The sequence below is a fragment of the Pristiophorus japonicus genome, chromosome 1 (genome assembly GCF_044704955.1).
Source record: "Pristiophorus japonicus isolate sPriJap1 chromosome 1, sPriJap1.hap1, whole genome shotgun sequence".
Lineage (NCBI taxonomy): Eukaryota > Metazoa > Chordata > Chondrichthyes > Pristiophoridae > Pristiophorus > Pristiophorus japonicus.
Window position 1 is genome coordinate 78,698,529 of NC_091977.1, and position 72,089 is coordinate 78,770,617.

Genomic DNA, 72,089 nt, shown 5'->3' on the forward strand with positions numbered 1-72,089 from the left:
TGGTCCAGGTCCTGATCTGGCGAGCTGTGACCCCTCGCTCTCAAAAGCATCCATGACCAGTAGCAAGTCTGTGCGCTGCGCCGTTTCAACCCCGGTGGTGAGTAGCCGACTGAGAGCATCGACACAGTTTTCAGAGCCTGGTCTGTGGCGGATAACATAATCATAAGCAGATAATGTTAGTGCCCATCTTTGAATGCAGGACGAAACATTGGTGTTCATACCTTTGTTCTCTGAAAACAGCAAAATGAGCGGCTTGTGGTCGGTTTCAAGCTCAAACCGAAGTCCAAATAGGTATTGGTGCATTTTCTTAACCCCATATATGCATGCTAACGCCTCTTTCTCGACCGTACTATAGGCTCTCTGAGCCTTAGATAGACTTCTAGATGCATATGTAACCGGTTGGAGGTTGCCCGATACATTGGCTTGCTGTAACACACAGCCGACCCCGTGCGATGAGGCGTCACAAGCTAGCACTAAACGTTTACATGGGTCATAGTGTACAAGTAACTTATTTGAACATAGCAGGTTCTGGGCCTTCTCAAAGGCTATGTCTTGAGATTTGCCCCAAACCCAGTCGTCACCCTTATGTAGCAACATGTGCAAAGGCTCTAACAACGTGCTCAACCCAGGTAGAAAGTTACCAAAATAGTTGAGGAGTCCCAGGAATGAACGCAGCTCTGTCACATTCTGTGGTCTGGGTGCATTCTTGATGGCCTCTGTCTTTGAGTCTGTGGGCCTGATGCCATCTGCGGCAATCTTTCTCCCCAGAAATTTGACTTCTGGCGCCAGGAAAACACACTTGGAGCGTTTCAGCCTGTGTCCCACTCTGTCTAGGCGACTTAGAACCTCTTCCAGGTTGTGTTGGTGTTCGATGGTGCCACGACCGGTGATCAGGATGTCGTCTTGAAATACAATGGTGGGCGGAACAGATTTCAGCAAACTCTCCATGTTTCTTTGGAAAATGGCTGCAGCCGAGCGAATCCCGAAAGGGCACCTGTGGTATATAAACAGTCCTTTGTGTGTGTTGATTGACGTCAGTCTTTTCAAAGATTCAGCCAGCTCGTGTGTCATGTAGGCAGCGGTTAGGTCCAACTTGGTGAACGACTTTCCCCCTGCCAACGTTGCAAACAGGTTATCTGCCATGGGGAGCGGGCACTGGTTAATCGTTACCTTGTAGTCTCTGCAGATTCTGACCATGCCATCGCTTTTCAACACCAGAACAATTGGACTCGACTGGCCTACTCATTGAACTCGACTGGCGATATGATTCCTTCGCATTGGAGTCTGTCCAGTTCGATCTCGACTTTCGCCCTCATCATGTACGAAGCCGCCCAGATGCATGGCCTGCAAGGGAAAAGGGCTGCAAACCAGTGGACCACTAACCTCTGAAAAGCCAGTCTTTGGGTATTGGAGCTGTCTGGGATATTGGAGCTAAACAAATTGTCTGGGGAATTGTGTAAACTCCAAAACTAGGAGGCATTAACATAACAATAATTGACCCAGAGATAGCCAGCCATAGCTCAAAGCATGAAACCCATTCAGCACATGCATAATGCTAATCATCTATCCGGCCTGCATGGAAAACCCAGGCCTAGGCAGACAATGTAAACACCAAAAATAATTTTTACAATCGCAACTCGAATTCAACAGATCGACATATCCTAAACAAGTTATCGTTAACGAGCCCGTCAAAATTCAACAAAGAATTACCAAGCCCGCCAAAACTAAGACAAAGAATCGGGTTTGATTTGGCGCGCAGATTCGAAAGGCTCTCAAGGTATAATTGAGGCCCTGCTTTACAGCCAATAACACACTTTGCTTCTCCACCAGCTTTGCATGCTTCAAACCTGGCAGACTTTAAGATCAGCACACCTGCTTTCATTAACCTGGTTCTTCAGAACATCGATCAAGACAGCATCGCAAACGACCAGGACACCAAGCACGTTGCGGCAGCAAGAGGCTCATGAAACAACGACTAAGATGTTACCACCAACCAAATTGGTAATACTGAGCCACCGCGACCAATGATTTCCAAACCGCAGTCAACGCGACGAAAACCCGAAGATTCGCAAGCTGTTTCCACTCTACAAGCTATCCCTGAGCTACCAATGTGTAAAACATTACCTAAAAGAATGTTAAAACCTACTGCTGAAGGAAGAAAGTGGGTACTTACCCCATAAATCCAATACGTGCCCGACCGCATCAGCGGACACCACCCAACTGAAGACTACGCAGTGAGAAGTCTTCCACGACGTTCGGGGTACAGCAAGCAGAACCTACCGAGTCCAGCGAACCCTGAAACCGCGAACCACCGTGAACTGTCAATAAGAGGATTGGTGAGCATTATCCCTGTTGCCCTAGAGTTTAACCTAGTCAGATTTAGGCATTGGGAGGTGGAAGGTGTATTATTTTCTGTAACCCCTTTTGTATGTGTAATAAAGTGTCCTTATTTTAGAGATTGTAAGTTTTGACATTGTACTTTCTTTCCTGAATAAAATCAAAGTTTCTTGCACCAAAACCAGTTGTCTGCTGCACTTTGTCACATCCCCAAATAAATCCAAAGTCTAGAACCCAGGGAGTGGGAGCGATTCGAACCGCTCAGAAGGCCAGAAGTGAACCTGAACTCCACACCACCCCCTACAATACTCTCCTTCGGCTTGAGGTGGTCCCGAACCAGCGTGCACAACTCTGTATATTCCTTCTCCGTTGGTTTTGTCGATGTGAGCAAATTCTTGATGAGGCCATATGTTTTAGGCCCACAGACGGTGAGGAGAACCGCCCTGCGCTTAACCGCGTTAGTGTTTCCTTCCAGCTCGTTGACCACGAAGTACTGGTCAAGACGCTCGACGAAGGCTTTCCAAACATCACCCTCTACGAATCTCTCTAATATTCCAACGGCAGCCATGGTTGCGTGAAGGTTCGTATTCTGTTACTTTTCGCCAATTGTTATGTATAGAAGAACTCCACGAGGCTGAGTACCGTGAGCTAAACTTAGTGTGACCTTAGTCTTCTTTATTACAACGTCAGAGTGCCTAAACAACATGGCAGCCAACCTTTTATACTGGCCCTGCACATGTGTGCAGGTGACGATTAGGACTCCAACAGTTACGCCCTCTGGTGGCAAGTATTACGTAGTTACATACATAACAGCTGCAAACACAGGACAGGATCTTGTGGCCACAGAGCAGAGAGGCATCATAATGAGGTCGATTGCAACTCCCAGCAAGTTTAGGATGAGTGGGAGCAGATTGAATGCAAAGCACACTCACATGCCCAGGTATTACTCAAGTCATAACAGGAACACAAAAATCATATAAGGGAATTAAGGGTTACGGGGAGCGAGCGGGTAAGTGGAGCTGAGTCCACGGCCAGATCAGCCATGATCTTGTTGAATGGCGGAGCAGACCCGAGGGGCTAGATAGCCTACTCCTGTTCCTAATTCTTATGTTATTATGTTCTTATGTACAATGGCTGAATCCATTCATAAATGGGAGATGCTCCAAATTAATAAAAATATTACTGCTTTTATATTTGAAATGTTGATATTTACAGATGTGCGCAAAAACAACTGCTTTTAAATTTCAGGTGTATTCACCATTAGAGTAAAAATAACTGCATAAGGCTCTCATAGAAACATAGAAACATAGAAAATAGGTGCAGGAGTAGGCCTTTCGGCCCTTCGAGCCTGCACTCCCATTCAATAAGATCATGGCTGATCATTCCCTCAGTACCCCTTTCCTGCTTTCTCTCCATACCCCTTGACCGTTTTAGCCCTAAGGGCCATATCTAACTCCCTCTTGAATATATCCAATGAACTGGCATCAACAACTCTCTGCGGCAGGGAATACCACAGGTTAACAACTCTCTGAGTGAAGAAGTTTCTCCGCATCTCAGTCCTAAATGGCCTAGTCCTTATCCTAAGACTATGTCCACTGGTTCTGGACTTCCCCAACATCGGGAACATTCTTCCCGCATCTAACCTGTCCAGTCCCGTCAGAATCTTATATGTTTTTATGAGATCCCCTCTCATCCTTGTAAACTCCAGTGAATAAAGGCCCAGTTGATGTAGTCTCTCCTCATATGTCAGTCCAGCCATCCCTGGAATCAGTCTGGTGAACCTTTGCTGCACTCCCTCAATAGCAAGAGCGTCCATCCTCAGATTAGGAGACCAAAACTGAACACAATATTCCAGGTGAGGCCTCACCAAGGCCCTGTATGACAGCAGTTAGACCTCTCTGCTCCTATACTCAAATTCCCTAGCTATGAATGCCAACATACCATTTGCCTTCTTCACAGCCTGCTGCACCTGCATGCCAACTTTCAATGACTGATGAACCACGACACACAGATCTCGTTGCACCTCCCCTTTTCCTAATCTGCCGCCATTCAGATACTATTCTGCCTTTGTGTTTTTGCCCGCAAAATGGATAACGTCACATTTATCCACATTATACTGCATCTGCCATGTATTTGCCCACTCACCAACCCTGTCCAAGTCACCCTGCAGCCTCTTAGCATCCTCCTCACAGCTCACACCGCCACCCAGTTTAGTGTCATCTGCAAACTTGGAGATATTACACTCAATTCCTTCATCTAAATCGTTAATGTATATTGTAAAGAACTGGAGTCCCAGCACTGAGCCCTGTGGCACTCCACTAGTCACTGCCTGCCATTTTGAAAAGGACCTGTTTATCCCAACTCTCTGCTTCCTGTCTGCCAACCAGTTCTCTATCCACGTCAGTACATTACCCCCAATACCATGTGCTTTGATTTTGCATACCAATCTCTTGTGCGGGACCTTGTCAAAAGCCTTTTGAAAGTCCAAATACACCACATCCACTCTGCTAGTTACATCCTCAAAAAATTCTAGAAGATTCGTTAAACATGATTTCCCTTTCATAAATCCATGCTGACTTGGACCGATCCTGTCACTGCTTTCCAAATGCGCTGCTATTTCATCCTTAATGATTGATTCCAACATTTTCCCCACTACTGATATTAGGCTAACCGGCCTATAATTACCCGTTTTCTCTCTCCTTTTTTAAAAAGTGGTGTTACATTAGCTACCCTCCACTCCATAGGAACTGATCCAGTGTCGCTAGACTGTTGGAAAATGATCACCAATGCTTCCACTATTTCTAGGGCCACTTCCTTAAGTACTCTGGGGTGCAGACTATCAGGCCCCGGGGATTTATCGACCTTCAATCCCATCAATTTCCCAGCACAATTTCCCGCCTAATAAGGATATCCTTCAGTTCCCCCTTCTCACTAGACCCATTGTCTCCTAGTACATCCGGAAAGTTATTTGTGTCTTCCTTCGTGAAGACAGAACCAAAGTATTTGTTCAATTGGTCTGCCATTTCTTTGTTCCCCATTATAAATTCACCTGAATCCGACTGTAAGAGACCTACATTTGTTTTCACTAATCTTTTTCTCTTCACATAATTATAGAAGCTTTTGCAGTCAGTTTTTATGTTCCCTGCAAGCTTCCTCTCGTACTCTATTTTCCCCCTCTTAACTAAACCCTTAGTTCTCCTCTATTGAATTTTAAATTCCTCCCAGTCCTCAGGATTGCTGCTTTTTCAAGCCAATTTATATGCCTCTTCCTTGGTTTTCACACTATCCTTAATTTCCCTTGTTAGCCACAGTTGAGCCACCTTCCCTGTTTTATTTTTAGTCCAGACAGGGATGTACATTTGCTGAAGTTCATCCATGTGATCTTTAAATGTTTGCCATTGCTTATCCACCATCAACCCTTTAAGTATCCTTTGCCAGTCTACTCTAGCCAATTCATGCCTCATACCGTTGAAGTTACCTATCCTTAAGTTCAGGATCCTGGTTTCCGAATTAACTTTGTCATTCTCCATCTTAATAAAGAATTCTTCCATATTATGGTCACTCTTCCCAAAGGGGCCTCGCAACACAAGATTGCTAATTAGTCTGTTCTCATTGTACATCACCCAGTCTAGGATGGCCAGCTCTCTAGTTGGTTCCTCAAAATATTGGTCTAGAAAACCATCCCTAATATACTTCAGGAAATCCTCCTCCACCGCATTTCTACCAGTTTGGTTAGCCCAATCAATATGTCGATTAAAGTCGCCCATGATAACTGCTGTACCTTTATTGCACACATCCCTTATTTCTTGTTTGATGCTGTCCCCAACCTCACTACTACTGTTTGGTGGTCTGTGCACAACTCCCACTCGCGTTTTCTGCCCTTTGGTATTCTGCAGCTCCACCCATACTGATTCCATATCATTCAGGCTAATGTCCGACCTTACTATTGCATTAATTTCCTCTTTAACCAGCAACACCACACCGCCTCCTTTTCCTCTCTGTCTATCCTTCTTAAATGTTGAATACCCCTGGATATTGAGTTCCCAGCCTTGGCCACCCTGGAGCCATGTCTCCGTGATGCCAATTATATCATATCCGTTAACTGCTATCTGCGCAGTTAATTCGTTCATCTTATTCCAAACACTCCTCGCATTGAGGCACAGAGCCTTCAGGCTTGTCTTTTTAACACACTTTGCCCCTTTCGAATTTTGCTGTAATGTGGCCCTTTTTGCTTTTTGCCTTGGGTTCTCTGCCCTCCACTTTTACTATTCTCCTTTCTATTTTTTGAGTTATGGGTCTTTCACACTCATGGAAGAAGTGAGTCAGATCCACAGCACCAATGATGGATCCTTTGTTCATCCAATGTCAGAGGTTAGTGTGGTAATGTGGTTTCTCGTATCAGTTGAGTTTTTTCCGATAAACTATAAATATTACAATGAATTGATATAGCATTTCCCAGAATCTTGTGTGGCTTTTCGCACCACAGTTTTTGATCTAGATCAGCTAAGCCTTTAGACCAAATGAGCTTTATCTTCTGTTTTCCCAGTTAGGGATAATTCAACCTGGCAAAGCTATTTGTGTCCACTGTTTATCCTGCTGCCAACTGTATACAAAAGCACACTTTACTGATTCACTGCAAAGTCAGGTATGGAAAGGAAACTAGTATAATCTGTCCTATTTATTGTGTGGCTCCCCTCTTTGGTAATAAACAATGTCAGTGCACTGACTGCTTTTCTGTGAGTATCTTTCTTAGTCAGCCGAGTAGGCGGGAGCTCGGAGCAGCGCGAGTCAGGGGAGTCGGAGAGGCTTATAAAGGCCAGCGGGAGTCGAGCAGTTCAAGCAGTCAGTCGAGGAGGTGGGAGCTCGGAGCAGCGCGAGTCCGGGGAGCCGGAGGGGCCTATAAAGGCCAGTGGGATTCGAGCAGTTCAAGCAGTCAGTCGAGGAGGTGGGAGCTCGGAGCAGCGCGAGTCCGGGGAGCCGGAGAGGACTATAAAGGCCAGTGGGATTCGAGCAGTTCAAGCAGTCAGTCGAGGAGGTGGGAACTCGGAGCAGCGCGAGTCCGGGGAGCCGGAGAGGCGTGGCTGGTGCAGCCGCAGCTGGGAGAGAAGGCAAAAAAGAAGTAGAAAAAAATCGAAAGGTGACATCACAGCCAAGTGGGTAAGTGATTGGCTGGTGATTGGTGAGTAGTTTTTCTTTTTTCTTTCCTATATCAGTAAGTAACATTTAACATTGTTGTTGCCAATTTAAGTGCATTTAAGGGTTAAGTCATGACAGGAGAGTTTGGACATGTGTTATGCTCCTCCTGTACTATGTGGGAAGTCAGGAACGCTTCCAGTGTCCCTGACGACTGCGTGTGCTGGAAGTGTATCCATCTGCAGCTACCGACGGACCGCGTTGTGGAACTGGGGTGGCGGGTAGATTCACTCTGGAGCATGCACGATGTTGAGAATGACGTGAGTAGCACGTTTAGTGAGTTGGTCGTACCGCAGGTAAAGGGTACACAGCCAGATAGGGAATGGAAGACCAACAGGAAGAGCAGTGCAAGGAAGGTAGTGCAGAGGTCCCCTGCGGGCATCCCCCTGCAAAACAGATATACTGCTTTGGGTACTGTTGAGGTGGATGACTCATCAGGGGAGAGCAGCAGCAGCCAAGTTCATGGCACTGTTGGTGGCTCTGCTGCACAGGAGGGCAGGAAAAAGAGTGGGAGAGCGATAGTGATAGGGGATTCGATAGTAAGGGGAATAGATAAGCGTCTCTGTGGCTGCAACCGAGACTCCAGGATCATATGTTGCCTCCCTGGTGCAAGGATCAAGGATGTCTCGGAGCGGGTGCAGGACATTCTGAAAAGGGAGGGTGAACAGCCAGTTGTTGTGGTGCATATAGGTACCAACGACATAGGTAAAAAATGGGATGAGGTCCTACGAGACGAATTTAGGGAGCTAGGAGCTAAATTAAAAAGTAGGACCTCAAAAGTAGTAATCTCAGAATTGCTACCAGTGCCAAGTGCTAGTCAGAGTAGGAATCGCAGGATAGCTCAGATGAATACGTGGCTTGAGCAGTGGTGCAGAAGGGAGGGATTCAAATTCCTGTCGCATTGGAACCGGTTCTGGAGGAGGTGGGAGCAGTACAAACTGGACAGTCTGCACTTGGGCAGGACCGGAACCAATGTCCTAGGGGCAGTGTTTGCTCGTGCTGTTGGGGAGGAGTTAAACTAATATGGCAGGGGGATGGGAACCTATGCAGGAAGACAGAGGGAAATAAAGTGGAGTCAGAAGCAAAAGATAGAAAGGAGAATAGTAAAAGTGGAGAGCAGAGAAACCCAAGGCAAAAATCAAAAAAGGCCACATTACAGCATAATTCTAAAGGGGCAAAGTGTGTGAAGACAAGACTGAAGGTTCTGTGCCTCAATGCGAGGAGTATTCGGAACAAAGTGGACGAATTAACTGCGCAGATAGCAGTTAACGGATACATTGTGATTGGCATCACGGAGACATGGCTCCAGGGGGACCAAGGCTGGGAACTCAACATACAGGGGTATTCAACATTTAGGAAGGATAGGCAGAGAGGAAAAGGAGGTGGGATGGCGTTGCTGATTAAAGAGGAAATTAATGCAATTGTAAGGAAGGACATTAGCTTGGATGATGTGGAATCGGTATGGGTGGAGCTAATTCAGAAACTAGGGTCCTGAATTTAAGGAAAGGTAACTTTGACGGTATGAGTTGTGAATTGGCTCAATTAGACTGGCAAATGATGCTTAAAGGGTTGACGGTGGATAGACAATGGCAAACCTTTAAAGGTCATATGGATGAACGTCAACAATCGTACACAGTGTGAGCTGTGAGGAGGACGCTAAGAGGCTGCAGGGTGACTTGGACAGGTTAGGCGAGTGGAAAATACATGGTAGATGCAGTATAATGTGGATAAATGTGAGGTTATCCACTTTGGGGGCAAAAACACGAAGGCAGAATATTATCTGAATGGCGACAGATTAGGAAAAGGGGAGGTGCAGCGAGACCTGTGTGTCATGGTTCATCAGTCATTGAAAGTTGGCATGCAGGTACAGCAGGCGGTGAAGAAGGCAAATGGTATGTTGGCCTTCATAGCAGGGTGATTTGAGTATAGGAGCAGGGAAGTCTTACTGCAGTTGTACAGGGCCTTGGTGAGGCCTCACCTGGAATATTGTGTTCAGTTTTGGTCTCCTAATCTGAGGAAGGATGTTCCTGCTATTGAGGGAGTGCAGCGAAGGTTCACCAGACTGATTCCAGGGAAGGCAGGACTGACATATGAGGAGAGACTGGATCAACTGGGCCTTTATACACTGGAGTTTAGAAGGATGAGAGGGGATTTCATAGAAATATATAAGATTCTGACAGGACTGGACAGGTTAGATGCGGGAAGAATGTTCCCGATGTTGGGGAAGTCCAGAACCAGGGGACACAGTCTTCGGATAAGGGGCAGGCCATTTAGGACTGAGATGAGGAGAAACTTCTTCACTCAGAGAATGGAATTCCCTGCCGCAGAGAGTTGTTGATGCCAGTTGATTGGATATATTCAAGAGGGAGTTAGATATGGCCCTTATGGCTAAGGGGATCAAGGGGTATGGAGAGAAAGCAGGAAAGGGGTACTGAGGGAAGGATCAGCCATGATCTTATTGAATGGTGGTGCAGGCTTGAAGGGCTGAATGGCCTACTCCTGCACCTATTTTCTATGTTTCTATGTTCGGAACCTTTGCACCATTGTGTAATTTACAAGGCATGCCATCATACCATGGTATTATCATTAGCGAAAAGTACAGCAACTTCTACAAGAGTCAAGGCTACAACGAGAAGGCGGCTTGGTTTTGGAAACAACAGGGGCAAAGTTCACCTCACCCGCTGTTCCTTTCCATTTACTTCAATCAGCGGGGTATAAAACTGCCACTGATCTGCTGTTGCCTGCTTTGCGCCCCCAACAAAGTTAAATTTTATCCCCAATGTGTGATACTTTAAAATCTACTGGAATTCTTTGAAAAGAGAACTAAATTAATGAAAATACTTTACTTTGATTTTCAGAGCCATTTGATAAAGTTTGGAAATTGAGGCTTTTAAAGAAGATGAAAGCATGGAATTAATGTCAGATTAGCTAGTTGGATTGAAAACTGGTGTGTTGTCGGCAGGAGGTGAATGGGTGGCATTTGAATGAGGACTCGGCTGTTAAATCGCTGTGAACTCAGCTGGGCGGGAAATCAAACGGAAACTTATTCCGAGTTAAAATCCACCCCAATGTGTAAGATCAAAGATATTACTGGGCCTGAAATTTCCACCTCGTCGGGTCCGTACAAAGTGCGCACGGACCCTGCGAGGCCTCGCAAGAGTCAGGTTTCGGGGTACAATGCGCATGTGCCGAAAACCAGCTTTTCCAATCTGTCAGATTTCTCTTGACAGATCCTCCACATCTTCGGGAGAAGGACATCCGTGCAGGAGAGATTGGGCTAATTGCCCAACTCATGCCCAGCGAATGTCCTTCAAACTTTTATGCCTGGTAAAAGCAGGTGCATAGCTTACTTTTACCAGCGTAAGAGTTTTAAAACATATAAACATTAAATTTAAACACTCATTTTTATATTAAAAACCCTGTACATTAAGGTAAGTTTCTTTTTAACATTATTGAAACACATTAAAAAAATTCCCCAAAATACACTTAATTTCAATGAATGTTAACTATGTGAGGTGTTTTATTTATTTATTGTGCTGCGTTTTGGTGTTTTAGAGGTTTTTCTCATTGATAATAATGAGAATCCAAACAAACAGAGCTCCCATTTTTATCAATGAGAATACTGCATCGTGATTGGTGGTCCGGGCCCACGTGATTTCAGCTTGTACTTACGTACCTCGAAGACAGGTCCCCGTGCACTGCACAGCGAATCTTGGCCTCCGACTGGGATCTTACATTTCTCCAGAACCAACAGGTGGATTTGCAGAATTTGTTCAGGTCAGAGGAATTTGTATGAAGGAAGCTTCCGACTGCAATATTCCCCCAATATTTCAGTATTGTGACCAAGAGGATGCCGTGATGGTCAGTAACGGGGGAAGGTAAGGTGCGGGACAAATGTTGAAAGAAGAGTTGGGGTCAGAGATAAAAGGGTGCGAAATCGGGAGGAGCCTCTGATCGCAATTTTCCCCCCAAGTTACAGAGTACTGCCAAGATATACTAATGAGCAAACTGACACACCTTCATCAGGGTCTCCATCGGCCAACCCCTAAAACATAACGGAGTATAGCTTTCACTAGGTTGCATGGTTTTTCCAGAGCAATTCGCCCAAACCAGTGCAAAGGATTGAAGAATTCAAGCGTAAACTATGTCCAGCCCACATCGAGTTTCCACAATCTTTTGCGCTAGTTTAAAAAACATCGCGCTAGAAGACCACCCCACCCACTGGCCACGTCCCCAGATTCAATTCATCACCATGGCATGTTTCCGCTAATACAAGAAGGCACAAGGGCACTAATGGGCACCTTTTATAAGCTTTTAAATATTTAAGAAGCTGATTAGTGTACACCAATCAAACTAGTAATTGGTTCTGTATCATGTTCTTTTAAGTCATTTTCATCATTTAAAATCAGGTTACTCACATGTGGTGGACTAGAAACTTATTACAAATGATTTTTTTGACAAACCCATTTTTAGCTGTATTAATAACACCGCACCAGGTTACTACTCTTAAATATATCAAGCATATTTTTCTAAAATGCTGCTCAATTGCACTGCTTCATGGAAGAATTTACGTTCGGCAATATGCAGATGAATTTGAGTGGAAGCTTGAAGCATAAAATCAATTCAGAAAACTAGCGCAATGTTAAGCGCAATTTGTGCCCAACTTGCCGATTGTCCTCAAAACAGAAACTCCACCTCCAACATATTAGAATTTTGATTAGGGTGAAACTACTTTGTTTATTCAGCCAATGAAGGTAATCAGTTGAATCCTGAATCTTAGTCCATAAATCTGCATACATAGTGCCGATAATTGCGGCCTCGCCGTGTGTGTACAACGTGCGTACAACATGGCGAAGCTTCGCAAATGCCGGTACTTGGCACGCAATGTGCAGGCAGAGATTGGGCTATTTGCTCAACTCTTGCCCAGCGAATGTCCTTCAAACTCTTACGCCTGGTAAAAGCAGGCGTATAACTTACTTTTAACAGCATAAGAATTTTAAAATATGGAAAAATTTAATTTAATCACTCATTTTTATATTAAAAACCCAGTCCATTAAGGTAAATTTATTTTTAGTCCTATTAAAACACATTCAAAAAAATCAAAAATATATATGTTTTTCTAAAACATTGAATTTCTCTTATATTTGAAATATGTGAGGTGTTTTTTTTTAATTTATTGTGTTGTGTTTCTTGTTTTAGGAGGGTCTTCTCATTGATAGTAATGGGAACTTGTACAAACAGATCTCCCATTGTTAGCAATGAGAATACTAGATAGTGATTGGTGGTCCAGGCCCACATGATTCCAGCATATGCGTATGTATCTGGAAGACACGTTCCTGTCTGGTGCGCAGCGAATGAAGGCCTCCGACCAGAATCCTACATTTCTCTGGAACCACCGGGTATTTTCGTAGATTTTTTTCGGGTCCGAAGCGTTTGTCCAAAGGAAGTCTCCGACAGCAATTTTCAGCCCAATAACATGGCAAAGACATGAGGGACTAGCCTAACAAATTTGACCTAATCAATTTCTGATCAGGCAGTGCCGCCAACAAAGGATAATTAGTTTTGTGTTTTCTTTTTCTCCTTTGAGACCAAATGAAAAGCACTCTGTTAAGGATGCAACTGCCTGAAGCCCATCTTCAAAGCATTATTCTGTCCATGCAAAGTGATCAGAAGAAGATGTAATATAGAAGTTTTCCACTTTGAAGTGTGATGGAGTTTTGCAACAGTCGCAGTATGCCATAATCCGGGCCTAAAGGAAGCTGTTTAAGATAAGGAAGGATAATGCCATTTTTTTCTGCCTTAGTTTCATTTTTTGAGTCTCCTTTATGTTTTATGATTTCATTAAATTGAAAATACTGGATCCAGTAACGTTATATTGACACTGGTTCGGCCACAACTGGAGTATTGTGTCCAATTCTGTTCACCGCACTTTAGTAAGAATGTGAAGGCCTTAGAGAGAGTGCAGAAAAGATTTACGATAATCCAGGGATGAGGGATTTCAGTTACCTGGATAGACTGGAGAAGCTGGGGTTGTTCTCCTCAGAGCAGAAAAGATCGAGAGGAGATTTGATAGAGGTGTTCAACATCATGAGGTGTCTAAACAGAGCGAAACTGTTCCCATTGGCAGAATGGTCGAGAACCAGAGGACATAGATTTAAGGTGATTGGCAAAAGAACCAAAGGTGACATAAGAAAAAACCTCTTTATGCAGCCTGTGATTAGGATCTGGAATGCACTACCTGAAAGGGTGGTGGAGGCAGACTCAATCATGGCTTTCAAAAGGAATTTGGATAAGTACCTGAAGGAAAAATAATTGCAGGGCTACAGGGAAAGGGCAGGGGAGTGGGACTAGCTGAAGTGCTCTTGCAGAGAGCCGGCATGGACTCAATTGGGCCGAAAGATCTTCTTCCGTGCTGTAACCATTCTATGATTCTATGATACATAAACTTCATGCTGGATAACACTGTAGCTGGAAATTCTGACACTTCCCTTCCCTGTAAAAGCTGGAAGTAATGCTGGACCTCCAGATGGATGAAGCTCTGCGGCCAAAATTCACCCCCGCCGGAAACGGGTCGCACTTACCATTTTTCCTGTGTTTTCACCGCCGTGGTGGATACTGTGGCCTCTTGCGCGAAATTCAGCTCTTTGTCTTTTTTTGAGCGGGGCAGAAGTCAGTTATAATGGGGGCAGAAGTGGAGGCGGAGTGTCCGTCATAAGAGGGGCCGAAGTGGGGGTGGGCGGATTGTCTGGCGCTGTCAGTCATCAGCGTAGCGCTGAGGACGTCATCACACTGGCGCGTCACCGCTTCACTTAAAGGGGAGAGCCACTGTGAGCTCTGCAATTATTTTAGTTAGGTCTACTGGGCCACCAAAGAAGGTTTCGGCCGAGCCAGCTGCCTGGCACCCAAGAGGGGGTGCCAGGCTGCCTGTTGGCGAACCGGCCAAACCCGGGGCCATAATTGTCGGGCCAACCTGGCAATCGGCTACAAAAAAAATAAGATGGTGGCTGCGGCAGTGCGCCTTCCCCTTTAATGGCAGCCACATCACCATTTTGCACGCACTGCAAACACAGTGCACTGATGGAAAAAATTGTCGGGCACACCGCGCAGCGGCTGCAAGATTTTCTTGGGTGAATTTTGCTTGTGGGGTAGGAGATTGGTGGTGTGTGCTTTGATGATGCACATGGAGGGTTCAGCAGCAGGGGGACAGAAGTGGGGACCACCGGAAAAAACACCGAGGAGAATTTCACGAGCGGCGGTCATTCGACAAAAAAATCGGCGGCCATTCGACACCGCCGCTTGGCCGCCGCTTTCCGTCGGTAACAGGCCTTACCGGGAGGCTGAATTTCGGCCCCTCTAAATCTGGCATTTTATGTCTGCTGGAGAAATCAGTTTTATATAGCATGGTGGTAACAAAAGATGAGCATATGTATGGATTACTGGAGCGCAATTCAAAACGCAGGAAATCTCAATGTATCTCTTCAGATTGAAATGGATTCTAAAATTTACAGAGGCATCAGGTTAACAGGAAACCAGTGATTTTTAGGTATGTTTAATTCAGACTTATCAGAATTATTGAGCAAGCAAGTTCCTGAATTGCCAGTGCATTGTTTGTGATTTGGAAAAGAGCTGACAGGCTTCTTAATCAGAAGAAAATAGAATGGTAGCACATGAGGAAGCACAAGTTTTAGAAAAGTCATAAGTGGTTGTTGCGTCAGTTTCAGTTATACTGCAGCCGACGTGAAGGAAAAGTGACACGCAAGCATCTCTCAGAGGTGCTGAAGGTAAGATTGGAAGAATAGGGATTGAGCCAGCATGAAGAAAATCGTAATGCGGCACCAGCCCGAAAAATACAGCGTACTGAGCTGAAAGCACAATTTAATACATTCTCGTAACAAATCTATTCTAACTTCTTTTGTTTGAAGAATTGCTTCATTATATTGCAATGCTATGCTGAATAGCTGTGAATGGATAACTATTTCACAAAACAATGTATGGGCAGACATGCTTTGAAAATATTTATGTTTATTCAGAAACTGAGTACAAAGTGTGCCCTTTTTTAAATGATTCATATGATTTGCTGTGCCTTTTGCCCTCTGAAGTTTTCACTGAGGTAAGATTACATTTGACTATATTGTGCTCAGTTTTGGTCTCCTAGTCTGAGGAAGGAAGTTCTTGCTATTGAGGGAGTGCAGCGAAGGTTCACCTGATGGCTGGGCTGACATATGAGGAGGACTGGATCAACTGGGCCTTTATTCACTGGAGTTTAGAAGGATGAGAGGGGATCTCATAGAAACATATAAGATTCTGACAGGACTGGACAGGTTAGATGCAGGAAGAATGTTCCCGATGTTGGGGAAGTCCAGAACCAGGGGACACAGTCTTAGGATAAAGGGTAGGCTATTTAGGACTGAGATAAGGAGAAACTTCTTCACTCAAAGAGTTGTTAACCTGTGGAATTCCCTGCTGCAGAGATTTGTTGATGCCAGTTCATTGGATATATTCAAGCGGGAGTTAGTTATGGCTCTTACGGTTAAGGGGATCAAGGGGTATGGAGAGAAAGCAGGAAAGGGGTACTGAAGGAATGATCAGCCATGATCTTATTGAATGGCGGTGCAGGCTCGAAGGGCCGAATGGTCTACTCCTGCACCTATTGTTCTATGTTCTATGTTTCTATATTATGTCACCAATCTTTGTTACTGAATCACGGAATCTGATTTTCCAATGAATAAACGTAAAATGGCCACTTCTAACCTCAACTTTATCCATGTGGAGACTTCGTGGTACTCTCACCTCATCAATTGCTGATGTACGAGGTTTTCAATGCTGTTAACAGGACATGAAATGGAACAAAAACAGAAAAATGTTGGAAACACTCAGCAGATCAGGCAGCATCTGTAAAGAGAGAAACACAGTTAACGTTACAGGTCAATGGCCTTTCACTGGAACACAGAAGCTGAACAGCCTGACTCTGTGGACCTGATGGTATCAGAGATTATCATTCGTCCCGAGCTGTGCTGTTAAAACACCTCTCCTCCTGTGCACTGCTATGTGCACTGAGTTGCTTCATCATGTCAGAATGCTTGCACATATGGAAGTGCAGGTGATATCTTCAGTAAACGTGACTGCTCCCATTGGTCGGTTTGACAAATACACTAAAAGACAGACAGTAACATAGAATCGTACAGCACAGAAGGAGGCCATTCGCCCCCATCGTGCCTGTGCCAACTATTTGAAAGAGCTATCCAATTAGTCCCACTGGCCCGCCTACACTTTCACATTCGATGGGAGCCACATCTGTAAGATCGCAAACTTATTCTAACAGAAGGTCCTGTTCTCACATCACATAGTGGCACGGAAAAAGACCTAGGGAGAAAATTCCACGGTGCCCTTCTGCTGGCACAAGTGCCGTGGGCAGGACTTTTACCTGCTACTCTGTTCTGCCACAGATTCCATCCCAAATTCCAGGGGCAGGGTTAGTTAAATAATGAGGGTGGGTGCCTTCGGGTTCGGCGCAAATGAGGATAGCCCTGCTCACGACTGCAACATAGAAGAGGAAGAACGACAACACCAAATAGCTCCATGGAGTAATATTTGCAACAAGCTTTTGAGAATCAAAAAATCTGACAAGGTAAGGCTACTCATCATTTCCCTATACAAAGTAGATAGACAATGCCACAAATGTCACAAGCATGAGCTTGCCAAATTTCTGTTTTCATAAGAATGTAAGATTTAGGTCATATAGCCCCTCGAGCCTGCTCTGCCATTCAAGAAGATCATGGATGATGTTCGACCTCAACTCCACTTTCCCACCCGATTTCCATGTCCCTTGATTCCCTGAGAGTCCATAAAAGCTATCTATCTCAGCCTTGAATATACTCAACGAGTTTGCTCATTTTCACCGCTATTTTTCTCGGGTTTTTAAATCCGCTTATATGTTTTAAGTAATTTACTCGTGGAGTTGGGGGCAATATATTAGCATGGATAGAGGATTGGCTAGCTAACAGAAAACAGAGATTCGGGATTAATGGGTCATTTTCAGGTTGGCAATCAGTAACTAGTGGGGTGCCACAAGGATCAGTGCTGGGGCCTCAACTATTTACAATCTATATTAATGACTTGGATGAAGGGACATAGTATAATGTAGCCAAATTTGCTGATGATACAAAGATAGATCGCCTCAGTCGAGACTCTGCCTTTGACTCAAAAGTTTGCGACTCCATTCCGCAGCATGCTGCACGCAACCACCTCAGTGAGACCCCAAAACTGCACAAGGTAGAAAAAGCAATAAGACAGCTTAAAAACAAGAAGGGTACGGGTGCAGATGGAATCCCCGCTGAGGCATTGAAGTATGGCGGAGAGGCACTGCTGGCGCGAATACGCGACCTCATCTCTCTCATCAGGAGGGAGGAGAGCATGCCAGGGGATCTCAGAGATGCAGTAATCATGACCATCTTTAAAAAAGGGGACAAGTCCGACTGTGGCAACTACAGAGGAAACTCCCTGCTATCAGCCACTGGGAGAGTCTTCGCTAGAGTCCTCCTCAACCGACTTCTTCCTGTGGCCGAGGAACTTCTCCCGGAGTCACAGTGCGGATTTCGTCCCCTACGGGGCACAACGGACATGATTTTTGCAGCGCGCCAGCTGCAGGAAAAATGTAGGAAACATGCCAGCCCTTATACATGGCCTTCTTCGACCTTACAAAGGCCTTTGACACTGTCAACCGCGAGGGTCTATGGAGCGTCCTCCTCCGTTTCGGATGTCCCCAAAAGTTCGTCGCCATCCTTTGCCTGCTCCATGACAACATGCAGGCCGTGATCCTTACCAGCAGATCCGTTACAGACCCAATCCACGTCCGGACCGGCTTCAAACAGGGCTGCGTCATCGCCCCAACCCTCTTCTCAATCTTTCTCGCCGCCATGCTCCACCTCACAGTCAACAAGCTCCCCGCCGGAGTGGAACTAAACTACAGCACCAATGGGAAGCTGTTCAACATTTGCCGTCTCTAGGCCAGGTCCAAGACCACCCCAACCTCTGTCGTCGAGCTATAGTACACGGACGACGCCTGCGTCTGTGCACATACAGACGCAACACTCCAGGACATAATCGACGTATTTACTAAGGCATATGAAAGCATGGGCCTTACGCTAAACATCCGTAAGACAAAGGTCCTCCACCAGCCTGTCCTCACTGCACTGCCCCCAAGTCATCAAGATCCACGGCGCGGCCCTGGACACCATGGACCACTTCCCATACCTCGGGAGCCTCTTATCAACAATTCCAGGCATTGACGACGAGATCCAACACCGCTTCCAGTCCGCCAGTGCAGTCTTTGGCCCCCTGAGGAAAAGAGTGTTTGAAGACCAGGCCCTCAAAATTGCCACCAAACTCATGGTCTACAGGGCTGTAGTAATACCTGCCCTAATGTATGGCTCAGAGACATGGACCATGTACAGTAAACACCTCAAGTTGCTGGAGAAATATCACCAACGATGTCTCCGCAAGATCCTACAAATCCCCTGGGAGGACAGGTGCACAAACATCAGCATCCTCATTCAGGCCAACATCCCCAGCATTGAAGCACTGACCACACTCGATCAGCTCTGCTGGGCAGGCCACATAGTCCGCATGCCAGACCCGAGACTCCCAAAGCAAGTGTTCTACTTGGAGCTCCTTCACGGCAAACAAGCCAAAGGTGGGCAGTGGAAACGTTACAAGGACACCCTGAAAGCCTCCCTGATAAAGTGCAACATCCCCACTGACACCTGGGAGTCCCTGGCCCAAGACCGCCCTAAGTGGAGGAAGTGCATCCAAGAGTGCGCCGAGCACCTCGAGTCTCAATGCCAAGAGCATGCAGTAATCAAGTGCAGACAGCGGAAAGAGCATGCGGCAAACCAGTCCTACCCACTCCTTCCCTCAACGACTATCTGTCCCACCTGTGACAGAGTCTGTGGCTCTCATATTGGACTGTTCAGCCACCAAAGAACTTACTTCAGTAGTGGAAGCAAGTCTTCCTCGATTCCAAGGGACTGCCTATGATGCTGAGGTGGGAAAGCAAGCTGTGAGGAGTTCACAACGAATCTGCAAAGGGATATAGACCTGTTAAGTGAGTGGGCAAAAATTTGCCAGATGGAGTATAATGTGGGAAAATGTAAGGTTTGGTAAGAAAATTAAAAAAGCAAATTATTATTTAAGTGGGGAGAGATTACAAAATGCTGCGGTACAGAGGGATCTGGGCGTCCTTGGACATGAAACACAAAAAGTTAGCATTTAGGTACAGCAAATAATTAGGAAGGCAAATGGAGTGTTGGCCTTTACTGCAGGGGGGATAGAGTATAAAAGTAGGGAAGTCCTGCTATAAGTGTTGGTGGGACCACACTTGGAGTACTGCATACAATTTTGGTTTCCTTATTTAAGGAGGATATATTTGCATTGGAGGCAGTTCAGAGAAGGTTCAAGAGGTTGATTCCTGAGGTGAAAAGGTTGTCTTATGAAGAAAGGTTGAGCAGGTTGGGCCTGTACTCATTGGAGTTTAGAAGAATGAGAAGTGATCTTATTGAAATGTATAAGATTCTGAGGGGGCTTGACAGGGTAGATGCAGAGAGTATGTTTCCCTTTGTGGGGGAATCTAGAACTAGGGGGCATAGTTTCAGAATCAGGAGTCACCATTTTAAAACGGAGATGAGGAGAAATTTCTTCTCTGAGGGTCGTAAATCTTTGGAATTCTCTACCCCAGTGAACAGTGGAGGCTGGGTCATTGAATATATTTAAGGTGGAGATAGATAGATTCTTGAACAATAAGGGAATCAAGGGTTATGGGGAGCGGGCAGGGAAATGGAGTTGAGGCCAAGATCGGATCAGCCATGATCTTATTGAATGGCGGAGCAGGCTCGAGGGGTCAAATGGCCTACTCCTGTTCCTATTTCTTATGTTACTTGATGGTTTACATATAGTCACAAACATCATCTCTCCACCTCTTACACATCGACTGCAGCTGCATGAAAAACATTCAGACAACCATTCAACTATTTTGTTTCATAGCATGCTTACCATATTACAGTAAAGCACACATTTTAACAGCAACAATAACCTGCATTTATATAGTGCCTTTAATGTAGAAGAACATCCCAAAATGTCTGACAGAGGTTAAATCAAAAAATACCAAGCCAAAAAATGAGCTATTAGGAGGGATGACTAAAAGCTTGGTCAAAGAGCTAAGTATTAAGGAGGAGTTGAGGGAAGGAATTCCAGAGAATGAGGCCTCGGTGGCACGGCCACCAATGGTGGGGCGAAAGGAGTTAGGGGTGATGCGCAAGAGGCCAGAGTCAGAGGAACAAGAGATCAGAGGTGAAGGGTTGAAGGGCTGGAGGAGGTTACAGAGACAGAGAGAGGCGAAACCATAGAAGGATTTAATTTTAAGCTGAGTGGGACTAGGAGCCAAATGGGTTATGGTGTGAGTGGTATTTGCTTCAGGATAGAATATAGGCAGTAGAGTTTTTGATGACAAAGTTCATGGAGGGTGGCGAATGGGAGGCCAACCCAGAGAACATTGGAGCATTTGTATCTGGAGGTGATGAAAGCATGGATGAGGATTTCAGCAGCAGATGGATGAAGGTAGGGCTGAAACTGGGCGATGTTCTAGAGGTGGATTTAAGTAGTATTTATGATGGAGAGGATATGGGGTTGGAAGCACACCTCAGGGTTGATTAGGATGCAGAGATTGTGGTCTCTTCAGTCTGAGACAGTGGCCAGAGAGGGGAATGGAATCGGTGGCAAGGATACAGAGTTTGTGGTGGGGTCCAAAGATGGTGGCTTCAGTTTTCCAAATGTTTAACTAGAAGAAATGTGGCTCATTCAAGACTGGACATTGGACAATCAGTATGAAAAGAACCAGTGGAGGGGTCAAGGAAGATGGTGGAGAGGTAAAGCTGGGTGTCATCAGTATACACGTGGAAGCTGACTCCAAGTCTGCCGATGATGTTGCCAAAGCGCAGCATTTAGATGAGGAAAAGAAAGAGGCCAATGATAGATGCTTGGGCCACTCCAATGATGAAAAAAACTTGCCTGGGATATCAAAGCTATCAGTAAAAGTTTTTATAAGTATATTAAGAGAAAGAGAATAGTAACGGGAATATGGGCCCATTAAAGACAGATGCAGGTGAGACTATAATGGATAATTAGAAAATGGCAGGTTTGTTAAGTATGTGCTTTGTATCTGTTTTCACAATGGATAGAGGACAAAATACCAGCGTTACAAAGGAACCTAAAAATAAATCAAGGAGAGGAATATAGTGAATTTGTCATGAGTTTAAAAATAGTAATGGAGAAAATAATGGAACTTAAGAAAGCCAAATATCCAGGACCTGATGGATTCCACCATAGGATATTAATAGAAATGTCTAAGGAAATTGCAGATGCATTAGTAATAATTTTCCAAAGTTCTCCAGATTCAGACATATTGCACTTTGGATTAGAACATTGCAAATATCACTCCATTATTTAAGAAGGGAGGAAGAGAGATACTAGGTAACTAAATGCTTGTCAGTTTAACATCAGTTGTGGGGAAGTTACTAGAATCGATCATCAGAGACGCAGTGATTGAGCACTTGGACAAGTATTAGTTAATAAAAGAGAGTCAGCTGGTGTGAAGTGTAAGTCATGTCTGACTAAACTAGTTGAATTTTTTGATGTGGTCATTAGCATGATGGATAAGGGAGTGTCTATAGATGTTTTCTATATGAATTTCCAGAAGTCATTTGATAAAGTTCTACAGAAAAGATTATTAGCAATATGAGAGCACATAGAATTAATTCGAGGTAGCCGTGTGACATGGTTGATAGAGAGTATGGATAAAACAAATGTTCTCTGATTAGTGGGATATGACAAGTGGTGTTCCTCAGAGATCTGTACTAGGGCCTCAGCATTTCACAATATATATTAATAACTTAGTTGAAGGAGTGGAGAATTCTACATCCACATTTGGAGATGGCACTAAATTAGGAGGCACAGTAAATTGTGTGGCTGGGAGGAAGAAGTTATAAAGGGATATAGACAGACTAAGTGAGTGGGCAAAATAATGGTAGATGGTATTCACTGTGGGGAAGTGTGAGATCTTCCACTTTGGATTTGAGAAAGACAAATCGGAATATTTTCTTAATGCTGATAGACTAGGGGGTTGAGATTGGGCTGCTGTGTACCTGCCGGTAGTGCCTCTGGGGGATGCTAACTGGGTGCAAATAGGTTTTTGCCCGCGGGGGGTGGGGAGCGTCCCGGACCGCTGCGCCGGCAATGATGATGTCAGGCCCATCTGGAGTACTGCGTTCAGTTCTGGGTCAGTCAAAGATACCTTTTTTTCTCATCTCCAATATTTTTATAGCTAATAAATGCAGCAGTGTACAGAAAATTAACCTTCAATTCCTGGAGCCTCCAGGACAAACCTGTAGGATTGGCAACCCCAGCTTTGAATATCACAAATAGCTCAACTAAGCACATAAATTATAATGTGGATAGCTAAAATGGCACTTTTCATTTTTTGTTTTGAATTCAGCAAAGGAAGCTGCTTGTGGCAGAAATTATAATAGCACTCCTGGGATTGTAAAGACTGTGATGATGTTATTAACCTTTCTTTTGCAAAGATTAGGAACAGCAATTCAACAAATGCGGATGAGATTAAACTAATTTGAAATGTAGTAAAAGTGTCTGTCAAGCTGCAGAAAATCACACCTGCAGCACAGTACAGAAACTGAATTGCATATCTGTTAATAGCCGAAACATTTGCTGGGGGGGGACAAGAAATTTTCCCAAATAATTGCATTTATATCTTTGCTTTACTTAAACTGCTGTTAAACTTCACAGGTGTGGGAAGGTAGAAATTCTGATTCTGCACTCGCCCATTCACAATTTTCTGTCCATTCAAGGGGATCAGAAGAAAATCATGAGCTGACAAGCACAGTCAGAATTGTATTTACTGGAGTGTAAGTGCTGATTTTCACTTGTCAAAAATAAACTCAGCACTAATGGGGCTGAATTTCCTGTTCTGGTGCTCTCCTGGCTGGAGACTAGTGGAACATTTCAGAAGTAGGCTGGAATCCAGATACACCAGGTCTAGACATAAGATGGGATTTTCTGCTTGGCTGTGTAAAGGACAGAGCATAAAAGGGTCATGCCCAAGGGCGAGGATTCTCTATGCTAGGTGTTCCCTCTTCAGCAAATATGAGACTTGGGGGTAGAAAATTGCCCCCCGCCCAAAACGGGGCACTCCCACCCAATTTTGATGGTTTTTACTGCAACTGTGGTTCAGCTGCACTTGCGCGATATTCGGCTGTTTGATTGTTTTTGTCTTGATCCGGAAGTCGGTCTTAATGGGGACGGTGACTACACCTGAGGGGCAAAGACATGGCGGTGACAGCAACTGAGGGGCGGAAGTTGGATGCGAGCTGAGTCACCACCGCGATGATGTCATCACGACGACGTGTCACCATGGCTCTCCCCTTCACTTAAAGGGGAGAGCCTCCACTATTTTTAAACTTCGGGCCACTAGGGCACCAGGGAGGGTTTTCCTTTTTTTCCCAATTTTTTTTTTGTATTGACCACTTTAGTAAGAGAGTTGAAGGGACCAAAGAGAAGGTTTGCACCCTTTCCCCTTTTTTATAGCCCCATTACCACCTCCGGGGGTGCTAATGGGGCACTACGAGGTTATCACCCAGGAGTCAATAGTGCTTCCGGGGAAATTGCTCCGGAGGTTTGGGGGGCGTTGTGTCGTTAGTGCCGTGCCATGTGATTAGCGGCCCGGGCTGGTGCACGGACGGCAATGACGTCAGCACCACGCGCGCTGGTCCCATTGCGCTTTACAGGTGGCGAGGTTAATACCAGCCGCTGTCACCGCCAGCGGACATCCTCCGCCGGGTGCCCATTAAAGAGGAGGCCATTTGCGCTGTGGGCTGCGGTATTTGTCTGTCAGGCAACTCTTCTGTCGGCCAGACAAATGCGGCCCTTGCCTCAACTGGACCACTACCATGCAGCCCGGCACTCCGTTATGGGTGCTGGGCTGTTTGCCCAGTCGAGGACGTCCTTGGTGGCCCAATGGCAGATGCCAATGGATCTGCAGAGGGCACAGCAGTCCTATGCTTTATGTGAAGGGGAGGGAGCGTCTGTCGCGTCAGTGCTACGTGGAGCCCGGTGGGGTTCTGGGCTCCGGAGCGCAGTGCTGGACTCAGCGCAGCGCTACCGCCCCGGGAGCGTCTCCGATAGCGCTCCTCCTCCGTTGAGGGGTGGAAGGGCCGAATTCCGTGTCAGTGACGGCACTTCCGGGCCAAGCAATAAATGTCCCAGCCCTGGAAGTTTACCCCCTCCAAATGGGGCGCGAGACAATGTCACCCCCTATGACTCTCATTCTTTGGCAGGGAGCCATCCTCTTAGGGAATTGAGAAAATTGTGCTGTGTACATCCACACATTTGTGAACATGCTCAGTACCTTATGCTCTGCTTATAGAATCATTAATAATGCAACTTACATCCCACTATATTCTGATACTTTGTAATCTAAATGCCTGATGGCCATAATTTGAGACAAAACAGGATATTTCTAGCATAAGGGGCCATAATTTGGGTAGAAGTCAGATATGCCAGAGTTAAACTTGCTCTGAAATACATGTTAAATTCTGGTCCAACTGGACACCGACAGAAGATTCACCTGCTTCCTAAAGTGGTGAATCTATGCAAATGTTAGGATGATGAGGGAAAAACCCATTGTCTTAGATATTCATTAATTATGCCAGCATTCAGCTTCTTTAAGACACTCCTTAAAACCCACTTCTTTGGCAAAATATTTAGCCATCCCTCCTACTATCTCCTTCTTTGACTCGTTGTCCATTATTGTTTGATTACTCATTTTTGGAGTGGAAGCAAGTCTTCCTCGATTTCAAGGGATTGCCTATGATGATGATGATGACACTGCTGTGAAATGCCTTGGAATGTTTTTCTACATTAAAGGTGTGCCCTCAGAAAATTCTTCCGTCACTATCTTGCATCAAAACCTAACTGCCTGATGCATGTTCATTTACTCAACATATGCCGGGATGCGGGATGGGCACTTGAAATTCATTGTTTGTGCTCTTGAAACTTTGAACACCTCAACACTACTTGTTTGTTTGCAAGACAAGTTGACTCATAACAGGAGGGAGCAAAAGGGAGATAGGATGATGTCTCTCAGATTTCACACTTCTATCAGCCTTCACTCTGGGTATAATTGGCATTAAAATCTTAAAGGAAGTTAGAGAGGGTAAAGCCAGAGTTTGCCCCCAAGTTAAGGGCTAGGACCATCTTATTTTTTTCTTCCTCTGCTCACTCTTTGGGTGAACACTACACTATGACACACAATATATTAATATGTAAGCACTTGTCGAAAGTGTCCTGCAAAGGAACATATTTTCCTTTGCACCCCCAAGAAACTATTGCAGCTGTCAGGGCAACGGAAGAAACTGGTACCTCCCAGTGCCCTGCGTCACTCACTTCACCTATCAGAATCATCAGTATGAGAACAGTCATCTCAGGGCATTGAGGTAACTTGTCTGAGGAGGAAGCATTGGGTGAATCACAGAGCACATATGAGAAAAAACATGCGATGCTGGTAGTTCAGAGGCAGGAACATCCTTCCTTAGCAGCGGAGCACCAAGATTTGGATCTCATGGGGCCTACAGATAATGCAAGGTTGCTAGGTCTAGCCTTCATGTGTCACCCTAAACAGTGAATGTTACGGGCTTTTCAACAACTGCAAGCATCCCAGCTGAACCCAATCCTGCACTCATAAAAAAGCAAAATACTGCGGATGCTGGAATCTAAAATAAAAACAGAAAATGCTGGAAATCTCAGCAGGTCAGGGACAAACATTCAAGAAAAGCCCACTGACTTGACAAACATTTGTTATAAGCCCACTATAAATGCAACATTCCCACCGTCGCCTGGAAATCCCTGGCCAAAGACCGCCCTAAGTGGAGGAAGAGCATCCGGGAGAGTGCTGAGCAATGCGAGTCTCATCGCCGAGAGCATTCAGAAATCAAGTGCAGGCAGTGGAAGGAGTGTGCGGCAAACCAGACTCCCCACCCACCCTTTCCTTCAACGACTGTCTGTCCCACCTGTGACAGAGACTGTAATTCCCATATTGGACTGTACAGTCACCTGAGAACTCACTTTTAGAGTGGAAGTAAGTCTTCCTTGATTTCGAGGGACTGCCTATGATGATGATGGATGATAAACCCACTGACTCCCACAGCGACCTGGACTACACTTCCTCCCACCCTGCATCCTGTAAGTTCTCCATTTCATTCTCCCAGTTTCTCCATCTCCATCGCATTTGCTCTGCCGATGCCACCTTCCACACTAGTGCCTCTGACATGTCTTCGTTTATCCTCAACCGAGGATTCCCCTTTGCCATGGTTAACATGGCCCTCGATCATATCCATTCTATTTCCCACCCCTCTGCTTTCAACCCTTCCCCTTCATTACAGAACCACAACAGGGATCCCCTTGTCCTCACCTTTCACCCCACCAACCTCTACAGATCATCCTCCGCCATTTCCGCCACCACCAGCGTGATCCCACCACCAATCACATCTTCCCCTCCCATCCCCTCTCAGCATTCCGAAGGGACCACTCCCTCTGCGACAACCTGGTCCATTCTGCAGTCACCCTAAGCACCCCCTCCTCCCTTCCCACTATCCAGGGCCCCAAATACTCCTTCCAGGTGAAACAGCGATTTACTTGTATTTCTTTCAACTTGGTATACTTTATTCACTGCTCACGATGTGGTCTCCTCTACATTGGGGAGAGAAAATGCAGATTGAATGACTGCTTTGCAGAACACCTTCCTTCAGTCTGTAAGCTTGACCCCGAGCTTCCGGTTGCCTGTCACTTTAATTCCCTGGTCCACTCCCGCTCCGACATCGCCATCCTCAGCCTCCTACACTGCTCCAATAAAACTCACGCAAGCTTGAGGATCAGCACCTCATCTTATGTTTAGGCACTTTACGGCCTTCTGGACTCAATATCGAGTTCAACAATTTCAGACCATAACCTCTGCCCATATTTTGCTCCCTATCCTCCTTTTCTTCATCCCCGATCTTATGTATTTTATCTCTGTTTCCCATAGCAACTGGTAATTATTCTGCCATTCATACCCTATCTAGACTAATCTTTTCTTAACTTCTGCCATTAACATCTCAAGTCGGCCCATCATCCCTTTTGTCTCTCTAATCTCCCCTCTCTTCCAACCTATCACAGACCTTCCCTTTTGTTCTTTCCTCCCTTCCCCTTTCAGTGCTCCCTAAGAATCTGTTCATTTCGAACATTTGCCAGTTCTGACGAAGGATCATCAACCTGAAACGTTAACTCTGTTTCTCTCTCCACAGATGCTGCCTGACCCACTGAGATTTCCAGCATTTTCTGATTTTAATCCAATCCTGCACTCACCTGGCACCCACACACTAAAGTAGTGCCCATTGGATAACAATCAGAAGTGAGAAACCTGAATGACTTTTTTGTCTGCTCAATAGCTCAGTGGCATGAAGGCCAATTACAGCTGCCCTATCCTTACTTTGGCTGAAATAAGTTAACTCTTGACAGACCGAGGATTGCATCTGGAACCTACCTATTCTATATGGCTCCGCTCCACACTGGGCAACATCTTGACCAGTTGAGACATCAGAAGAGATGCAAATGACTTTTGAGTGACATTTAGCCATTGGGATTGAACTTGTGACCACATGATCAAGCTGTCAATAATTCAAGTTCCCAGGCTTGCCTCCTATCTGACCTTGGAGAACTTATTAATAGTTTTGATATATAAAGTGGAAATATTCCATGTTGCAGCAATCTCAGCTCTCACCTTGTGAGTGTGCAAATAGACAACATTTAATTTTTCTGGAATGTGTTTCTTAGTAGTTAACGGCAACTATCAGTATGAGTTCTCCTTGGAAAGAATGTATAATCACTGATGGCATATTGTTTCAACAAAGATTTTAACCAAGGGCATAAGACACAACATAAACTATTTGCATTTTAATAAACTGGTACATAAATATCCCTCCATCTGTCATATTATTTTCTGAATTCAAAAGTCTGAAAAATTCAGGTCTTAACAGTTTCAGAATTGCTCATTCTACGCATTTTGATTTAAAGCATTATTTTCGTGACTTTTGGGCTGATCAGAGACATATCGGCCGGAATCTTTACCTGAGCGACAGGGGGTTGTGTGTGGGCCGTGTATTGAGTCACCATCCTGAACTTATTAACAGCACGTTCTGCACTGCGCGTTTAACACAATTATTTCAGTTGAAACAGTCATGTGGGTTTTCCGGCTCAATTAAATGGAGTAGGTCTGCTGACGTTACCAATGCCTCATTTTCAGCATGGTTATTTAAAGCAGCCTTGCACCGTTGAAGAGTACCTGATGTCACCCTGGAGGTGCTGGTCCAGGGAGTCAGAGCATGCAGGGAGGTCCTCTTCCCTCAGGATGGCCGCAGAAGACCAGCCAGAGACACCAGGAGGTCATGGCTGGAGATGGCAGAGGAGGGACGCCGTAAGGTGGTCCTGGATCCAGAGCCGAAAAGATTTAATGATCTAATGAGGCCAGAAAGGTTGAGTGCAATGCCACATTCAACTACAACCTGATGTGCCTGCCACCCCAACCCCTTCATTCTGCCTTACCAAGACTACTCCTGCACAGCACTCCTCACACCAACCTACCTAGCAGGGGCACTCATCCCTCTCTCTCTATCCACCTACTCACATCCCCATTGACTACCCACCCCTGACACTCATCCTCATCCTAATGCAATCATAGCAAGTAATACCACAGAAGGAGGCTATTTGGCAATGCCATGTCACCCTCTACAGATGTAGTCTTTCCATTACTTACACTCATTACATCACTCTCACTCAGAGATCTGTTTTTTCTTTCCTTGCAGGAGAAGAGAGCCCATAACAACTGGAAGAGGCAGCGAACCAGAGGTTGCCCTCCAATATTCATCAATTTGACTCCAGCAACTTGGCATGCAGCAGTCACTCATGGTGACTGATGTCAGGAGGCATTGAAATGTCATCATGCGCATAACAGTAACGTTACACATTCTTGTCACAAGACTTTGAAATCATTTCTTTACTCTCTCACAGGTCCATCAAGTGCCCCCACCCGCCCCCTGCCCCCCTGCCACTGTCCAGCCAAAGGAGGAAGATGATTCCTTAGAAGAAGCTCCAGTCTCTGAGGGTACACAGTCAACAGACCCATGCATACCCAGCACCAGCGGAGATATGCACTCCTCGGCGAGCCCTGTGAGAGATAGAGTAGTGTTGTCACCTGATATTCAACAGTTTACAAGTGAGCAAGAGCAGATGGTGGAGACAGGGACAGCAGTGGAGAGTCCTTGCCGAAGCCGCGGTGTGTGCAATTGTACAGAGAATGGAGCAGTCCATCTCCAACATGGGCATCACCGTCTCGCAGGCGTTGGCGACGATGTGCTGTTCCATGGAAAGGATGGCCACCTGCATGGAGCAGCAAATGCGACAATCCAACGAGAAGGAGGGATACTAATGAAGACGTGGGCATCCATGGGTGCACTGGTGCAAGTTAAGTAAATCGGGCCATTATGAGGCCATCCTGGGTCACGCAGGCAGTAATGTGTGCTGCTGCTGGTGCTATCTCAACCTCAGGTACCTCCTTCGCGTGTTCCTGCTGTTTGTGGAAGTTTGCTGAGCGTGATTACACTTCAAAAGCACTTCATTGGCTGTAAAGTGCTTTGGGATGTCCGGTGGTCGTGAAAGGTGCTATATAAATGCAAGGCTTTCTTTCTCAAGTCTTGATAATTGGTTGACTTGTGAAATATGGCATCGGTCACCTGGGTGATGCATCTGTGGATGGCTGACTGCGAGATTATGTAAAAGTCTACTGCAGATCCCTGGAAGGAGCCTGAGGCGAAGAAGTTGAGAGTGGTGATGACTTTGACAGCCACTGATAAGGCGAATCCACCAGTTCCTCTGGGCAGCAAGCGACAAATAAGAACATAAGAAATAGGAGCAGGAGTAGGCCATACGGCCCCTCGAGCCTGCGCCGCCATTTAATATGATCATGGCTAATCCGATCATGGACTCAGGTCCACTCCCCTGCCCACTACCCATAACCCCTTAATCCCTTATTGGTTAAGACGCTATCTATTTCTGTCTTAAATTTATTCAATGTCCTGGCTTCCACAGGTCTCTGAGGCAGCGAATTCCACACATTCACTTCCTTCTGAGAGAAGAAATTTCTCCTCATCACAGTTTCAAATGGGTGGCCCCTTATTCTAAGATTATGCCCCTTAGTTCTAGTCTCCTCTATCGGTGGAAATATCCTCTCTGCATCCATCTCGTCAAGCCCTCATAATCTTATATGTTTCGATAAGATCACCTCTCAATCTTCTGAATTCCAATGAGTAGAGGCCCAACCTACTCAATCTTTCCTCATAAGTCAATTCCCTCATCTCCAGAATCAACCGAGTGAACCTTCTGTGAACTGCCTCCAAAGCAAGTATATCCTTTCGTAAATATGGAAACCAAAACTGTACACAGTATCCAGGTGTGGCCTCACCAATACCCTGTATAACTGTAGCAAGACTTCCCTGCATTTATACTCCATCCCCTTTGCAATAAAGGCCAAGATACCATTGGCCTTCCTGATCACTTGCTGTACCTGCATGCTAACCTTTTGTGTTTCATGCACAAGTACCCCAAGGTCCCACTGTACTGCAGCACTTTGCAATTTTTCTCCATTTTAATAATAACTTGCTCTTTGATTTGTTCTGCCAAAGTGCATGACCTCACACTTTCCAACATTATACTCCATCTGCCAAATTTTTGCCCACGCACTTAGCCTGTCTATGTCCTTTTGCAGATTTTTTTGTGTCCTCCTCACACATTGCTTTTCCTCCCATCTTTTTATCATCAGCAAAGTTGGCTACATTACACTCGGTCCCTTCTTCCAAATCGTTAATATAGATTGTAAATAGTTGGGGTCCCAGCACTGATCCCTGCAGCACCCCACTAGTTACTGATTGCCAACCAGAGAATGAATCATTTATCCCGACTCTCTGTTTTCTGTTAGTTAGCCAATCCTCTATCCATGCTAATATATTACCCCCAACCCTGTGAACTTTTATCTTGTGCAGTAGCCTTTTATGTGGCACCTTGTCAAATGCCTTCTGAAAGTCCAAATACACCATATCCACTGGGTCCTCTTTATTCATCTTGTTCGTTACATCCTCAAAAAATTCCAGCAAATTTGTCAAACATGACTTCCCCTTCACAAATCCATGCTGTCTCCGCCTGTCCGAATTATGCTTCTCCAAATGTCCTGCTACTGCTTCTTTAATAATGGACTCCAACATTTTTCCGACCACAGATGTTAGGCTAACTGGTATATAGTTTCCTGCTTTTTGTCTGCCTCCTTTTTTAAATAGGGGTGTTACATTTGCAGATTTCCAATCTGCTGGGACCTCCCTAGAATCCAAGGAATTTTGGTAAATTACAACCAATGCATCCACTATCCCTGCTACTACTTCTCTTAAGACCCGAGGTTGCAAGCCATCAGGTCCAGGGGATTTATCCGCCTTTAGTTCCATCAAGGATGTCTCGGAGCGGGTGCAGGACATTCTGAAAAGGGAGGGAGAACAGCCAGTTGTCATGGTGCACATTGGTACCAACGATATAGGTAAAAAAAAGGGATGAGGTCCTACGAGACGAATTTAAGGAGCTAGGAGCTAAATTAAAACGTAGGACCTCAAAAGTAGTAATCTCGGGATTGCTACCAGTGCCACGTGCTAGTCAGAGTAGGAATCGCAGGATAGCTCAGATGAATACGTGGCTTGAGCAGTGGTGCAGCAGGGAGGGATTCAAATTCCTGGGGCATTGGATCCAGTTCTGGGGGAGGTGGGACCAGTACAAACCGGATGGTCTGCACCTGGGCAGGACCGGAACCAATGTCCTAGGTGGAGTGTTTGCTAGTGCTGTTGGGGAGGAGTTAAACTAATATGGCAGGGGGATGGGAACCAATGCAGGGAGACAGAGGGAAACAAAATGGAGACAGAAGCAAAAGACAGAAAGGAGATGAGTAAAAGTGGAGGGCAGAGAAACTCAAGACAAAAAACAAAAAGGGCCACTGTGCAGCAAAATTCTAAAGGGTCAAAGTGTAATAAAAAGGCAAGCATGAAAGCTCAGTGCCTCAGTGCAAGGAGTATTCGGAAGCCAGGAGAGGGCTCTGAGCTAGTTAGAGTGGGTGAGAGCTCAGATGAACAGGACCCCAACAATGAATGCAAAAGGCAGGAGGCAACAGAGCAGAGTAGCACTGGGGTAAGTGTAAACCACAAGGTGATAGGAAGGGACAATATGTATGAATATAAAGGGGCTGCAGGAGGGGTCAAAACTAAAAATCATGGTTTAAAAACAAGTATTAAAACACTCTACCTAAACGCACGCAGCATTTGAAATAAAGTAAATGAGTTGACGGCAAAAATCGTTACAAATGGGTATGATTTGGTGGCCATTACAGAAACGTGGTTGCAGAGTGGCCAAGACTGGGAATTAAACATACAGGGGTATCTGACAATTCGGAAAGATAGACAAGAAGAGAAAGGAGGTGGGGTAGCTCTGTTAATAAAGGATGATATCAGGGCACTTGTGAGAGACGATATTGGCTCTAATGAACAAAATGTTGAATCATTGTGGGTGGAGATTAGAGATAGTAAGGGGAAAAAGTCACTGGTGGGCGTAGTTTATCGGCCCCCAAATAATAACTTCACGGTGGGGTGGGCAATAATCAAGGGAATAATGGAGGCATGTGAAAAACAAACGGCAGTAATCATGGGGGATTTTAACCTACATATCGATTGGTCAAATCAAATCGCACAGGGTAGCCTTGAGGAGGAATTCATAGAATGCATGCGGGATTGTTTCTTAGAACAGTATGTTACAGAACCTACAAGGGAGCAAGCTATCTTAGATCTGGTCCTGTGTAATGAGACAGGAATAATAAATGATCTCCGAGTAAAAGATCCTCTCGGAATGAATGATCACAGTATGGTTGAATTTGTAATATAGATTGAGGGTGAGGAAGTAGTGTCTCAAACGAGCGTACGATACTTAAACAAAGGGGACTACAGTGGGATGAGGGCAGAGTTGGCTAAAGTAGACTGGGAACACAGACTAAATGGTGGCACAATTGAGGAAGAGTGGAGGACTTTTAAGGAGCTCTTTCATAGTGCTCAACAAAAATATATTCCAGTGAAAAAGAAAGGCGGTAAGAGAAGGGATAACCAGCTGTGGATAACCAAGGAAATAAAGGAGAGTATCAAATTAAAAACCAATGCGTATAAGGTGGCCAAGGTTAGTGGGAAACGAGAAGATTGGGAAAATTTTAAACGCCAGCAAAGAATGACTAAGAAAGCAATAAAGAAAGGAAAGATAAATTATGAAAGTAAACTTGCGCAAAACATAAAAACAGATAGTAAAAGCTTTTACCGATATATAAAACGGAAAAGAGTGACTAAAGTAAATGTTGGTCCCTTAGAAGATGAGAAGAGGGATTTAATAATGGGAAATGTGGAAATGGCTGAGACCTTAAACAATTATTTTGCTTCGGTCTTCACAGTGGAAGACACAAAAACATGCCAAAAATTGCTGGTCACGGGAATGTGAGAAGGGAGGACCTTGAGATAATCACTATCACTAGGGGAGTAGTGCTGGACAGGCTAATGGGACTCAAGGTAGACAAGTCCCCTGGTCCTGATGAAATGCATCCCAGAGTATTAAAAGAGATGGCGGAAGTTATAGCAGATGCATTCGTTATAATCTACCAAAATTCTCTGGACTCTGGGGAGGTACCAGCGGATTGGAAAGCAGCTAATGTAATGCCTCTGTTTAAAAAAGAGGGCAGACAAAAGGCAGGTAACGATAGGCCGGTTAGTTTAACATCTGTAGTGGGGAAAATGCTTGAAGCTATCATTAAGGAAGAAATAGTGGGACATCTAGATAGGAATAGTGCAATCAAGCAGACGCAACATGGATTCATGAAGGGGAAATCATCTTTAACTAATTTACTGGAATTCTTTGAGGATATTACGAGCATGGTGGATAGAGGTGTACCGATGGATGTGGTGTATTTAGATTTCCAAAAGGCATTCGATAAGGTGCCACACAAAAGGTTACTGCAGAAGATAAAGGTATGCGGAGTCAGAGGAAATGTATTAGCATGGATCGAGAATTGGCTGGCTAACAGAAAGCAGAGAGTCGGGATAAATTGCTCCTTTTCTGGTTGGAAATAGGTGGTTAGTGGTGTGCCATAGGGATCGGTGCTGGGACCACAACTGTTTACAATATACATGGATGACCTGGAAGAGGGGACAGAGTGTAGTGTAACAAAATTTGCAGATGACACAAAGATTAGTGGGAAAGCGGGTTGTGTAGAGGACACAGAGAGGCTGCAAAGAGATTTAGATAGGTTAAGCGAATGGGCTAAGGTTTGGCAGATGGAATACAATGTCGGAAAATGTGAGGTCATGCACCTTGGAAAAAAAAACAGTAAACGGGAATATTATTTGAATGGGGAGAAATTACAATATGCTGCGGTGCAGAGGGACCTGGGGGTCCTTGTGCATGAAACTCTTTTGGAGTTTACCTGAAAAAACATAAACATTAAACCGTGCCACCCGCCCTGGATGACACACCAGACATTTACAAGGCCCTTTTTTTTCTTTTTTGTGTTTTTTTTTTGTGTTTTTCTTTTTTTTTTTGGGCACTAAAATCACATTTTTTCCTCCAGTGCCCCCTATAAAAGGAGAGGGGGACACTAAAAGCACCGGCAATTAAAACAAATTAAACTTTAAAACATAAAATCAAATTAAAATTTTGTTGCCGGGCGTGACGATGCATTCCAGTCCCTCCGGTGCCCACCTCTCGCGGAAGGCCGCGAGCGTACCGGTGGACACCACATGCTCCATCTCCAAGGACACCCTGGCGCGGATGTACGCGCGGAAGAGAGGCAGGCAGTCAGGTTGAACGACCCCCTCGACCGCCCGCTGCCTGGACCGGCTGATGGCACCCTTGGCCGTGCCCAGGAGCAGTCCTACGAGGAGGCCTTCGGACCTACCCGCTCCCCTCCGCACAGGGTGCCCAAAGATCAGGAGAGTGGGACTGAAGTGCAGCCAGAATTTCAGGAGCAGCCCCTTTAAATAATAAAACAGGGGCTGCAACCTCGTGCATTCCATAAAAGCATGGAACACGGACTCTTCCAGACCGCAGAAATTGCAGGCGGCCTGGGAGTCCGTGAACCAGCTTAAAAATTTGTTGCACGGCACTGCTCCGTGCGCCACCCTCCAGGCCAAGTCCCCGATGAATAACGGGAGGACTCCCGCATAGAGTGCCCTCCATCGGGGACCCCCGCCTCCTCCGGACGGCAAGATGGTACGCCATGGCGGTCCGGACGGCCGGCGAGGATGGCAAAGTTGAGAGTGTGCAGGAGCAGCCCGTACAGGAAACCCCTCCGCGCGGAACTGAAAGGCACGGAGGGGATTTCCTCGAGGCGGCGCAAGTTGTGAGGCACCGGCTCCCGAGGGAGGTTCCGGGGTTTGGCGCCGATGAGTAATTCCATCCGGACGGGGGTCAGTTCGGACGGGATCTCCCCACGTGCTTGAGCCTCCTCGATGCACCTAACAGAGTCAGGGCCCAAAGATGTTTTTAGCGACTCGATGGCTTCGCCCGGGTGGCGGACGTTGGCTGAATTTAGGCACCGCGCCAGCGTGTCTGGCGCCATCCAGCCCGCTCCTCCGCCATCGAGCAGGTCCCTGACCCTGGTCACCTCACCAGCCACAGCCCTCTCTTCCGACCGCCACATAAAACCTCGGTCGTGGAGGTACTGATTCCCGAGCAGTGGCTCCTGCAGGACAGCCGCCACTCCAGCCGGCGGAGAGCTGCGCTTGGTGGAGACTTTGTTCCAGACCCTGATGAGTTCCTTGTAAAAGACAGGCAGCTCCTGGAGGGCGGTCCTGACACCCCCCAAGTTCACAAACAGGAGCTGCATGTCGTAATTGAGGTCGCGCTGCTGGCGGAAGAAATACGTCGCCAGAGCACACCACCTAGGAGGGGGCTCGATGTAAAGGTATCTCTGCAGGGTCTGAAGACGGAAAGTCGTGAGCTGAGCGCTGACGCACACCAACGACTGACCGCCTTCCTCAAGCGGGAGACTCAAGACCACGGCAGAGACCCAGTGCTTCCTGTTGTTCCAGAAGAAGTCCACCAGCTTCTTCTGTATCTTGGCGACAAACGCAGGGGGAGGGGTCAAAGTGACCAGCCGGTACCACAACATTGCGGACACCAGCTGGTTTATGACTAGCGCTCGACCCCTGTCGGACAGCACTCGGAGCAGTCCTGTCCAGCGCCCTAGGCGAGCGGCGACCTTGGCCTCCAGCTCCTGCCAGTTCGCCGGCCAGGCTTCCTCGTTGGGGCTAAGGTAGACTCCCAGATAGAGGAAATTGGTCGTGCTCCAGGCAAAAGGCTTGAGCTCCTCCGGCAGGGAGTCCACCCGCCACTGACCAACCAGGAGTCCGGAACATTTTTCCCAGTTGATTCTGGCGGAGGATGCAGCCGAGTAAATCTCCTGGCACTCACGCATCCTCCGCAGGTCAGCGGGATCCTCTACCGCGAGGAGCACGTCATCGGCGTAAGCCGAGAGGACGACCTCCACGCCCGGCCCTTGCAGAGCCAGTCCCGTCAACCTCGTCCGCAGGAGGCGCAGGAAAGGCTCCACGCAGATGGCATATAACTGGCCGGACATGGGGCATCCCTGGCGCACCCCTCTCCTAAAGCGAAGGGGCGCCATCAAGGACCCGTTAACCTTAATCAGACACTCCGCGGCGGCGTACAAAAGTCGGATCCGGGCGACGAAATGCGTCCCAAACCCGAAAGCACGCAGAGTTCCGAGCAGATAGTCGTGATCCACCCTGTCGAATGCCTTCTCTTGGTCGAGAGATAGGAAGGCGACCAACAGACCAGCCTCCTGGGAATGATGGATGAGGTCCCGGACCAGATGGATGTTATCGTGGATTGTCCGGCCTGGGACCGTGTAGGACTGGTCGGGGTGGATCATGTGGTCCAGCACGGTGCCAAGGCGAGCAGACATCGCCCTGGCGAAGATTTTGTAGTCCGTGTTGAGGAGGGAGACCGGGCGCCAGTTCTTAAGGAGGCGGAGATCGCCCTTCTTAGTCAGCAGGACGATGACTGCCCTGCGCCAAGAGAGGGGCATCTCCCCGGTCGCCGGACTTTCCCCCAGGACCCGCGCGTAGTCGCTCCCCAGGACGTCCCAGAACGCCCTGTGGAACGCCACGGTCAGCCAGTCCAGCCCCGGGGATTTTCCCCTCGAGAGCTGGTCGAGGGCACCGGTCAGCTCCGCCAGGCTTAGCGGAGCTTCCAAATTTTCACCGCCCTCCGGGCTGACTTTCGGCAGGTCCTCCCACAAAACTCTACGCGCTTCCTCGCTGGACGGATCCGGAGAGAACAGAGCCCCGTAATATTCACGGGCCCTGTTGTTGACGCCCTCCGGATCCGAGACGAGAGAGCCGTCGTCGGCCAGCAGCGTCAAGAGCTGCTTACGGACACTCTGCCTTTTTTCCAGCGCGTAGAAGAAGGGGGAGCCACGGTCCAGATCCCGCAGGAACCGGATCCGCGACCTCACGAACGCGCCTCGGGACCCGACAAGCTGCAGGTCCTTCAGCGCGGCCTTCTTAGCTTCGTACACCGTCCGCAGGGCCGGGTCCTCGACGACTTGACCGAGACGGGATTCCAGGTCGAGCACCTCTTTTTCTAGGCGCCCGACTCCGGCTGCCCGCCTCTTGGTCGACCCCCTCGCGTACTCTTGACAGAAGACGCGGACGTGAGCCTTGCCCACGTCCCACCATAGCCTCAAGGAGGGGAAGCCCCCCTGCTTCCTTCTCCAGTCGGCCCAGAATCGACGGAACGAGTCCTGGAACCGCACGTCCTCCAGCAGCCGGTTGTTAAAGTGCCAGTACCCGGACCCCGTCCTCGCGCGGAGCGAAGCGAGCTCCGCCCACACCAGGTGGTGGTCCGAACACAGCACCGGCTGCATGGAGGCCGTCGGGACGCAGGAAACATACGCCCGAGACACGTAAAGGCAGTCGACTCTGGACCATCCTACTCCAGGCCTCACCCAAGTAAAGGCGCTGGAGTCGGGTGGAGATTTCGCCAGACGTCCACCAAGTCGAAGGACCCGACCAGGTCCCTCAACTTCTCCATCGCCGTCATGCTCTGCGGGGCACCGGAGCGGTCCCTCGCCTCGAGGGTGCAGTTAAAATCCCCCCCGAGGACAATGCAGTCGCCGACGTCGACGGAGCCAAAAAGAGCGGACACTTCTTCGAAGAAGCGCGCCTGCTGCGGGCCGAGCTGAGGGGCGTACACATTCACGAGATGGAGCGGCACGTCCCCCAGGTGAACCGTTACGTGCAGCAAGCGGCCTGGCACGGGCTCCTCGACCCCCAAGATCTCCGGCTGAAAATGCGGGCCCAGCAAGATGGCCACCCCACTAGAAGTGGCGGTGAGGTGGCTCATGCGGACCTCTCCTTGCCATTCCAGGAGCCATGTGGCTTCGTCTCCCGGAACGGTGTGGGTTTCTTGCAGGAAGCACACCACGTATTTCCCCTCCTGCAGGAGCGAAAAATTGTCAAATCTACGACGTGCCCCTCTGCCACCGTTGATGTTGAGGCTGGCTATGGTTATCTTCATGCCAAAAGCATAGTGCAACCTCTACCTTAACCTATTGCGGGGGAGGGAGCGGAGTCTTTTGTTGACCTCCACTTCTTCAGCAGCCCAGCGAGGAACTTTTTGAGCCGGCGCAGCTCAAGGCCTTGCGTCCTTGATAAGGGCCCGCCCGCGGCCATGGTTTTAGCGGCGACGCGGACGGAAGCGATGAGCAGCCCCGGCTCGGACCATCTTTCCCGGGCCAGATGGGTTCGGTTGCGGCGACCCTGGCTCTCGACCAAAACGTCCCGGAGATCCTCTAGGGGAATGAGGGGGGACTCAGCGGCGGGCACGAGGAGATCCACCGCCTCACTGGCGATGGACTCGAGATCTTCACCCGCGTCCTCCACCGAGTCCCCGTCCTCCTCCGGGAGTTCGCTGCTAGCAGCCGGCCCGTCGACCACAGGAGGTACAGCAAACGGCCCGGCCGCTCCATCCGGCCCTGGCTCTGCCCCGATCCCACCCCCAGGATCGTCGGCAGAGGAGTCCCCACTGGGCTCTTTTAGAATTGGTGCTGGGTCGGGAAGCGACAGCGGAAGGGGTTCCTCCTCCGCCCCAGGAACCGGGGAACAAGGAGAGACCCGGCCATAGAAAATCCCCAGGCCCTCCAAGCGCTCCAGCTCCAAAGTAGGGGGCGAGGGTGGGTGTTCCTCCCTCTCCCCGCCGCCACCCCCCCGGCCCAGCGTGTACAGATTCATTAAAAGTGTTAATACTTTGTATTTCTGCCGAGTCGAGCAAATCCCGGGGGAAGTTGGATATTGGCTGGGCGGGCTCAGGTTCGGCCTTTTCAGCCCCGCCCGCCTCAGTCCCCGGGACGCTCGACCCGGCGGCTACGCATTCTTCCGCTGGCCCCACGCCCCCCACGACAGGCAGATCTTTCACGCCATCCCCGGGAGGCAGCGGCTGGGCAGCCTCGACTGCCTCACCCTCCCCGGGGACAGGTTCCTCGTGCCTACGGCGCAGTTTGGGGGCGCCGGTGGGGGACGCGGGACACGCGGTGGGCACCGACTCCTCCGCGGAGGGATGTTGTTCCCCCCCCGCCTCATTGGAGCGGCGCCTCCTTTTTTTCCTGGGGGGGCACGGAGACAGGGAGACACCCGTGTCTGCCGAGGCCTCCCGCTCCACTCCCCCCTTTTTCTTATCTTGCCCGCGCCCGAACCCCTCTGCGGTATTAGTCAAGGGCTCGGGCACGGGCTCAGGGCACCTCGCGCTCGCCGGTGACGGGGTTGGGCCGAGCGCGATGAACAGCTTGTCTGGCGCACTGAGGGGACCCGCCTCTAGGTGTTTCGCCTTCTTCTGCGCCTTCTTTCCGGCCGGAGGCTCTCCCTCCCCCCCGCCGGAGGCCGCGAAAACAAAGGCCCCCGACGATGCCCGCGCACCCACAGCTCCCGGCACGCGGACGCTACTAGGGGGAGGGGTGGCGGCGGCGCCAGCCTTGTCCGCCCTCGGTGGTTTGGTGGCTTTGGAGGCGGGGCAGTTCTTGCGAACGTGCCCCACCTCCCTGCAGGCATGGCACCGCACGCCGTCCGACGTCCAGAAGACGCGGTAGGCAGTCCCCTCGTGCACCACATTAAAATTGCCCTCCGTCGTCTCCTCCCACGCCAGCCGGACAAAGAGCTGGTGGCGGAAGGAGAACACATGGCGCAGGCTGTTCTCCCTGAGGCCAAGCGGTATGGGGTTGATCCCTGACCTTACCTCCCCCAGTTGTTGTAGGTGAGGGAGGAGGAGCTCAGCGGGAACAAAGGGCGGGATGTTTGATAGAATGACCCTCTGCGCGGTGGCCTCGAGAGGGTCCACCGGCAGGAACGCCCTGCCCACCATGAGCCCCTTTTCAATGGCCAGGGACACCGCCCGCTCCGACCCCAGGAAGAACACAGCCTTCCCAGACATCTTGGAGGCTGCGACAATGGCCAAGGGGCTGACTACCCCAGCCATCGCCCGCACGCACTCCTCAATGCTCATTGTGGGGTGAGTGTAGCTCTTGACCCCATGTTTCATAGTTATAAGTCTGAATGGTGGCAGGGCAGCAGGTGGCGCAGGAGGTGCCGTGGATGTGGATGCCACCTGCGCATAAGTCCTAGCTGGCCCTGCCACCGGCGTAGATGGGGTCGCCATCACGGGGTCCCTTTAAGGGCTACACCCACCCCAAAGTCACAGGCCTTAATGGTCTTTAAATGGCCTCGTTTATAGACTGAGCAGAGGAGCTCTTAACGAGGCACACCTCTCCCCTAGTTGACAATTGGGGAGGGGCCTTGCTCCCTCTGCTCTGTTGTCTAAATTGTTTTATATTTTTCCAATCAATTTGGGAGGAAAAGGGCTCTCAGAGAGAGAGGGGAGAGACAGAGAGTAACAGAGAAAGAGAGAGGGGGGTGGGAAGGGGGGAAACTGCGAGGGCAGGTCTCCCCTCGCAGCTGTGGGTGGGTGCAATCCCCAGATGGCAAACAAAAATAGTCTTTGGGGTGGTCTTCGGGTGAGGGGAGAAGATGTCTTCACCTGGTGCAGCTGGAGCCACACAGGCACACACTCCCAACAATGTTTAATTAGGGTGGATTAATTGTTTCTTCAGCCTGGTAGCTCCAGCTATCCCAGGCTAGGCAATGGGGGAGGGGTGCTTCAAAGGTGTGTGGGGCCTAGTTGTAAGCAAGGCCCCCACACACACTTCCACACACACACACCCCCCGCGATGTTCCGGCCCCCGACTGGTCTTCTTTCCTCCCCCCACCGATACAGCAAAGTCTTTTAGGGACTGCACCAATACACCCACCTGTAGAATGGTAGAGTCTCCCTCCTTCCACACTGGATGTTGTTGTTGGTCTTTCCCCCTCTCTCCAACTCTTTGTAGAAATGGTGAAGTTGTTCAAGTTTTCTGCTTTTTCCTCCTCTCCCTCTGGGTGAAAGTTGGTGGTGAAGCCCCTTCCTTCCTTCCTTCTCTTCCTGGGCTGATTCACAGGCCCAGCCAGGAGCAAAAGCAGCAGCTCCTTCTCTCACTGCTCACAGCTCCAACTGTTTAGTCCACGCCTCCACTGCTCCACAATTGGCCCAGGTGCAACAGGTAATCAGGAAGGCGAATGGAATGTTGGCCTTCATTGCGAGAGGAATGGAGTACAAAAGCAGGGAGGTCCTTCTGCAACTTTATAGGGTATTGGTGAGGCTGCACCTGGAGTACTGCGTGCAGTTTTGGTCACCTTTTTTAAGGAAGGATATACTGGCTTTGGAGGGGGTACAGAGACGATTCACTAGGCTGATTCCGGAGATGAGGGGGTTACCTTATGATGATAGATTGAGTAGACTGGGTCTTTACTCGTTGGAGTTCAGAAGGATGAGGAGTGATCTTATAGAAACATTTAAAATAATGAAAGGGATAGACAAGATAGAGGCAGAGAGGTTGTTTCCACTGGTCAGGGAGACTAGAACTAGGGGGCACAGCCTCAAAATACAGGGGAGCCAATTTAAAACCGAGTTGAGAAGGAATTTCTTCTCCCAGAGGGTTGTGAATCTGTGGAATTCTCTGTCTAAGGAAGCAGTTGAGGCTAGCTCATTGAATGTATTCAAATCACAGATCGCTAGATTTTTAACCAATAAGGGAATTAAGGGTTACGGGGAGCGGGAGGGTAAGGGGAGCTGAATCCACGGCCAGATCAGCCATGATCTTTTTGAATGGCGGAGCAGGCTCGAGGGGCTATATGGCCTACTCCTATTCCTAATTCTTATGTTCTTATGTTCTTATGTTATCTTACTGAGTGCTCCTTAGTGATTGTGATTGTGTTAAGTTCCTTCCCACTATAGCCTCTTGACTATCACTGTTATGTTGTTTGTGTCCTCTACCCTAAAGACTGATACAAAATATTTGTTGAGAGTTTCTGCCATCTCCATGTTCCCCATTTCTAATTCCCCGGTCTTGTCCTCTGAGGGACCAACATTTACTTTAGCCACTCTTTTCCTTTTTATATACCTATAGAAATTCTTGCTATCTGTTTTTATATTTTGTGCTAGTTTACTTTCACAGTCTATCTTCCCTTTCTTAATCATTTTTGCGATGAATTGGCATGATAGCCTTAGACTCAGTCATGTCCAGAAAGCTCATCCTCTGCCTGTATACCCTGTGTTGCAGCCGTGTGCTGATCCCCTCTCTCCTGTGGAGCATCAAGTTGTTGAACAGAAGGCTGAATTTGTGGTTGCTGCTGCTGCTAGTGTTATTGCTGCTGCAGGTGTGGCTGGTGTGGTTGGTATGGGGCTCATTTTGGTCTGGTTATGAAGACCAAAGTGAGCCATCATAAGCGGCACCCATGCTGATAATAATAGTTGCCAGGTAAAATGTTGATCAGAGGCCCAATCCCTCAATGCAGCGAGAGTGACTAGCAATGTGGTGAGAGTGGCTTCTGAGGTTGCAGAAATGACCTGCAAACTCCTGAAAGCAAAAACTCTGCACAAAATGGAGTCAGTAAAAGCCTTTTCCTTTGGCAAGGAAGCAGGTGTAAGGTGTGAGTATTTATCAGTTTTTTCCAGCTGCCATTAAATGAACGCGCACAATGACCACTGAGCTTCCGCCTCCCCTTCACAGGTGAGGTTCCCGAGGTACGTGAATCTCGTGCGCTACAAGTTAAAGCCCAACCTGAGGTGAAACGGGTCATAAAGGATCTGTAAGTGAGCAGTCAAGTACCTCAATGAGATCACCCGCCTCTCCCGAGCGGGTCCGTGGCGCGCCTTGAAATGCGCCCGAGTTAAATGTGGAAGTCGGCGGGATGACGGCAGGTTCCTGATGCATTGTTGATTTCCGCGCTTTTAACTGTCAACCCGCCCCAAACCCACATGCTCTCTGTTACATATGTGGACTTGCATTTACTCTGCACAGCAACCAGAGGGCTCATTCCCTGGAGTCCCAAGGGATCCCATAATCCCTTGGGAGCACAGGTATTTAAGGGGGCTTCACAGATTGGAGACGCACTCTGGAGACCTGCAATAAAAGACTAAGGTCACACTTTACTTTGAGCTCACAGTGTTCAGTCTGATTCTTTCTCCATACACAACAACTGGCGACGAGATACAGATAGCGAACCCAAAGATGCAGAGAACAGTGGGCATTCTGGAGAAATTTTCAGAGGGAGATGATTGGGAAACTTTTGTGGAGCGACTCAACCAATACTTCGTGGCCAACGAGCTAGATGGGGAAGAGATCAGTGCCAAATGAAGGGCGATCCACCTCACCGTCTGTGGGGCACCAACGTATGGCCTCATGAAGAATCTGCTCTCTCCAGCGAAACCCACGGAGAAATCGTACGACAATTTGTGCACACTGGTCTGAGAGCATTTGAACCCGAAGGAAAGCATTCTGATGGCGAGGTAGCTGTTCTACACCTATAAAAGGTCTGAAGGGCAGGAAGTGGTGAGCTATGTCGCCGAGCTAAGCCGCCTTGCAGGACATTGCGAATTTGAAGGACATTTGGAGCACATGCTCAGAGACTTTTTCGTACTTGGCATTGGCCAAGAAACCATACTTGGCAAACTTTTTACTGTAGAGACCCCAACATTGAGTAAGGCCATAGCAATAGCACAGGTGTTCATTGCCACCAGTGACAATACAAAGCAAATCTCTCAGCACACAAGTGCTGCTACAAGTACTGTGAACAAAGTGATGTTGTTTCCGAATCATAATGTACAGGGCAGGTCACACATACCTGCAGCTGCATGCCCGCAGATGACTCAGAGTCCACCATCAAGGGTGATGAATGCTAGGCCATTAACACCTTGTTGGCACTGCGTGGGTGATCATCGTTTCCATTCATGCCGATTCAATTGCAAGGGCTGTGAAACAATGAGACACCTCCAACGAGTGTGCAGGCAAGCTGCAAAGTCTGTTAAACCTGCAAACCACTAAAATGCAGAGGAGGACAGATCCATGGAGGATCATGACGAACCAGAGCCTCAGACCGAGGGGGCAGAGGTACTTGGGGTGCACACATTCACCACGAATTGTCCCCCGATAATGCTGAATGTTGAACTAAATGGACTCCCGGTGTCAATGGAGCTGGACACAGGTGCGAGCCAGTCCATCAGGGGCAAAAAGACTTTCAAAAGATTATGGTGCAACAAGGCCTCAAGGCCAGTCTTAAATCCAGTTCGCAAGAAATTCAGAACTTACACGAAAGAACTGGTCCCTGTAATCAGCAGTACTACCGTAAAGGTCTCCTACGATGGAGTGGTGCACAATCTACCACTCTGGGTGGTACCAGGCGATGGTCCCACGCTGCTCAGCAGGAGCTGGCTGGGAAAGTTACGTTGGAACTGGGACGACACTTCCTGTGCCCAGGTCTTAAACAAATTTCCTTCGCTGTTCGAACCAGGCATCGGGAAATTCCAAGGAGCAAAAGTGCAGATCCACCTAATTCCGGGGGCGCAACCTATCCATCACAAGGCGAGAGCAGTACCGTACATGATGAGAGAAAGGGTAGAGATCGAGCTACACCAGCTGCAATGAGAGGGCATCATTTCACCGATCGAGTTCAACGAGTGGGCCAGTCCTATTGTCCCAGTCCTCAATGGAGACGGCAACATCAGAATCTGTGGCGATTACAAAGTAACTATCAATCGTTTCTCCCTGCAGGACCAATGCCCACTACGAAAGGCCGACGGCCTCTATGCAACGCTGGCGGGAGGAAAGACGTTAATGAAGCTGGATCTGACTTCAGCCTACATGATGCAGGAACTGGAGGAATCATAGAAGACCCTCACCTGCATCAACACGCACAAAGGTCTTTTTCTTTATAACAGATGCCCAATTGGAATCCGATCAGCGGCGGCGATATTCCAGAGAAACATGGAAAGTTTACTGAAGTCGGACCCGCACACCGTGGCCTTCCAGGATGATATCTTGGTCACAGGTCGGAACACAGTCCTTAGTCGACTCAACCGCGTGGTTAAAACGCTCGAAGTGCGTTTTCCTGGTGCCTGAAGTGGAGTTCGTGGGAAGGAGGATTGCGGCGGACGGCATCAGGCCCATCAACACGAAGACGGAGGCAATCGAGAATGCACCGAGGCCACAGAACATGACAGAGCTGCGGTTGTTTCTGGGACTCTTGAACTATTTTGGTAACTTCTTACTGGGTCTCAGCATCCTGCTAGAACCACTACATGTCTTACTATGAAAAGGGGGTGAATGGGTTTGGGGTAAAAGCCAAGAAAATGCCTTTGTAAAATTGTTATGCACAAATAAATTTATTGTGTTGTATGATCCATGTAAGCGTTTGGTACTAGCATGTGATGCATCGTCATATGGTGTCAGGTGTGTATTGCAACAAGCTAATGGTTTTGGAAAACTGCAACCAGTTCCTTATGCATCCAGGCGTCTGTCTAAGGCTGAGAGAGCCTGCAGCATGATTGAAAAAGAAGCATGAGCGTGTATCTATGGGGTAAAAAGAATGCATCAATAACTGTTTGGGCTAAAATTCGAATTGGAAACTGACCATAAGCCACTTATATCCCTGTTTTCCAAGAGTAAAGGGATAAATACCAATGCATCGGCCCGCATCCAGAGATAGGCGCTCACGTTGTCCGCATACAACTACGCCATCCGCCACAGGCCAGGCACAGAAAACTGTGCCGAGGCTCTCAGTAGGCTGCCATTGCACAACCCGCAGATCGAGCCATGGTTATGGAAGCATTTGAGAGTGAGCAATAACCCGTCACTGCCCGGCAGATCAAAACCTGGACAAGCCAGGACCACTTATTATCTCAAGTCAAAAGCTGTGTGCTTCACCCGAACTGGACCAGTGTCCCAGTGGAAATGCAGGAAGAGATAAAGCCGTTCCAGCGGTGCAAAGGTGAAATGTCTATCCAGGCAGTCTGCCTTCTGTTGGGCAATCGAGTAATGGTCCCCAAGAAGGGCAGAAACACCTTCATCAATAACCTCCACAGTACCCACCCAGGCATCGTAATGATGAAAGCGATAGCCAGATCCCACGTGTGGTGGTCCGGTATCGATGCGGACTTCGAGTCCTGCATTCATAGATGTAATACATGTTCGCAGTTAAGCAATGTACCCAGGGAGGCGTCGCTAAGTTTATGGTCTTGGCCCTCCAAACCATGGTTTAGGGTACATGTTGACTATGCAGGCCCATTCTTGGGTAAAATGTTCCTTGTGGTTGTAGACACGTACTCCAAGTGGATTGAATGTGAGATAATGTGGGCTAACACGTCCGCTGCCACTACTGAAAACCTGCAGGCCATGTTTGCCACACACGGCTTACCCGATGTCCTGGTGAGCGACAATGGGCCATGTTTTACCAGTGCTGAGTTCAAAGAATTCATGACCCATAACGGGATCAAACATGTCACACCTGCTCCGTTTAAACCAGCGTCCAATGGTCAGGCAGAGAGAGCAGTGCAAACCATCAAGCAAGGCTTGAAGAGGATAACTGAAGGCTCACTGCAGACTCACCTATCCCGAGTCCTGCTTAGCTACCGCACGAGACCCCACTCACTCACTGGGATCCCACCTGCTGAACTGCTCATGAAAAGAGCACTTAAGACAAGTCTCTCGTTAGTTCACCCTGATCTACATGAACAGGTAGAGAGCAGGCGACTTCAACAAAGTCCATACCATGATCGCGCAAATGTGTCATGCAAGATTGAACTCAATGATCCTGTATTTGTATGAAATTATGGACAAGGTCCCAAGTGGCTTCCCGGCACTGTCGTGGCCAAGGCGGGGAGCAGGGTGTTTCGGGTCAAATTTTCAAATGGACTCATTCACCGGAAACACTTGGACCAAATCAAACTAAGATTCACAAAACTATCCTGAGCAACCCACCTTGGACCCTAACTTTTTTGATCCCCCAACATAATACCAGTGGCAACCAGCACCACGGTTGACCATGAAGCAGAACCCATTATCCACAGCAGCCCTGCAAGGCCCAATACACCCGGCAGCCCAGCAAGGCCAGCTGCACAGCAGCCCAGCGAGGGCCCAACAAATGGTTTAACAATACCAGCTTTCACACCGAGACGATCAACCAGGGCAAGAAGGGCCCCAGATCGACTCACATTGTAAATAGATACACTATTGACTTTGGGGGGCGGGGGGGGGGGAGTGTTTTTATATATTTGGACTTATATTTACTCTGTACAGGAACCAGAGGGCTCATCCCCTGGAGTCCCAAGGGATCCCATAATCCCTTGGGAGCACAGGTATTTAAGGAGGCTTCACAGGTTGGAGAGGCACTCTGGAGACCTGCAATAAAAGACTAAGGTCACACTTTACTTTGAGCTTACAGTGTTCAGTCTGACTCTTTCTTCATACACAATAGTCTGCACAATGGGGGAAGGGAAGAGAAAGGAACCTCGGTTTAACACCTCATCTGAAAGATGGCACCTTCGACAGCACAGCACTCCCTCAGTACTTCACTGAAGTTTCAGCCGAGACCTCGTGCTCAAGTCCCTGGATCGGGGCTTGAACCCACTACTTTCTGACTCAGAGGCAAAAGTGTTACCAACAATGCCACAGCTGATACGTAGATGAACAGAGTGTCTGAGGAGCAAACATTGAGATAGATTTTCCCCAGTGGAAACCTTGGACAGCCAGCTGGTGCAATAGAAACATTGACATAGAAACATAGAAACATAGAAAATAGAAGCAGTATTAGGTCAATTGGCCCTTCGAGTCTGCACCGCCATTCAATATGATCATGGCTGATCCTCTATCTCAACACCATATTCTCGCTTATTCCCCATATTCCTTGATGTCTTTTGTTTCTAGAAATGTATCTATCTCCCTCTTAAATATATTCAGTGACTTGGCCTCCACAGCCTTCTGTAGTAGAGAATTCCACAGGTTCATCACCCTCTGAGTGAAAACATTTCTCCTCATCTCGGTCTTAAATTTGCTACCCCGTATCCTGTGACCCCTTGTTCTTGACTTCCCAGCCAGGGGAAACATCCTCCCCGCATCCATTCTATCCAACCCAGTCAGAATTTTATACATTTCAATGAGATCCCCTCTCATTCTTCTAAACTCTAGTGAATATAGGCCTAGTCGACCCAATCTCTCCTCATACGACAGTCCTGCCATCCCAGGAATCAGTCTGGTGAACCTTTGCTTCACTCCCTCTATGGCAAGTATACCCTTTCTTAGGTAAGGAGACCAAAACTGCACACAATACTCCAGGTGCGGTCTCACCAAGGCCCTATATAACTGTAGTAAGACATCCTTGCTCCTGTACTCAAATCCTCTTGCAATGAAGGCCAACATACCATTTGCCTTCCAAACTGCTTGTTGCACCTGCATGTTTGCTTTCAATGACTGGTGTACAAGGACACCCAGGTCCCTCTGTACATCAACACTTCCCAAGCCATCACCATTTAAATAATACTTTGTCCTTATGTATTTCCTACCAAAGTGGACAACTTCATATTTATCCACTTTATACTGCATCTGTCATGTGTTTGCCCACTCACTCAACCTATCTCAATCGACTTGCAACCTCTTTGCATCCTCCTCACAACTCATAATCCCATCTAGTTTTGTGTCATCAGCAAACTTGGAAATATTACATTTGGCTCCCTCATCCAAATCATTTATATATATTGTGAATAGCTGGGGCCCAAGCACTGATCCCTGTGGTACCCCACTAGTTACTGCCGGCCACCCTGAAAAGGACCCATTTATTCCTACTCTCTGTTTCCTGTCAGTTAACCAATTTTCAATCCAAGCCAATACATTACCCCCAATCCTATGTGCTTTAATTTTGCACACTAACCTCTTACGTGGGACTTTATCATAGGCCTTCTGAAAATCCAATTACACGACATCCACTGGTTCTCCCTTATCTATTCTATCAGTTACATCTTCAAAAAACTCCAGTAGGTTTGTCAAACATGATTTTCCTTTCATAAATCCATGTTAACTTTGTTTAATCCCGTTGATATTATCTGAGTGTGCTGTTATCACATCCTTTGTAATAGACTCCAGCATTTTCCCTGCTACTGATGTTAGGCTAACCGGTCTGTAGTTCCCCATTTTCTCTCCCCCTCCTTTTTTAAATAGTAGGGTTACATTTGCCACCCTCCAATCTGCAAGAACTGTTCCATAATCTATAGAATTTTGGAAGATGACAACCAATGCATCTACTATTTCCATGGCTACATCTTTTAGTACTCTGGGATGCAGATCATCAGGCCATGGGGATTTCTCGGCCTGCAGTCCTATTAGTTTCTCCAGCACTATTTTCTTACTAATAATCATTTCCTTTAATTCCTCTTGCTCACTAGACCCTTGGTTCCCTAGCATTTCTAGGACATTATTTGTGCCCTCTTCTGTGAAGACAGAGCCGAAGTATTTATTTAATTGTTCTGCCATTTCCTTGTTCCCCATTACAAATTCTCCCGTTTCTGTCTGTAAAGGACCTACATTTGTCTTCACTAATCTTTTTATTTTTATTTTCTTGTAGAAACTTTTGCAGTCGGTTTTTATGTTCCTTGCAATTTACTCTCATACTCTATTTTTCCCCTCTTAATCAATCTTGTTCTTTTTAGCTGAATTCTAAATTGCTCCCAATCCTCAGGCTTGCTACTTTTTCTGGCAACTTTGTATAACTCCTCTTTGGATCTAATACTGTCCTTAATTTCTTTTGTTAGCCATGGTTGGCCACTTTTTCTTTTGTGTTTTTACGCCAGAAAGGAATGTATAACTGTTGCAATTCATGCATTCGTTTCTTAAATATTAGCCATTGCCTATCCACCATCATGCCTTTTAATGAATCTTCCCAACCTATCATAGCCAATTCATTCCTCATACCTTTGTAGTTTCCTTTGTTTAGATTTAGGACCCTAGTTTTGGATTGGATTACTTCACTTTCCATCTTAATAACAATTTCAATCATGTTATGGTCACTCTTCATTATAGGACCCCGCAGAAGAAGACTATTAATTAACCCCTTCACATTACACAATGCCCAATCTAGGATAGCATGTTCCTTAGTAGGCTCTTCAACATACTGGTCTAAAAAAGCCATCTCGTACACACTCCAGGAATACATCTGCCACTGTATTATTACTAATTTGGTTTGGCCCGTCTATATGTAGATTAAAGTCACGTATGATTACTGTAGTACCATTGTTACATGCATCTCTAATTTCCTGTTTGATGCCATCCTCTACACTACCACTGCTGTTTGGAGGCCTATAGACAATTCCCACCAATGTTTTCTGCTCCTTGATGCTCCTTAGCTCCACCCAGACTGATTCTACAACTTGATTTTCTGAGCCAATATCCTTTCTCACTATTGCTCTGATTTCATCCTTTACTAACAATGCCACATCACCCACTCTTCCTTTTTGCCTGTCCTTCCTAAATATCAAATATCCTTGGATATTCAGTTCCCAACCCTGGTCACCCTGCAACCATGTCTCCGTAATTCCAACTATATCATATCAGTTTACATCTATTTGCGCTTTTAACTCGTCTACCTTATTACAGATGCTTCGTGCATTCAGATACAATGCTTTTAAATTTGTCTTTTTAACATTATTAGGCATCTTAACATTATTTTGTACTATAGCCCTATTTGTCTTATCGCTATCTTTGCTTACCTGGACCCTATTTGTTAGTGCACGCTTGTGTTTGTATGCTCTGTCCCTTCCTGACATAATCTGGTTATCCTTATCACAATCACTTTCCTGCATTGCTTCCTTTTCTTTTCTCTTTAGCGTTCTAGAATGCTCTGTATTGTGACTGTCCTCACCGACACCAGCCCCCCCCGCCCACGGCCTTATTTAGTTTAAAGCCCTGTCTACCTCCCTAGTTATTCGGTTCGCTATAACTCTGGTTCCAGCATAGTTCAGGTGTAGTCCGTCCCCACAGAACAGCTCTCTCTTTCCTGAGTATTGGCACCAGTGCCCCACGAATCGAAACCCACTTCTCCCACCAACCTCTGAGCCACGCATTTATCTCCCTGATTCTATTGACCCTATGCCAATTTGCTCGTGGCTCAGGTAATAATGCAGAGATTGTTACCTTTGTGGTTCTGCTTTTCAATTTATTCCCTAGCTGTTCAAACTTTCTCAGCAGAACCTCTTTCTTAGTCCTACCTATGTACCTACGATTACCACGACAAATGGATCTTCCCCATTCCACTCCAAGTTTTTCTCCAGCCCGGAGGAGATGTCCTTTACCCTGGCACCGGGTAGGCAACACAGCCTTTGGGACGCACACTCTTGGCTACAGAGAACCCTATCTATCCCCCTAACTATACTGTCCCCTACTACAACCACCTGGCTCTTTACTCCTCCCACTTGAATGGCTTTCTGCACCACGGTGCCTTGGTCAGTTTGCTCATCCACCCCGCAGTCTGTACACTTGTCCACAAGGGTTGCAAGAACCTCAAATCTATTGGACAAGTGCAGGGACTGAGGCTCCTGCAATACTACCTCCTGAATCCCCTTATCTGTCTTATTCGTAGTCACACCCTCCTGTCCAGGGGAACACCTCTGCTCCTCCCAGCCTCACAAAAATGTAGCAACATTTACCTATAGAAAAAGAGTGATGGGCAGTCCACACTTCACCAAGTGCTATCCTCAGATTGCAAATGGGGCCCTATGCATATCCGATCCATATTTGCATATTAAAAGGGCCTACCACCTGACCCAGGCAGGTGATCCACCTGACAAGTGGTAGGCCTGAGTGAAGTAGTGGCAGCCATAATGACAGCGCAAATGGGGTGGGCAAGTCATTCCCCTCCATTTTTGAGGCACTACCGAACCATTTCCACTCAGCTGGAGGCCTCAAAACCGCCTTAGTTGTGTCATGGAGGCAGGAAAAATATAACAGTAAAGGGGCGAATGATAGTGACACCTAGTTCTCATTTAATATGAAGGAACATGAAGGAAAGGGAAGAGCCGAAGCTGGACCATATAAAGGTAAGGGATGGGTGGAAATTTGAATCATAGTTGATGAAATTCTCTAAATTGTAGTAAGAGCAGGAAGCTGCACTGACACAGTCATCAATGTAATGGAAAAAGCGGTCAAGGAGGGGGCCTGAGTTGAACTGGAACAAAGAGTGTTCAATATGTCCAACAAAACTACAGACGTAGTTAAGGGCTCATGTGTGCTCCTATAATTACATCTATTATTTGGAGGAAGTGAGTAGAGTTGAAGGAGAAGTTGTTAAAGGAGAGGACAGGCTCAGCAAGGGGAGAAGGATGCTGGTGGAACTGATGAAGGGTCTATACCCAAAACATGAACTTGTCTGTACACTGCTGTCTGACTTGCTGAGTGTTTCCCATATTTTCTGAAGTTATCTTCAGATTTCCAACATCTGCCGTATTTTGTTTTTTACTTGGAAGCTGAAGTATAGAATGAGAAAAGGTCACATGGCCCATCAAGACCACACTTTCCAATAAACTATATATTGCTTGCACTGGGCATAGTCTGTTCTTATCCTTCATGTGTTTAATCTATGGGTGAGATGATTAATCATTTGTAAAATGTCTACGAAGATAAAATACACAAAACTTCTTTCTGATATTCTGCCCAAGGTAATTCAACAAAAACTCCAGGATTTCAACCCAACATTATAATCTACATTATTCAATTCTAACCATGAATTCCACAAACCATATTTCCATGTTTGTGTTTCCAGTAGGATTCAAGCCATAGTTTCCCATAGCTTATTATGATATCCACATGAATGGATAAAAACTTGCTGGGAAAAATGAAGACGTTTACCAGTAACCATGAAATATTCATTACATTATTCTGCGTTAATTTTTATGAAGGATGAGAAACATATAATTCTGGTTCTCAAAGTTACTTAGCATTTTAAATTAAATTCAAATATCTTGTTCAATTTAACTGTACATGTCCCTCTAATAAACATTTATTCAAATTTGACAGGTACATTTATTTTAATGAAGGCAGTATATATCTTTTGAATGAATAATATAACTACTCTGTGTAATATTTATAGGAGAAGAGTTTTAGATTAAAAAAAACTTATTTAACTTTAATTTAAAGTCAATTTAATTGCATTTGTTGCAACAATAATTCACTTTACTCTGGTTATTTCCATGCTGCAAAAATACTTGCACTTTTTCATTTCACCACAGGGTGTGATCCTATAATGAATATCACAAAGAAAAAGATGTAACCTCTGGGGATAGAATTTGGAGCCAATTTTCCTTTTAACCTCCGTCCCCTGCCCCCCACCCCACACCCCTCACACCATCCCACTCCCCATATACTCTGGCTGCACAGTTGGCAGAGGAGGTACATCTAAAGTGTGTTCCACTTATAATGACCTGAGCCGATCTGGATTTCTGCATTTACACCATTTACACAGACCAGATGTTTCCCTAAAACAGGCCCACTCCTAAACAGGTTGGAGAATATCTGAAATGGCTAACAACGTTAAGGCCTCCTGACTGCTGTCCAAAAACAGCAGCCAGAAGGATTCCAGTCCTTGGAAGAAAAAAGGGGCTTGCTGTGGATCCTGCTGTCTTTTTACCTGCCCCTCTCCATCCTCTAATTGGAGAAGGGGCAACTGCAGTGTCTAAGAAATATTTCTTCCAGGTGGCCCTCAAAGTAGGTGTTGGAGGAGGAAAATGAGGTGGAAGCACTAGGAACACATTCTCACACCTCAATATCATGGCAGCCCTTGGTCTTCAGCTATTGTAGGCACAGGGGCACTCTGCCTCCTCCCTCCACAAGCAAACTCTGGAAACCCTGGAGTAATGTGAAGGGGACAGAGACACAACCTCATGGATCTTCACTTTTATTTCCTACACATTGCATTTGGGCAATAAGTGGTCCCTGGGTGCAAAGCCCTTGAAAATTGGTCTTTTTATCTTCATATACTACCTTTACTCATGGTGTTGGATAGTCTGGGACCTGTAGCACGGATATGATGTTGAACTTTGCTAAGGTGGAGATCTATTAACTTGACCTGTCCCCTTAAGCCCACTGCTCAGATTCTGCTTTTGGGGATGTGGGTTAAACAGGCACATCCTGGGGTCAATTAGAGGCTGCGGGATTTTCTATAGATTACCAGCTGTTTGTAAATCCCTGACACCTTCGGTAGAGGCCACTCAGTTGAAAAAAACCAAAATGACTAGTTTTCGTTCTCTTTATACTTTTCTAAAAATTGTTTTGGATCAGTAACATTTTGCAGTGTGATGTGTGACATGTGGCATCAGATGCACACTTTCTCACATTTTTGTGCAGTACAAAACATTACAGATTGCTTGGCATTTGTCGATACATACATTGAGGATCTTAGACAGCTCTTAAATTTGGGTGGTTGATGGAGCCTGAATACATGGTATTCCTTTCTGCTGTCATGTTTCCAGGAGCAGATCTTATCCAACTGAAAGATTTCAGTACTTCAGTCATAGATCTTATTACTCACAAGACATGGTCTCAATTCTGTGTCATTTTAAAAGAGCATAGTTTGTGTTTTATATTATGATTCAGCTGCCACCATATTCTTTAGTTCCACCTGTCATGTATGTATGCTTGGGTTTACTAGCCACCAGGTGGTGCCACTGTCGGAGGTCATTGGGCTGTGCGCACTTCTGTGTGGCCCAGGTATAAAAGGCCAGCCATCTTGTAATGTATTCACTTTGAGCCCTACTAAAGTAGAGCCAGGTTTGTAACTGTTTGGAGTTTACAGTATTCAATCTATTGAGTTATTGAATACACAACATTTGGCGACGAGATAACAAGAACCTTTGCATGCAAAAATGAGCACAATTGGAATTCTGGAATGATTCGTGGAGGGAGAAGATTGGGCAGAATTTGTAGCCCACTTGAACCAGTACTTCGTGGCCAACAAACTGGAGAAAGAGGCAGACGCAGTTCGGCGCTGGGCGGTCCTCCTCTTGGTTTGCAGTCCGAAAATCTGTGGACTCAAAGAATCTCCTCTCGCTCATAAATCCAATGGGCAAGGACTATGAAACATTGTGTGCTCTGGTACGTGACCATCTCAAACCAGATGAAGGCATCATCATCTCATGATATTGATTCTATGCGCACGTTCGTTGTGAGGGCCAGGATGTATTGGAATTCGTTGCCGACCTAAGACGTTTAGCTGGACTGTGTAAGTTCGAAACTGCATTGGCAGACATGCTGTAGGACTTCTTTGTAATCGGCATCAACCATGAGGTGATCCTGCATAAGTTACTGGTGGTGGAGATGCTGGATTTGAGCAAAGCCATCATGATTGCCCAATCATGCATGACGACAGACAAAAGCTTAAAGCAGATATCATTGAAAAATCGGAACTCAGCAAGTACTGTAAACAAGATAATATCGTCGTTTGGCAGAGCTGCATATGGCAGGGCCAACCCGACTGCATACGCGAAATCTGTAGCTGCTCAAAGTCCGCCAACAGGAATGAATCCGATATCACCGCGTTGTGGGGGAAATCATCAGCATCATCAGTGTCAGTTTAAACAGTATATTTGTAAAGGCTGTTCGAGAGTGGGGCATCTCCAGTGCATGTGTCCACAACTGAGCAAGCGTGCTGCGACACACCATGTGGAGGATGATGACCAGTCTAGCATGGATCCGGATATGCAATCTGAGATACCAGAGGAAGAAGTGTATGGACTGTATTCGTTCCTAACAAATAGCCAACCGATAATGATTAATGTAAAACTTAATGGTGTGCCGGTATCGATGGAATTGGACACAGGTGCGAATCAATCAATAATGAGTCAGAGGACATTCAACAGGCTGTGGATACTAAGGCTGTGAGGCCTAAGCTGAGTCCAGTCAATGCAAAGTTGCGTACATACACTAAAGAATCATATCGGCGATTGGCAGTGCAGTAATCAAGGTGTCGTATGATGGTGCAGTTCACGATTTACTGTTATGGATTGTTCCAGGCAATGCTCCAACGCTGTTCAGCAGGAACTGGTTAGAAAAAATCAAATGGAACTGAAACGAGATCAAAGCGTTGTCGTCGGTGGAGGATAGTCCATGTGCTCAAGTGCTGAGCAAGTTCCCCTCGCTGTTTGAACCAGGCATTGGCAATTTCACGGGAGCCAAGATGCAGATTCACGTGGACTCAGGTGCAAGACCTGTCAATCATAAAGCTTGGGCAGTTCCATACATGATTAGGGAGAAGGTCAAAATCAAACTGGACAGACTCCAGCGTGAAGGGATCATATCACCGGTCAAATTTAATGAATTGTTCCCGTGTTGAAAAGTGATGGCACTGTCAGGATTTGTGGAGACTACAAGGTTACGATCAACCGAGTTTCGAAACAGGATCAATGCCGTTACCGAAGGCTGATGACCTGTTTGCAACGCTAGCCGGGGGGAAGTCATTCACAAAACTGGATCTGACGCCGGCCTATATGACACAGAAGCTGGTCGACACGTCGAAGAAACTTATGTACATCAACACTCATAAAGGACTGTTTATCTACAACAGGTGCCCTTTTGGAATTCGCTCGGCTGCAGCCATATTTCAGAGGAATATGGAGAGTCGACTGAAGTCTGTCCCCAGAACCATCGTGTTCCAAGGTGATATACTGGTCACAGGTTATGATTCCGCCAAACATCTGAATAACCTGGAAGAGGTTCTACATCATCTGGACAAAGTGGGACTCAGACTGAAATGCTCGAAGTGTGTCTTCATGGCACCGGAAGTTGAATTCTTGGGGAGAAAAATTGCTGCTGACGGTATCAGGCCTATGGACTCGAAAACGAAGGCCATCAAAAATGCACCCAAGCCTCAGAATGCGACAGAGCTGCGTTTGTTCCTTGGTCTACTCAACTACTTCGGTCATTTCTTACCTCGATTGAGCACCTTATTACAGCCACTGCACATGCTGCTAAGAAAAGGCGGCAGCTGGGTGCGGGGTGCGTCTCAAGATAGAGCTCTTGAGAAAGCTACTCATCTACTTTGCTCTAACAAGCTGCTGGTACATTATGATCCGTGTAAGCATCTAGTATTGGCCTGTGATGCTTCGTCATATGGAGCTGGTTGCATGCTCCAACACGCTAATGAGTCAGACAAATTAGAATCAGTTGCATATGCTTCAAAAAGTTTGTCAAAGGCGGAAAGAGCCGACAGCATAGTAGAGAAAGAAGCACTAGCCTGTGTGTATGGGGTTAAAAAGATGCATCAGTACATGTTTGGTCTTCGGTTTGAACTGGAAACAGATCATAAGTCACTCATTTCATTGTTTTCGGAAAACAAAGGTATCAATACCAATGCATCGTCCTGCATTCAGAGGTGGGCGCTGACATTATCTGCCTATGATTATGTCATTTGCCATAGACCTGGCACTGAGAATTGTGCTGATGCATTGAGCCGTCTGTTGTTGCCCACACCGGAGGTGAAAACGCCACCACCGGCAGATCTACTGTTAGTCATGGATGCTTTTGAAAGTGAAGGAACCCCTGTCATGGCCCAACAAGTTAAGACCTCAATCAGCCAGGACCCGATATTATCGGCTGTGAAATGTTGTATCCCTAGTGGTCATTGGTTTGCAATACCCAAGCACATGTGTGAGGAGACCAAACCTTACATCCGTCGCAAAGACAAACTATCTATTCAATCAGATTGTTTACTGTGGGATAATCGTGTTGTTATGCCGAAGAAAAGCAGAGAGAAATTTGTGCATGATCTACATAGCACGCATCCGATATTGTCATGATGAAAGCCATTGCCAGGTGTCATGTATGGTGGCCTGCAATTGACTCTGATCTGGAATCATGTGTGCATCAGTGCAATACTTGCATGCAGCTTAGTAAAGCACCAGCGGAATCGCCGCTGAGTCTGTGGTCGTGGCCAGCTAAACCATGGTCCAGGATCCACATCGACTTTGCAGGTCCCTTCCTGGGAAAGATGTTCTTAGTTGTGGTGGATGTTTATTCCAAGTGGATAGAGTGTAGAGTCATGTCATCCAGCACATCCACAGCTACCATTTGAAGACTTTTTGACATGTTTGCTACGCATGGTCTGCCTGACATTGTTGTAAGCGACAACGGATCTTGCTTCACCAGTATGGAGTTTCAAGAGTTCATGAATCACAATGGTATCAAACATGTGAGGTGTTTTAAACCCCATCCAATGTGCAAGCAGAGTGTGTGGTCCAAACCATCAAGCAGAGTATGAAACGTGTAACTCAAGGTTCACTGCAAACTCGCTTGTCACGCATATTGCTTAGTTATAGGACAAGACCCCATACGCTTACTGGGGTTTTCCTTGCTGAACTATTGGTGAAGAGAGGTCTCAAGACCAGGCTCTCTTTTGTCCACCCTGACTTGAATAATTGTGTCAAATACAGACGTCAAAGTCAGCAAGGTTATCACGATCGCGCTATTGTGTCACGCGACATCTCTATCAATGATCCTGTGTATGTACTGAATTATGGTCAAGGTCCCAAATGGATTGCCGGTACTGTTACGGCCAAGGAGGGGTAACAGAGTGTTTATCGTTAAGCTCAAGAATGGGCAGACATGCAGGAAACAGGATAAAGCTGCGGCACATGAATTAACCGGAACAGTCTGAGGAAGACACAATCAGTGACCAACCAACCTACCCTCAGTCATCAGAAGACTCCGCTTTCATCAATGAATCTGGACTTTCAATCACTGACATGGTCAATGAATCTGGACTTTCAATCCCTGACATGGTCATTGCCACTCCCATCAGATCGGTTACCCAGTACCCAGTCATAACAGACTCAGAACGCTCGCCCAAGATTGGAGTTGAACTGAGACGTTCAACTCGGGAGTGGAAAGCCCCGGACCATCTCAATTTATAAAAAGACAGTTACTAATATCTTAAAGGGGGATATTATCATGTATGTATGCTTGGGTTTACTAGCCACCAGGTGGCGCCACTGTCGGAGGTCATTGGGCTGTGCGCACGTGTGTGCGGCCCAGGTATAAAAGGTCAGCCATCTTGTAATGTATTCACTTTGGGCCCTAATAAAGTAGAGCCAGGTTTGTACCTGTTCAGAGTTTACAGTATTCAGTCTATTGAGTTATTGCATACACAACACCACCTTCTGGCAGCATTCAGCTGTTTGTCTCCGTTGCATAGTGTGTGAAACAAGCCATATTATTGCAGTCTGCACAGAAATTGTTGCCTCATTCATTTAATCAGAAGTGATAATTGTCTAATTCCTACATAAGATACTGGCATAAATGACATGACTTGGTATAAAATATTACACCATGTCTATGAATGTGAGACAGCAAATAACGTATAGGCCTATATGAGTCACTTGCTGCTTTACCTTCATACACAGTGCAATGGCATTGTATGTAACAATTTCAGACATTCTATTTATGTGATGTACATGTACAACTGTATTATCTATAGTACAATTAAAATTTAACCAATAGTTCTGGCTGGGTTGTTATCTCACTTATAGGGAGTCAACAACAAATTGTGGATTTCATCTTAGTGTGGGTAGAATAATTTGTTAAAAAGACTGTTTGCACACTAATGATATAAGTTTCAAAATAATTACTTGATACTGGTAGTACCATTGTGATTGCATAGCTGAGGTAAACATCCTCCATGGTACACAGACAGAAGATAACTTTTATTGATTGGTGCAAAACATTCTGTTTCGATGTTTCACATCCTATGTGAGGAAATGAAATGTTGCCCCCTACTGCCACTATGTCTGGTATCCAGTTGGTTCTCATTTGCTGCTGAGGAGATGAACCAGGATTCTTTCCTGTTACTGCCTCCTCTAATGACCAGCCCTCTCAACTGTAGCTACACGATCAACCATGCAACTGTTTCTCACGTCTACTGTAACAAGAAAGGATTTCATTCATTAAACATACAGGTACTAAATGAAGACAAGAGCAGAACCAATTATCCTAGCTCCTACCTCTGTAGCCTCACACATTCTGGGAAAGAGGTTTCAGAAATGAGAAGCGATCGGTTGCTCGCTGCTAAATAAGTATCTACCCTGGGGTCGCCACATCATTGAGTCTGTATACTTAACATCATGCTGTCTTTCTTATGAGAGAGAAACTATGGTTTTAAGCCTTGACTCATGCAGTGCTAAAGCCTAGGGCAATTGAGGTATGATGGGACACATACATCCACGCAAGCAGTAATAAAGCACTCATTTGAGATCCTGAAAATACATTTCTGTTGTTTAGATTTTATAGGACTGGCACATTACAATATAATTCATTATAGCAATAAGGCTTTACAAATATCTTATTCCCTGCAACAACCTTCACAATATGAAAACACAACAGGAGATTATACTAGAAGACTACAGTGACAGTGCTGGAGATGGATAACCCACAAGCGATGTCAGAATAAGATAATGGGCTAGATTTTCGATTATTTTTGCATGCATAACGCCCACTTAACATCCATTTTACCGCTGAAATGAGGTAGAATGCCCAGATATTGCCCATTTAGCCACAATATGAAAATTGACGCCCATTTTTTGGACACTTATCGGCAAGCGTTACTTTCGACATGTACGTAATGCCAGGAAAAAATAATTCCGCCCGCCCACTTTTTTGGGTGAAATCAGAATGGCCGAAATTGAGATGGTCCGGGGCTTTCCACGCCCGAGTTGAACGTCTCAGTTCAACTCCAATCTTGGGCGAGCGTTCTGAGTCTGTTATGACTGGGTACTGGGTAACCCATAATATCGCCCAGCAATACTTTCCGCACGTAATTAACGCCGAGATTCAATAATAGCAACTGCCCACTTTTTTTGTCATAAAGAACACATTTGCCAAAACTAAAGCTCAGGAGTTCGCCCAGCATCACTTTCACCACCTCACACACAATATCGCTCGCCGAAAACGCTGCTCTGAAAAAGTGGAACTGTTCTGAACTAATCACAGAGGTGTGGACACCATTTTTCAAATCATAGGTTGCTTCATTGAAAAGGCTGCTTCAACTTCAGGGGAGTTTGGATTGACTCTGGAGTTCTTCTCAGGTGAAGTGACCATCTGAACAGACATCTTTTCAGACTTTGGACTATTGGGTTTTACTGTAGGTGTTTTTTAATGTGGAAATTATTGCTTCTGATCAATCACTATTATACTTTCATTGGAATGGGGCCAGCCATTTCTCAGCCTGCATCGATTAATATACAGATGCTGCAGAGTGCAAATGGCACAATGTCTAATGCACATCATTATGTGCCCAATCTAAGACATGCCAGAATGAGGAAGAAGTCCAGACCATACACACCCCGCACTTACAGAGAGAAGAGATCTTACCTCGACGTGTCCGAGCACACCTGCCTTCGGAGACTGCGCTTCCACAAGGTGGTGATCAATGAAATATGTGAGCTCATCAGGCCACATATGCAGCCTTCCATCAGGACATCACTATCCGTCGAGGTCAAGGTCATGGTGGCACTGTCTTTCTACGCATCCGGTTCCTTTCGGGCCTCCGCGGTCAAGATTTCCCCTCTGTCTCACCATGCCACACATCGCTATATTAGACAGATCACGGAGGCCCTGTACATGCGTAGGATGGACTTTATCAGCTTCCCCATGACTACGGAGGCTCAGACTGACAGGGCTGGAGCATTCTACTTCATTGCTAATTTCGCCAGGGTGCAGGGAGTAATACAGTGTACTCACATCGCCATGCAGGCACCTTCTCAGGACCGCGGAGCTTTTTCATAACAGAAAAGGATTTCACTCCCTGAAGGTCCAACTAGTTGTCGACCACAACCAGACAATAATGGCATCGGATGCCAAATGTCCAGGCAGCTTCAATGAGGCTCACATCCTGTGTGAGAGCGCTGTCTCTGACATGTTTAAGAGTCAGCCACAAGGACAATGCTGGATGCTTGATGATAACCGATATGGCCTCGCCACCTGGCTGATGACCCCGCTGTGTGACACCCATACCGAGGCCGAGAAGCGATACAACCAGAACCACAGAGATAGAAAATAATTAGTGTACTTAAGCAGTGCTTTAGATGCCTGGAGAACTCAGGAGGGGAACTACAATACAACCCTGAGCAATTAGCTCAATTCGTGGTCGTGTGCTCCATGCTGCACAACCTGGCTATCAGGAGGGGACAAGAATTGCCAGAAGGGACTGATGGTCCACCTTTGGAGAGGGAGGAAGAGGAAGACGAAGGGCTGGATGCTGACCTAGGGCCAGACAATCAGGCTGACTATGCAACCATGCCCATGCCCCCCTCCAGATCTCAGGAAAGGGCCCGTGGTTGCTCCATAGCTGCAAGAGTTTTACGTCAGGAGCTCATAAATGAGCGATTTGCCTGAAAGAACGTTGCTGTAAATGACAACGCTGACACACTGCTGTGTGTGTGCAGCTCAGACATCAATGGTGCCAGTTAAAATTTAAGTTGATTCAAATTAAGTTTTATTTAACCCTTTCATGTTAAGAAGTTACCAGTGTGCAACGGTCCAGTTATCTGAGACAATGCGCAACAAGGTAATGTTGAATAAAAAAAATTTAATACGACCATTGGTCTGAAATCATAAGGATCACGGGCAAAAACACCCCACCCCACCCCACTTTTTCGATCATTGACATCAATCAAATGTTCAACATGTCCAGCAACACAGAATACAAATGCAAAGCAGGAGCGTGGTCCCCAGCCCCCATACATTACAACAAATTGCATACACCCAGATGGAGATATAACACAGCCATCACCTGCGGACATGCACCTCACTTTTCTTCCCCTCTCCCCTTCTTCTCTCAGCTCTACCCCTTCCCCTCCTCGCTCCATGCCACCTGGCCGAAGAGCTCCTCAGGCGGTGCCTCATTGGGAGGGGGGATGAAGACAGAGGCGGTGCTTGCACGGGTACTGGAGCGGGGTTGCCGAGGTGGGAACATTCTCGGATCCAGAAGCAGGATCTTGGTCCTGCCTCTCATGTGTCGTTGGCACTGGTTGTGCGGAACCTAGGGGTGGAGTGCCGCGCTCCGGGACCACTGGGAGACCTGTGCCAGGCCTGTACCTGCTGGCTATAGCCTCCAGGGCCTCCACCATCTGCGAAACGTACTCAGTCATGGTGCCGGAGATGGTGGCCAGCTTTCGGGATATGCCCCACAATGCATCGAGGATCTGGTCATCAATGTCTACAGTCCTCCTGGACAACTGTATCATCTCTCCACTCTCATGTGTTGCTTGTGGACCAGACCTGCCGCGGTGTCGGCGCCATCCTGGGGACAAATGGGGTGCCATGTGGCGAGGTGCTTGGGGCCAATACCTCCAGAGTGGAGGCGAGAATGACCGGAGGACCAGTAGATGGCCTTGGGGTGGAATGCCTTCTGGAGCCTGGCGATGCAGGTTCCTCGAAGTATGCACTCGCATCCGTAGAGAACAGACCCAGCGGATTGATGGACGAGAATCGGAGCTCCTCAGCACCAGATGTAGGATCGTCCGGAGAGTCGGGTCCCGCGCCCCGACCTTCTGGCCTCTGTGATCTTGCCTTGGGATGTGCTGCTGGCTGAGCTGCAAAACACAAATGAGGTTATTAGATGAGAGGGTGTGCTAGGGTCACAAGGTGAGTCCAGCGCTACACACAGCATATGCACAACAAAAGCGCCACTGCTATCAAAATCATCACAGACATCACATTTCATAATCATCAACACATTCTGCATTGCAATGATTTTCAATGGGCCAGCATTACTTATAGGACAATTTTAGAAACCATCTATCATATATTATTGTTCGGATATGAGTGGGTGTGGCATCTATTGTCTTTACATCACACAATGGTGTATACTTTACTCACTTGGCATCACTTCAGGGTCTGCAGATGCTTCCGTGGCTGTCCAGGGGTGCTTCCTCATGAGTACGAGCACCCGCTCCTCAATGTCAGTGATGTCGCTGGTGACTGGTGGCCCCCCCCCCCACCGTTCGCCTCTGCTCGGACCTCATCGTCGATAGCTTCTTCTGTAAAAGATGACATGACGACATGGCATGAGATCATTGCATGATATCATTGTTAGGTACTGTCACAGAGACTGATACAACACATAACTGACAGATGTAATCATGATTATAATGATAATTATCATTCTTTACCTAAAGACATACACTGTGACCGCAGGCTTTGAGTAAAACATTCCCGGTAAAAGTGAAAGGCCTTACATCTGATGATAGTCACTCATGACTGTGACAAATCAAATTATATAAATACATAAGTACATGTAAATAAATGTAATACTTACCCTTGCTGATCCCACAAGGTCGTTCCATCATTTCCGGCATTGGTTGCCCTCACACTCCTCGTTGGTCGCCGACGAGACCACCTTTTCTATCTTGGCCCACATCCTCTGGTAGGCCTTTGGGGTAGGCTTCCCACATCCTCCCTGGGTCAGATCACCCCAGCGTAACTCGATCTCCTGCAGGAGGGAGGCATTTGTCTCGTCCGAGAACCTCCTCACTCTTTTGCGCCCGACAATGTGCTCCTCTCCCGCCTCACTGCTCTCTTCAGCATCAGTCTCCACAGCGTGCTGTGTCACCTCCTCCTCTCCCTCCATTATAAGCACCAAATTCAGGCAAACATCTGGCTGGTAACAGCTAATTTTTTTTGTCCCAATTTGTTCTAAAGCTCTAAACTCTCACTCTTTCCTCCCAAAGCAGCCAAACCACACCCACAACATCCCTTCACTCCCTCTCAGCTCCCTCTCTCTCTGTCTCCTCTTATGCGCATGTCATGATGACCCTTGACCTCCTGAATCGCGGGAATCGAACATTGCCATGCTGTTGCTAAGGACGGCGACACTTTACGGCAAAAGGTCAGAGAGATTTAACGCTACCGCCCATTTCATATCGCTTGTGGTAACGCCCAATTTCAAAAATGGAGACTAGATGCTTTGAGAATGGGTAACAAGCTGGCGATCTGAAAACCCATTTTTACCACCCACACCCATATTTGGGCGATCTGCACAAAAATGTAAAATCTAGCCCCATTTGTTTGCCACAGATGTCCATAAAGCCTTAGTTGTAGTGTATGTAGGTACCTTCAGTAATGATCCCACGAGGCAGGGAATGACACTTAAACTGTGTAGACCTGTAGTCCTTTATTTACAGCTTCTCAAGTGAGGACACCACACTGTGAGCTCCTTTATATACTGGGTTACCTGCAGTGTACAGGTAACCCTTAGGTCTCCAGCAGCAGCACCCTCTGGTGTACAAGTAAGGTGTGTACAGTGTAAGGGTACATTCAGTGTTGCATGACAGTGTTACAAACATCACACAGTAAACAGGCATGCATATACAACAACACTCCCCGCTAAGCATTTTTATATCCTTATAGTCATGACCTGGGGAGGTGATCAGTGGTGGGCTATGGGAGGTTGTGGTGAGGGTTGTGTGGGTGCCAGGTGTATCCCTGTGCTTGAGGCTGGCCTCATACGTTTTCCCTCCCTCACACACAGACCATGTAGGTGTCACTGTTGTGGGATCCCTCAGGGGGGTAGCCACAGCAGCAGAAGGTAGGGTGCATACACTGTGATGTGGGTAGTTGTGGGGTGGTGGGCAGGGCCACAGGACTGGGTGGGCTCCTTGTCCACCAATTGGGATGAGGGTCAGGTCATCCCAGGGTTTGCCAGGGAAGCTGGAGGGTATTGAACATAACATAAGAACATAAGAATTAGGAACAGGAGTCGGCCATCTAGCCCCTCGAGCCTGCTCCGCCATTCAACAAGATCATGGCTGATCTGGCCGTGGACTCAGTTCCACTTACCCGCCCGCTCCCCATAACCCTTAATTCCCTTATTGATTAAAAATCTATCTATCTGTGATTTGAATACATTCAATGAGCTAGCCTCAATTGTTTCCTTGGGCAGATAATTCCACAGATTCACAACCCTCTGGGAGAAGCAATTTCTTCTCAACTCGGTTTTAAATTGGCTCCCCCGTATTTTGAGGCTGTGCCCCCTAGTTCTAGTCTCCCCGACCAATGGAAACAACCTCTCTGCCTCTATCTTGTCTATCCCTTTCATTATTTTAAATGTTTCTATAAGATCACCCCTCATCCTTCTGAACTCCAACGAGTAAAGACCCAGTCTACTCAATCTATCATCATAAGGTAACCCTCTTATCTCCGGAATCAGCCTAGTGAGTCGTCTCTGTACCCCCTCCAAGGCTAGTATATCCTTCCTTAAGTAAGGTGACCAAAACTGCACGCAGTACTCCAGGTGCGGCCTCACCAATACCCTGTACAGTTGCAGCAGGACCTCCCTGCTGTTGTACTCCATTCCTCTCGCAATGAAGGCCAACATTCCATTCACCTTCCTGATTACCTGCTGCACCTGCAAACTAACTTTTTGGGATTCATGCACAAGGACCCCCAGGTCCCTCTGCACCGCAGCATGTTGTAATTTCTCCCCATTCAAATAATATTCCCTTTTACTGTTTTTTTTTCCAAGGTGGATGACCTCACATTTTCCGACATTGTATTCCATCTGCCAAACCTTAGCCCATTCGCTTAACCTATCTAAATCTCTTTGCAGCCTCTGTGTTCTCTACACAACCCACTTTCCCACTAATCTTTGTGTCATCTGCAAATTTTGTTACACTACACTCTGTCCCCTCTTCCAGGTCATCTATGTATATTGTAAACAGTTGTGGTCCCAGCACCGATCCCTGTGGCACACCACTAACCACCGATTTCCAACCCAAAAAGGACCCATTTATCCCGACTTTCTGCTTTCTGTTCGCCAGCCAATTCTCTATCCATGCTAATACATTTCCTCTGACTCCGCGTATCTTTATCTTCTGCAGTAACCTTTTGTGTGGCACCTTATCGAATGCCTTTTGGAAATCTAAATACACCACATCCATCGGAACATCACTATCCACCATGTTCGTTACATCCTCAAAGAATTCTAGCAAATTAGTTAAACAGATTTCCCCTTCATGAATCCATGTTGCGTCTGCTTGATTGCACTATTCCTATCAAGATGTCCCGCTATTTCTTCCTTAATGATAGCTTCAAGCATTTTCCCAACTACAGATGTTAAACTGGCCTCACTCTCCTGATGTTGGCCCTGGTGGCCAGGGGTTGTAGGGCTGGTCTGGTGCAGGTTGCCATTGGTGATGGTTGGGCTGCCAATTGACCACTGTCCCTGTAGTGGGTCTGCTCCCACTGGTTATGTGTGTGTCCTGCAAGGGGCATCACATTTGTTCCAAAGGTCCAGGCTACATGGTCAGGTAACCTGCTGGACCTGGGGGTCTCCCACAAGGGGATTCCATTGGCATCAACATGGTCCCTGTAGGACCCAATGTCCTCTGGCAGTGTCCTACCAGTATACATGACACCTTGGCTCTGATCACACATAGACGAGCCTGCATTATACATTCTAGCATTTGCATCACTTTTGGGTGTCCTGGTTTCAACAGACATGGTTACATTAGGCATTTCACATTCTCTATCATTATTGTTAAGCATAATAAATTTGTTCCTAACCTTACTGACACTTGCATTCATCTCATTATTCACATTAGTTAAATCAGCATCACAATTCATGGTTGCATTGCATACATTTTCATACTTCTCCCCTTTAATTGCATCTTTAGCTTTAAAGTCCTTGTACTGAAATAGTTGAAACTGCCCCTTTAAATTTCTTTGGTTATTGGTCTCCTTTAAGGAAGCCTCCCAATCTGATTGGCCGTTCGGTGCCATGTGTCACTCCTCAAACGCTGCCCCTTGTGGTATGGCCGTGGCCATTTTGATTCCAGGTTCTGCTCCTCGTGGTGCGGCAGCCATCTTCTGGCTCTCCTGCAGGTAGGCTGCGGTGCTCTTTTCTTCCACAGGTTTGACCCTGGACATCGGGAGTCCCTTTCTTTCGATGCTGTTCACCTCTTGGAGTGCTGCCTCGGTCCGGAAGGTGGAGTTTGGATCCTCAGTCCCGGAGATTTCGCCGGGGCGCTGTGGAGTCATCGCCGCACCGTCGAGCTGGACACTGGAACCTCCGGATGCGGCGATGGATCCATGTTCGAGGTCGATTGCCGGTGTCCGGAGGCCTGGGAGCAGCTTCACTTGGACAGGATGTCGTTGTGGTCGATTGGCGGGATACATCCAAAGTTCTTCAAAGGTCGCTTGGCTCATCACAGACTGGCTCGCCCCTGTGTCGCTCTCCATAGAAACTGGGACCCCGTCGACATCTACTTTCATTGTCCACGGAGAACTTTCGGTGGAGCAGGTATGAGTTCCATACTCTTCTTCCAGGGGTTGAGCAACTTCACCTTCATCTGTGTCGGAGCCACGATGATCAGCCAACTCATCAGAGACGTGGTGAGTACAGCTTTTTTTGCACATCCTTTGAAGGTGCCCTTTCCCTTTGCATGCATAGTCCTTGTAGCAGCACTGGTGGGCCCTGTGGTTTCCTCCACAGCGCCAGCACGGGGCCACCCGGTTTGCCCCATGTGGTGGACTCAGGGTTGCGGGACTCGGGGCAGCTTTTCTGCCTTTAGAAGTATCAATGCAGTGCACTGCTCTCGTCAGTTTAGAGTCCCTTAGTGCTTCATTTAGGCCAAAGTCGCACGGTGCAGCCAGTCTCCTTAAGTGTTCCAATCTTTCTACAAAAGTGTCCCAATCTTCCCCATCGGTAAATTGCTGAAAGATGCTGAGATTCGACATGCTGAGCGTGTGGTTCGTAATCTCGTATTCTTGTCGCCAGTTGTTGTGTATGTAGGCACCTTCAGTAATGACTTCATGAGGCAGGGTATGATACTTAAACTGTGTCGACCTATAGTCCTTAATTTGCAGCTCCTCGAGTGAGGACACCAAGCTGTGAGCTCCTTTATATACTGCAGTGCGCAGGTAACCCTTAGGTCTCCAACAGCAGCATCCTCTGATGTACAGGTAAGATGTGTACATTGTAAGAGTACATTCAGTTTTGCATGACAGTGTTACAAACATCACACAGTAAACAGGCATGCATATACAACAGTCTTAATACACAATCTCTCATGGTAACGGGGGGAAAATTGCAGTCGGAGGCTTCCTTCAGACAAACGCCTCCGACCCAAAATCTTTTTACAACAATACCTAGTGGTCCCGGAGGAAATTAGGATTCCGGTCGGAGGCCTCCATGCACTGTACATCATATGGGAATATGTCTTCCAGGTACGTATGCGTATCCTGGAATCACGTGGGCCTGGACTACCAACACTATGTAGTATTCTCATTGATAATAATGGGAGCTCTTTTTTACTAAATAAATTTACCTTAATGGACAGGGTTTTTAACATAAAAATGAATAATTCCATTTAATTTTTCTATTTTTTAAAACTCTTATGCTGGTAAAAGTTATACGCCTACCAGTTGTAAGAGTTTGAAGGACATTCGCTGGGCAAGAGTTAGGCAAATAGCCCAGCAAATACCATGACAGATTATTGCATAAGTAACCACGGTGTTACCATTCAGCAGATGTGCCTGGCCTGTGCAGTTTATTCATCAGTGTGTATTACTATATGATCATTGTCACATTGATGTTTGTGGGCAACTGGATTGGACGTCACCAATATCCAGGTCACTGATTGGAGCATGGGCAGGTACAGCAGGAGCGGCGAGGCTGGGGCGCAGGAGGGAGAAGTATTCATGGAGCGACATGATTGGGGCGCAGCAGAGGCGTGAGTTCGAGGCCCAGAAGAGGCGAGGACCCAGGGGCAGCACAAGCCAGCCCACACTGCAATATGTATGTGCACTTGGTCCGTGCAGCAGAGCTGGTCTCCAGTCGTCTTGGTTAATCCTTACCACTGAACCCAGACCTTACTCTGTCAAGCCCGTGTCGTGGCTGGTGTGCAACGGCCACCACATGTTAAAAAAATCCAAGCACAGGCGTCTTCCACCCTTCAAGATTTAGTTCAGGGCCTGGAATATTAGGTCCTTCATTGAAACACCTGTGAACTTTTTGGCATGGAAGCAAGTCATCCTCGATTCGAGGGACTGCCTATGATGATGATGATGATGATGATGATGATGAATACACAATCATTAATCACAATTATAGGCTCACGTACAGTTCATCATAACAGGATAGAGTGATGAACACGTGATTAGAGTTATAAGTATGAGTGAGCTGATGACTAATCCACTTGAAAAACTATTATGAGCAGGGTCATTGATTTATGGCAACTGAATAAATCAAGTTCCATTTTTATTATAAAGGTTTCTTGGATTTCTATCAGTTTTAGAATTGCATTCCATGATTTGGTCCATTTTTCTGTGAAAAGTGCAAATTAACTTTCGTTAGGAGACATGGAGAGGAATTGTACACTGCTATCTGACACGTGTACAGAGTGGTTCACAAAGAAAGAAGTCCTCAATGTAAAATGAAAACTGCAGTTTGAAGAGAAAAGCAGAAAGCTCAGCTTTACACATTGCCAATCTAATAAAGCACATCCTGTTCTGATAGAGGTCAGAAGCATTAACCTATCTTTCTCTCTCGGGTACTGATTACCTTACTATATAATGCCAGCAATTTCTGCTTTAAGGCACGCTCCGCATTGTCTAACGAAATATAGTTAAAATAATGTGCATAAGTGTCTAATTCTAGAATCCTGTTGGTACCAAACTTCAGCTGTCTTACAGAGGCACATGAGGATGAACTTCCAGTTGGGAGAGCTCTGAATTCCTGTCAGCGGCAGTGGCATAAATGAGAGTTAGCATGAGAACTCAAATGAGGTGAGTCCAGGCATCCGAGGTTGGGAGCGAGGTCCCATCCCGCTCCTGGCTGCAGCCCGCTCTCTTCAAGGGATTTTGCCCTGATGGGGCTTGTTAAGAC